The sequence below is a fragment of the Lucilia sericata genome, unplaced genomic scaffold (genome assembly GCF_015586225.1).
Source record: "Lucilia sericata isolate MDLA Ls3-8-SP2 unplaced genomic scaffold, ASM1558622v1 Contig000517F_arrow, whole genome shotgun sequence".
Lineage (NCBI taxonomy): Eukaryota > Metazoa > Arthropoda > Insecta > Diptera > Calliphoridae > Lucilia > Lucilia sericata.
The window spans coordinates 37836-109924 of NW_023994530.1; the positions used below are offsets into that span (position 1 = coordinate 37836).

At 29.9% G+C, this 72089-nt stretch overlaps 2 protein-coding genes across 2 annotated transcripts; one reads left to right on the top strand and one right to left on the bottom strand.

Moving 5' to 3' along the window:
* Positions 1-28001: 28001 nt before the first annotated feature.
* On the bottom strand, positions 28002-29645 carry LOC119605777 (partner of Y14 and mago). Its single transcript, XM_037959080.1, has 2 exons — positions 29265-29645; positions 28002-29200 (listed from the first exon to the last, which is right to left on the bottom strand). The coding sequence occupies exons 1-2, from the start codon at positions 29290-29292 to the stop codon at positions 28521-28523; spliced, it is 708 nt and encodes a 235-aa protein (XP_037815008.1). The 5' UTR covers positions 29293-29645; the 3' UTR covers positions 28002-28520.
* Positions 29646-61435: 31790 nt separating this feature from the next.
* On the top strand, positions 61436-63007 carry LOC119605781 (brachyurin). Its single transcript, XM_037959084.1, is given in 3 exon segments — positions 61436-61898; positions 61900-61953; positions 61955-63007. Coding segments are annotated over 3 exon segments (867 nt in total). The 5' UTR covers positions 61436-61694; the 3' UTR covers positions 62564-63007.
* Positions 63008-72089: the final 9082 nt, after the last annotated feature.

The following is a 72089-nucleotide window of genomic DNA, read 5'->3' on the forward strand; positions in this document are numbered from 1 at the left end:
ATTTTGAGTGAAAACATAAAAGTCCATTTTCTGGCTAAACTAGAGCCTCTAGGGCCTAAACAATGAAAATCTGTGATCACTTTTATTTTCTACCAAAACTCGATTTTGAGTGAAAACATAAAAGTCCATTTTCTGGCTAAACTAGAGCCTCTAGGGCCTAAACAGTGAAAATCTGTGATCACATTTATTTCCTACCAAAACTCGATTTTGAGTGAAAACATAAAAGTCCATTTTCTGGCTAAACTAGAGCCTTTAGGGCCTAAACAATGAAAATCTGTGATCACTTTTATTTCCTACCAAAACTCGATTTTGAGTGAAAATATAAAAGTCCATTTTCTGGCTAAACTAGAGCCTCTAAGGCCTAAACAATGAAAATCTGTGATCACTTTTATTTCCTACCAAAACTCGATTTTGAGTGAAAACATAAAAGTCCATTTTCTGGCTAAACTAGAGCCTCTAGGGCCTAAACAATGAAAATCTGTGATCACTTTCAAGTGAAAATATAAAAGTCCATTTTCTGGCTAAACTAGAGCTTCTAGGGCCTAAACAATGAAAATTTGTGATCACTTTTGAGTGAAAACATAAAAGTCCATTTTCTGGCTAAATTAGAGCCTCTAGGGCCTAAACAATGAAAATCTGTGATCACTTTTATTTCCTACCAAACGCGAAAACATAAAAGTCCATTTTCTGGCTAAACTAGAGCCTCTAGGGCCTAAACAATGAAAATCTGTGATCACTTTTATTTCCTACCAAAACTCGATTTTGAGTGAAAACATAAAAGTCCATTTTCTGGCATTTATTTCCTACCAAAACTCGATTTTGAGTGAAAACATAAAAGTCCATTTTCTGGCTAAACTAGAGCCTTTAGGGCCTAAACAATGAAAATCTGTGATCACTTTTATTTCCTACCAAACGCGAAAACATAAAAGTCCATTTTCTGGCTAAACTAGAGCCTCTAGGGCCTAAACAATGAAAATCTGTGATCACTTTTATTTCCTACCAAAACTCGATTTTGAGTGAAAACATAAAAGTCCATTTTCTGGCTAAACTAGAGCCGCTAGGGCCTAAACAATGAAAATCTGTGATCACTTTTATTTTCTACCAAAACTCGATTTTGAGTGAAAACATAAAAGTCCATTTTCTGGCTAAACTAGAGCCTCTAGGGCCTAAACAAACTTAAAACTAACTAACTAACTAACTACTAACTAACTAACTAACTAAAACTAACTAACTAACTAACTAACTACTAACTACTAACTAACTACTAACTACTAACTAACTAACTAACTACTAACTAACTAACTAACTAACTAACTAACTAAACTAACTAACTAACTAACTACTAACTAACTAACTAACTAACTAACTAACTAACTACTAACTAACTAACTAACTAACTAACTAACTAACTACTAACTAACTAACTAACTAACTAACTAACTAACTAACTAACTAACTAACTAACTAACTAACTAACTAACTAACTAACTAACTAACTAACTAACTAACTAACTAACTAACTAACTAACTAACTACTAACTAACTAACTAACTAACTAACTAACTAACTAACTAACTAACTAACTAACTAACTAACTAACTAACTAACTAACTAACTAACTACTAACTAACTAAACTAACTAACTAACTAACTAACTAACTAACTAACTAACTAACTAACTAACTAACTAACAACGAACTAACTAACTAACTAACTAACTAACTAACTAACTAACTAACTACTAACTAACTAACTAACTAACTAACTAACTAACTAACTAACTAACTACTAACTAAACTAACTAACTAACCTAACTAACTAACTAACTAACTAACTAACTAACTAACTAACTAACTAACTAACTAACTAACTAACTAACTAACTAACTAACTACTACTAACTAACTAACTAACTACACTAACTAACTACTAACTAACTAACTAACTACTAACTAACTAACTAACTAACTAACTAACTAACTAACTAACTAACAACTAACTAACTAACTAACTAACTAACTAACTAACTAACTAACTACTAACTAACTAACTAACTAACTAACTAACTAACTAACTAACTAACTAACTAACTAACTAACTACTAACTAACTACTAACTAACTAACTAACTAACTAACTAACTAACTAACTAACTAACTAACTAACTAACTAACTAACTAACTAACTAACTAACTAACTAACTAACTAACTAACTAACTACTAACTAACTAACTAACTAACTAACTAACTAACTACTAACTAACTAACTAACTAACTAACTACTAACTAACTAACTAACTAACTAACTAACTAACTACTAACTAACTAACTAACTAACTAACTAACTAACTAACTAACTAACTAACTAACTAACTACTAACTAACTAACTAACTAACTAACTAACTAACTAACTAACTAACTAACTAACTAACTAACTAACTAACTAACTAACTAACTAACTAACTAACTAACTAACTAACTAACTAACTACTAACTAACTAACTAACTAACTAACTAACTACTAACTAACTAACTACCTAACTAACTAACTAACTAACTAACTAACTAACTAACTAACTAACTAACTAACTAACTACTAACTAACTAACTAACTACTAACTAACTAACTAACTAACTACTAACTAACTAACTAACTACTAACTAACTAACTAACTAACTAACTAACTAACTAACTAACTAACTAACTAACTAACTAACTAACTACTAACTACTAACTAACTAACTAACTAACTAACTAACTAACTAACTAACTAACTAACTAACTAACTAACTAACTAACTAACTAACTAACTAACTAACTAACTAACTAACTAACTAACTAACTAACTAACTACTAACTAACTAACTAACTAACTAACTAACTAACTAACTAACTAACTACTAACTAACTAACTAACTAACTAACTACTAACTAACTAACTAACTAACTAACTAACTAACTAACTAACTAACTAACTAACTAACTAACTAACTAACTAACTAACTACTAACTAACTAACTAACTAACTACCTAACTAACTAACTAACTAACTAACTAACTAACTAACTAACTAACTAACTAACTAACTAACTAACTAACTACTAACTAACTAACTAACTAACTAACTACTAACTAACTAACTAACTAACTAACTAACTAACTAACTCTACTAACTACTAACGACTAACTAACTAACTAACTAACTAACTAACTAACTAACTAACTAACTAACTAACTAACTAACTCCTAACTACTAACTAACTAACTAACTAACTAAACTAACTACCTAACTAACTAACTAACTAACTACTAACTAACTAACTAACTAACTAACTAAACTAACTAACTAACTAACTAACTAACTAACTAACTAACTACTAACTAACTAACTAACTACTAACTAACTAACTAACTACTAACTAACTACTAACTACTAACTAACTAACTAACTAACTAACTAACTAACTAACGACTAACTAACTAACTAACTAACTAACTAACTAACTAACTAACTAACTAACTAACTAACTAACTAACTAACTAACTAACTAACTAACTAACTAACTAACTACTAACTAACTAACTAACTACTTAACTAACTAACTAACTAACTAACTAACTAACTAACTAACTAACTAACTAACTAACTACTAACTAACTAACTAACTAACTACTAAAGAAGTCTTCTATGAGTTTTTTACTGATACAACAGGAAACAAATAAAAGTTGGGATACTAAACAATAAACAAATTTCCTAAGGGTTTATGAACGTACTAAGTTATTATTTGTGACTGTTTATTTGAAATAACATCCGATTAACTCTAAACATTAAACTATTTTCAAAAGAAATAACAACTGGTACTCTTCTCATTTCAATAATTTCCCTTTTTTAAAACATTTGCTCCCTTTTTACCATTTGTCATTTCACTCACACGCAACAACCAACTGTTGTTGTAAACACAACGAAATGCACAACTACGAACGGCTTTAGAATTAATACAATTTGCCAGCAACTTTACACACTTTTTTCTAATATTTAAAGAAAACTTTTTAACAAAATTTTTACACACAAATGTTTATTAACACTTTAGTAATAAATTTATGCAAAAATACTAACAACAACTTAATTTTTTCCTAATGAAAATAATAATTCTCTTAAGACATTTTTGTTAAACAACCGAACCGTGTGAAAACTGCGCGTGAACTGAATGGATTAAAAGAAATGAAGGAAGAATAACGTGGGGCTTGTACTAAAAGCTTTTTTTATAGTAAAAAGTAATTAACTTGGGAGAGAATTGATCACTTTTATTTCCTACCAAACGCGAAAACATAAAAGTCCATTTTCTGGCTAAACTAGAGCCTCTAGGGCCTAAACAATGAAAATCTGTGATCACTTTTATTTCCTACCAAAACTCGATTTTGAGTGAAAACATAAAAGTCCATTTTCTGGCTAAACTAGAGCCTCTAGGGCCTAAACAATGAAAATCTGTGATCACTTTTATTTTCTACCAAAACTCGATTTTGAGTGAAAACATAAAAGTCCATTTTCTGGCTAAACTAGAGCCTCTAGGGCCTAAACAAACTTAAAACTAACTAACTAACTAACTAACTAACTAACTAACTAACTAACTAACTAAACTAACTAACTAACTAACTAACTACTAACTAACTAACTAACTAACTAACTAACTAACTAACTAACTACTAACTAACTAACTAACTAACTAACTAACTAACTAACTACTAACTAACTAACTAACTAACTAACTACTAACTAACTAACAACTAACTAACTAACTAACTAACTAACTAACTAACTAACTACTAACTAACTAACTAACTACTAACTAACTAACTAACTAACTAACTACTAACTACTAACTAACTAACTAACTAACTAACTAACTAACTAACTAACTACTAACTAACTAACTAACTACTAACTAACTAACTAACTAACTACTAACTAACGAACTAACTAACTAACTAACTAACTAACTAACTAACTAACTAACTAACTAACTAACTAACTAACTAACTAACTAACTAACTACTAACTACTAACTAACTAACTAACTAACTAACTAAACTAACTACTAACTAACTAACTAACTAACTAACTAACTAACTAACTAACTAACTAACTAACTAACTAACTAACTAACTAACTAACTAACTAACTAACTAACTAACTAACTAACTAACTAACTAACTAACTAACTAACTACTAACTAACTAACTAACTAACTAACTAACTAACTAACTAACTAACTAACTAACTAACTAACTAACTAACTAACTAACTAACTAACTAACTAACTAACTAACTAACTAACTAACTAACTAACTAACTAACTAACTAACTAACTAACTAACTAACTAACTAACTAACTAACTACTAACTAACTAACTAACTAACTAACTAACTACTAACTAACTAACTAACTAACTAACTAACTACTAACTAACTAACTAACTAACTACTAACTAACTAACTAACTAACTAACTAACTAACTAACTAACTAACTAACTACTAACTAACTAACTAACTAACTAACTAACTAACTAACTAACTAACTAACTAACTAACTAACTAACTAACTAACTAACTAACTAACTAACAACTAACTAACTAACTACTACTAACTAACTACTAACTAACTAACTAACGAAACTAAACTAACTAACTAACTAACTAACTAACTAACTAACTAACTAACTAAACTAACTAACTAACTAACTAACTAATAACTAACTAACTAACTAACTAACTAACTAACTAACTAAAAGAAGTCTTCTATGAGTTTTTTACTGATACAACAGGAAACAAATAAAAGTTGGGAATACTAAACAATAACAAATTTCCTAAGGGTTTATGAACGTACTAAGTTATTATTTGTGGACTGTTTATTTGAAATAACATCCGATTAACTCTAACATTAAACTATTTTCAAAAGAAATAACAACTGGTACTCTTCTCATTTCAATAATTTCCCTTTTTTTAAAACATTTGCTCCCTTTTTACCATTTGTCATTTCACTCACACGCAACAACCAACTGTTGTTGTAAACACAACGAAATGCACAACTACGAACGGCTTTAGAATTAATACAATTTGCCAGCAACTTTACACACTTTTTTCTAATATTTAAAGAAAACTTTTTAACAAAATTTTTACACACAAATGTTTATTAACACTTTAGTAATAAATTTATGCAAAAATACTAACAACAACTTAATTTTTTCCTAATGAAAATAATAATTCTCTTAAGACATTTTTGTTAAACAACCGAACCGTGTGAAAACTGCGCGTGAACTGAATGGATTAAAAGAAATGAAGGAAGAATAACGTGGGGCTTGTACTAAAAGCTTTTTTTATAGTAAAAAGTAATTAACTTGGGAGAGAATTAGAAGGGCGTAGGAGGTGGTTGTCAAGAGAGTGATGCGTAAGTGGTTTAAGGAAATGTTTAATTGTATGAGGAGGTTTGTGTGAAATAAATTAAAATTAAATTGGTGTTTACAATTATTTACTTTTGACAGGGATGGAAATACTAAACTGACAAATATTTGTTAAAAACTAACTATAATCTATATATATAAAAGAGTAGCGTTACTGACTGACTGGTTCATCATCGCACAGCCCAAACGGCTGAATCTACAATCATGAAATTTTGACAGTGTTTTTGATGTTTTTGGTTATGTAAATCCACTAAGAAGGGATTTTTAGAAATTTGTACAATTGGGGGTAAAAAGGGAAAACGGGTAAATCAGGGGTTCTTAATTATCTCACACAATATTAGTGATACATGAAAAATTTTAAATGCACCTGCAAGGCGAATTCAGATAAGGTAGTGCCAGTTTGGCAACAACAAAATTTTCCATGTAATTTGTTTTTGCATTTGGTATGCACTGATGTCAAAAACAATAATTGCGGCGAATTCATTTAATGAAAATATTCAGTGAAATTGTAATATTTTTTAAAAAATACACATAAAAATATTAAAATTTGTGAAGATAATATAACCTGATTGGAATAATGTTTCTTCCAAATGAAAAATTCTACTCCGGCAGATTAATTTTGTAAAATTTAAGTTTGTGCCCAAAATGTAAAATTAATATTTTTGTGAAAAATAAATATAAAAATGTAAAAATTTTGTGGAAAAATTATATACCGAATTAAAAAATCTTTGTTGTAAATGGAAAATTCTACTCCGGCGGAGTAATTTTTAAGATTTACACGTTGTAGTTAGCTGCCGTCGGACGGGTAAATGCCTCATATGGGTTTTGTTATAAAAAACGTTCCGGATTAGAATTTTGTTAGTTAATCACATTATATATATTATAAGATCTGAAAATTTGACCATAACGTAGAAGATAGTTGCCGGTTTTTTATACAAAATGTTCCGGAACAGATTTTTTTAGTTAATCGTGTTAACTACAAAGTGTAAATATAAAATATAAAACAATATTGTTTATAGGCTTGCCAGATTTGAAATCAACAAAAAACGTACATCGTAGTTAAAAAAGCAGTACAATTGAATAAAAAAAGTACAATAGTTTATTTGCAAAAAAATTAAATTAAATTGTTCTAAAAACGCTATATTTACATTGGTTGTTATGATTTTTCACAAAAAAAACTTATATAAAACTAATTTATGACAATAAAATTAATCCAATTATTTATATAGGTATTTTATATTTTAATTTATATATTTTCTTTAAAAACTGTAAAATTCCCTAAATTTTAGTTTCGTTTGGTTTGCTTACATTTTCAAATATCAACCATTTGTTGTGAACATATGTTTGATATCTATTTATGGAGAAAAAATGTCCCGTCAAATATAAAAATTCTCTATCTCTAACTGTTACAAAAACGTTACAACTTTTACTCTGTTATTCAAATATGTCATTCTTCAAACATCCTCAGATACCTAATTTTCGAAAAATTAGCCACCCTGCTACGAAAAATAAGAATGGCAGTATAGTTTTTTAAAAATCGTTCCACAGCGGGACTGGATAAAGCTATCGAATAGGTACCTATACGACGGAGCATTATGCATTACATTTTAACATTCAAACATGTCCTTCACATTTGCAGTCTTTTTTATGCCGAAAATTCATTAAAAACTTTCATTACAGTGATATCTTAATCAAAATTTAACAACTTTAAAGCATTTTGAATAAACGCACTATTTTATGCATGACAAATGCATCGAAACCTCTTATAGTTGAATTTGCCTTTCTGAACTTAGTAAATCCACTTTCAAACTATGTATCTCTGAAGTCCTTAAATAGCGATTCTATAGAATATTTGTATATGGTCATGATTACATCTATAAAATTATGGTAAAATTCAAATAAGAAGTACAAATACTAAAAAGAAGTACATTTGCGTACTTCTTTAGGGGTTATGCAGTTAAAAGTACAATTACAAAAAAGAAGTACGCGTACTGCTGAAAACAGTACGTCTGGCAAGCCTTATTGTTTAATTTGTTAACATTTAATAGAAAAATATTATTGTTATATTAAGTGTACCAATTATTCATTATTTATATAAGAAAAATATTTGCTTACAAAATGCAATAACAAACTCTGACATCAATGCATACCAGTCAAGTGAAGATTTAATAACACCACCTTATATGAAATTGCCTTAATTTCTCTAAACATTAAACTTTTCTTAAAATAAATATCTACTCTTTCATAAAAAAATAATCAGCTGATTGAATAACACTACCTTATATGAAATCGCCTTGATTTCTCTAAACATTAAACTTTTCTTAAAATAAATATCTACTCTTTTATATTTTGCATTGCACTATTTAATAATAATTATATAATGCTATATAATAGTGATTATTATATAGCACACATACTCACTCAAACAACCAACTGTTGTTGTAAACACAACGCACGGCCACAACAAAAAGAAAACAACCGGTCGGCTATAGAATTTACACAATTTACGAACAACTTTATACACTTTTTTCTAATATTTAAAGAAAACTTTTTAACAAAATTCTTACACACAAATGTTTATTAACACTTTAGTAATAAATTTATATAAAAATATTAACAAAAACTTAATTATTTCCTAATGAAAATAATAATTTTCTTAAGACACTTTTGTTAAACAACCGAACCGTGTGAAATTTACTCGTGAACTGAATGGATTAAAAGAGATGAAGGAAGAATAATGACGATGCATGTACTAAAAGCTTTTTAGTAGAAAGTAGTTAAGTGGTGTAATAAATAAGAGGTAGAGGGAGGTAGATTTCCAAAGTGAGATGCGTAAGTAGTTTAAGAAAATGGTTAATTCTATAGGGAGTAAGGTTTGTACAATCATTTGTTTATGACAGGAATGGGAATGCTTAGTTGTTAGCAAATAAGTATTTGATAAATAATACAAATAAATACATACCTTTATTATTGCTCTATTTATAGTAAAAAAATGGCATTAACTTTAAGAAGAAGGTAGGGAAATATAGATTTTTGTCACATTCATTATGTAAAACATAATGTGAATTCGGCAGAATTCTCATCTCTGGAATATGTCTTAATTCTTTACTATTGTTGTACTTTTTAAATAAAATATGTTTAAATACTTATAGTTTAGATAATATAGAATATATGTCCATAGTTATTATACCCTTCATCTTCGTGAGAAGGTTATCAATGTCGAAGTGCTTTACGTGGACACCTGCCGTGTTGGCATAATTTCAAGATGGTCTTTTTCACCCACAGGGTGAGCTTTTGTGGCGACTCACCAACGCTTGTTTATCTTACAAGCATGAGGAAATTTTTGTACATGGTTCTGTCGGTCCATGTACAAGCACTTTGCTCAAGTACTCGTGCTATACAATTGCTCTGACCATTGCTGGCCCGTTACGTTACTTTACGTTACGTTTACGACTACCTCTGTTAAGTCTGTTTCGGTCGTGTTTCGGACACGAATCCATCAAATAAGACGAGGACTTTGATCTTACTCACAGAGAACACACTGTTGTAAGTCTGGTATTAACAGAGTTTTCCATAAACATACTTGTACTAGGAAGGAAAATTCAATGGTATCACTTGTATAAGATACCTTTCATCCGTCATCATTCAACTCAACACATTTTTCATAGATAACAACATTCGACACACTCCCTCAAGCTATACAGGCGGGTAAGATCGGTACATCCATACATTCATCCTGTATCATATACATAAATTTAACACCATCTCATTTCCAACGCTAAGTTCCCCAGTCACTTCTCTGTGGGGTATCTGTTGTCATTCAGCAACACCACCGAACTTATTCCGAAATATAGATTTCACTGTGCATCAGTCTTTTAACCGCCAAGTGGGCTTAGAACACAGCCACTACATGGATCCCGAAATAACATCAACCAACTGACCAGCCAGGATAAGTCCTGCGGGTAACCAGATTATGTGGCACTCTGTTTCGACCACATGTCAAATCATTTCAAGGAAAGTGCTTTCATTTTTACCATAATTTTCCGAATTCAAAACCAAATTTATAAAATTAATATTAATTATGGTAGATTTTCACGCTTTTAACTTTTTTCGTTTCATGAAATGTAGACTTTTCGACTTTTCGGCTTTTATCTGCAAAATCGACTCTTCGACTTTTTTCTTATAAGATAGTCGACTTTATTAGGACACCACTAAACTATTTTCTACTAAAAAGCTTTTAGTACATATATCATCGTTATTCTTCCTTCATCTCTTTTAATTCATTCAGTTCACGAGTAATTTTCACACGGTTCGGTTGTCTAGTAAAAGTGTCTTAAGAAAATTTTTATTTTCATTGAGAAATAATTAAGTTTTTGTTAATATTTTTGTATAAATTTATTATTAAAGTGTTAATAAACATTTGTGTGTAAAAATTTTGTTAAAAAGTTTTATTTAAATATTAGAAAACAGTGTGTAAAGTTGTTGGCAAATTGTATTACTTCTAAAGCCGGTTGTTTTTTTTTTTTTTTTGTGGTCATTCGTTGTGTTTACAACAACATTTAGTTGTTTGCGTGTGAGTTTAACATATAAAGTAGCGGTTATTGTTTCATATAAACAAACTGAAATATTAATTTAGTTGATTCATAAACCCAAAGAGAATTAGTTTAATATTTATTGTTTTCAACTTTGTTTTTATTTTCCTATATAATTATTTATGTATTGTTGTTGTTAAACAATATATGGAAGAACTACATAGTATGTACATATGCTGTTTGTATGTTATGAAAATGAGATTTTGATAGTTACATCCGTGGTAAAAGGAACAAATTAATACATATTTTTCACACTTTTATAGAAATTTGAAATTTTTTCTATTCTATCTTTTTCCACAAGTTGCTTTAAATTTTGGATCATTTTCTGTTGCAGAACTAATTTTCTTATTAGTTTGAATATTTTGATTTTGGAACAAAACGTAATATGTTGTTGTTTTAATTTTTAATGATTTTGTTCCTTTTGACGTTATTAAATTGTCTAAAATATGATAGTTAAAGCATGAAGTCGAATAAGGGCGTAAATATGTGATAAAAACATTACCAAATTTTCAAATTGTATATTTTACAAAATTTTTTATACCCTACACCACTATAGTGGGGAGGGTATTATGGGTTTGTGCTGATGTTTGTAACACCCAAAAATATTGGTCCTACATCCCCCTAAAGTATACAAATCGGCTCAAAATCATTTTCTGAGTGATGCTAGTCTATCCGTCCATCTGTGTGTCCTTGTAAACCTTTTGCGCACTCTATAAGTACTCTTCTTTTGACGCAAGCACGAAGCCTATTGAAAATGGTTAAAATCGTTCCATTATTTCGTATAGCTTTCGAGCTCATGAATATGTTAAATGTTCTTGTATCAATTCAAAAATCGGCAAAACTTAGTTTTATATAAGTCTTATACTGCTGATTTTCGTAATGATCGGACCTCATTGAAACCTATCCCCCAAACAAAGTCCCCGTTAGAAATTGTATTGATGGTCAAAAATCTCTTATAAACACTAATATCATAATGATATTCTACATAAACAACTGATGTAGACGTAAATCTCTCTACCAAAATTTATTACGATATTAACCTGCCATCATATAAGACCTTTTTTAGAAAATTCTTTTTTTTTTGTCAACAAATTATTAAAATATTTTTGAATTAAGGTAAAAATAAAATTAAATACCTTATTATTAAAAAAATAATCCATATTTTAACATAAACACCGGTGTAGGCTAACTATCATATGATCGGTCATGCCCGACTATAAATTATTACTTGTTTTTTTGCATGATTCAGTTTTACAATTTAATACTATTTAATAATATTTATTAAATTTATTGCCAAATTTTTACTTAAAATATAGCAATTATAATTAGTATTTACCAGCAATATTTGCCAGTTTAGTACTCCCAGCCCATTCAAAAGTAAATAATTATAATAACCCCTTAATTTTTATATTTAATATATCACACAAACCCTACTCCCCATATAATTAACAATTTCCTTAAACTATTTACGCATCTCTATCTCAATAACCACCTCCCTCCTCTTCCACCTAATTCTCAACAAAGTTAACTACTTTTTACTAAAAAGCTTTTAGTACAAGCATCTTCATTATTCTTCCTTCATTTCTTTTAATCCATTCAGTTCACTCGTAGTTTTCACACGGTTCGGTTGTCTAATAAAAGTGTCTTAAGAAAATTACTGTTTTCATTGGGAAATAATTAAGTTTTTGTTAATATTTTTGCATAAATTTATTATTAAAGTGTTATTAAACATTTGTGTGTAAAAGTTTTGTTAAAAAGTTTTCTTTAAATTTTCGAAAAAAGTGTGTAAAGTTGTTGGCAAATTGTGTAAATTGTATAGCCGACCGGTTGTTTTCTTTTTGTTGTTGCCATTCGTTGTGTTTACAACAACAGTAGGTTAGTTGTGTGAGTATGTGTGTGTTAGTACAATGCCAAATAGTAAAGAGAGAGCAACTGTTTTAAGGAAAATTAGGAAAAAAGAAATTATATAAATAGAGTTCTATAGATATTTATTTTAAGAAAAGTTTTATAGAGTTTATCGGCTATTATTTCAAATAAACAAACTGACATAATATTTTAGTTGGTTCATAAACCCAGACAGAATTTGTTTAATATTTTGTTTATATTCTTTTCAATCTTTACAAAAATGTTCATTCAGTTTACAAACACACTTCCGTAATAAACGGATAAAAATTTAAATTTTTATCAATTTTTGAGTACTATTTTGAAATTTCTTCACCTTAAAAAATAAAATTTTCTGAATACAGAACTTTCTATATTTTCCAAAAATGGGACCATGAAGGGACCTCTATAAAATCAAATTTTAATAAAAAATTTCAAATTTCTTGCGTATAAATTAAAAATTTTTTAAATGCTAACATTTTTAGCAAAACTGAAAAAGTTTAGGGCTGACCATTAAAGAATTTAACCTTTATTTAGTTAATATTACTCAAGAATCCTAAGTCCGATCTAAGCCAAAATTATTGTACGCAATTTTTTAGCAAATTATATATATAAGTGTCAAAACAAGTAAAATTACTGAATAATTAAAAATAGCACGTTATTTTGTATTCGCAATATATCGTCCAGTATATAGAAATTTCCAAAAACGATTTTGTACAATTATATTTCCCACCACGAAGTAGGTATGTTCCCCGTAAATTATTTGTAAAATATTGATCAATTCATATAACCGGTCGTTTTCATCAGTATATCTCAACAGAGCGGAACTACGAACAATTTGATAGTTTTGGCTCCATAAAAGCTTGTAAGGTTATTGAATTCTATATGTGACCCAAATGGTATAGATCGATGGTATTGTTTGAAAAAATAGTATTGTAAGGATCTTTCAAGACCCTTTTTATTAAATATTTTTATGCAGTGTTTAAAAAACTAGACTACAAGTAGCTGTAGTAACGAAAAATAACTTTTTTTGTAGTTAGAAAATATTCAAAAACTATCAGCAAATCATTTACTATTACTACTGCTACCTTTAGATTTTGGTAGCAGTAGTTATAGATGTAGCAAAAAAATAAAAAGTTTGATAGCAGTAGTACAGTCATTAGTATTTAAATGTTTCAATGTAGCAGTTGAATACTTCAAATAGTAGCAGTAAATATTTTCCTGAAGTAGCAATAAACGATATTATATTTTTCAACAATAAAAAATTTGGTAGCAACTGCTACCTAAAGAAAGTAGCAATGCTACCAAAATTTTGGTAGCAATGCTACATAAATTTTGGTAGCATAAAAAAAATAAAAATTTTATAAAAATACGAAAAAAAAAATTACGACATTCAGAAAAAATACACAAGTAGCGAGGGAAAATGCTAGGACTTCGATTCGTGGGCCTTCTAAAGACATATTTATATATTATGAAAGTTTCTCATTGCCTTTTCGCAAAAGATATTCTAGGAGGACTTTGTTTCCTCTACTAAAGGGATTCATGCACATTTATCAAAGAATTATGTATCAAATTTTGTATGAAAATTTGCTTTATACAATTCTTATAAAATCGAATGTATAATTATTAATGTAATTTTCTATAAGGCCATTTTACAAATCCTTCGACTGAAAATCTTCTAAAAAGCCTTTAACGGAAGACCATCTACGGGCCTTTTTAAGTAAGCATGTAAAATTGAAACGATTTTGCAATGCGGCTGTATGTTTATAGAAAAATGCCCTTAGTAAGGCCCCTATACTGAATCTTTTTCCCGTTGAGATATGTTTATTTGTTAGTTTATTTTTTTGTCGAAGTTTTTTGTTTTATTCTATTGCTACTTCAATAATTTGGTAGCAATAGAACGATCAACTAGTAGCAAATATTTCTATTGCTACTTATCAAAAGTAGCAATAAAATTATTTATATTTTTAAGCTACTACTCCATTTGTAGTTTATGTTTTATTTAGAACTATTACTACTGCTATATTTTGAGATTTACTTTTTTATAAGTAGCAAAAGTTTTAAAAACGTATGATTACAAAACAAAACAAATGCTACTGCTACAACTTCAGACAATTGTTTGGAGCAGTAGTTAAAGCAATAATATAATACTTGGTAGCAACGTAGTTTTTCTAACACTGTTTTTATGTTATTAATACCTTTACGATAATATTTCGAAATTTCAATTTTTGATTTACAAATATGTCCTAAATTTTTAAGGCTAAGATCGCTTTTACTTCCGGAACCTAGTAATAATCGTCCTGTTACCGACTTATTACCTTCTCTAATATATTTTAAGCTGCTGCAACCGAATCTGATATCCGTTTTTTTTCACCCACCATTTTATCGCAAAATGGTATTTTGTTCATATATAACAGACATTTTATATAATTATAAAAATATATTTACGTTAATGGGTTAATTTAAATCTTTTTGATGTCATAATAAATACGGATCTTTATTATATATTTTTCCTAAGTATCATTTAATTCGGTTGAAAAGAAAATAATATTTCACTAGAATTTCAAAAGAATTTCCCCAATATTTTATAGTTTGAGTTTGACCTCCACAGCTTATGGGTTAACATTATTCGATTTTACTAAAATTCAGATGTATGTTTTCTATTATCTTGAATTATATATTCTTTGAAATTTGTATATACAAAATATAACATATATAAAAAGCATGTTTTTAAAAAATTTTAACAAAAAATTATTTTTTCCGAATTCCCCAAAATTCAAATCTCAGGTACCGCTAATATGTGAGAGATATCGACCAAATTCTTTACAAACTTTTGACACTTTTAACCGATTTTCTGTCTTATTGTAACGATAATTGCAATTAAATCCAAAACATCAATTTATTGACAATATTTTTGTAAAAATCGTTTTCCTTTTAGAACCGTGGTGCCACCCACCAATTAACGTGGCGCTATCGCGCTAAATTTTTCCAGAATGCATTTCTATAACTTTAAGTATAAGTCTAACAGCAGAGACGGCCATGCTTCGCAACTTCTGTAAAATTACAGAATTTTATTTTTGGGACTCAAGTGTAGAATGTAGAAAATTGGTTGGTGATACGACTTTTTTATTTTCATATTCGGAATCAGCACACCAAATAACACTCGTTGGCCTATGTTATTGAAATACTTTTAAACTTTTATGCCATGGACAATCAATTTACAACTCCTCAATACTATTTAATAATATTTATTATATTTGTTGCCATATTTTTACTTAAAATTTAAACAATACAATCTATAAATATTTATAGTTAGTATTTACCAAATATTTGCCAGCTAAGCATCCCCATACCTGCATTTTTACATATTTTACACAAAACCTACTCCTCATTCAATTAACCATTTTCTAAAACAACTTGCGCATCTCTCTATTAGTAGCCACCTCCCTCTCCCTCTTATTGTTACACTACTTTCTACTAAGAAGCTTTTAGTACAAGCAACGTCATTATTATTCCTTCATTTCTTTTAATCCATTCAGTTCACGCGCAATTTTCACACGGTTCGGTTGTCTAGTAAAAGTGTCTTAAGAAAATTATTATTTTCATTGAGAAATAATAAAGTTTTTGTTAATATTTTTGTATAAATTTATTACTAAAGTGTTAATAAACATTTGTGTGTAAAAATTTTGTTAAAAAGTTTTCTTTAAATATTAGAAAAAAGTGTGTAAAGTTGTTGGCAAATTGTGTAAATTCTATAGCCTGCCGATTGTTTTCTTTTTGTTGTAGCCATTCGTTTTGTTTACAACAACAGTTGGTTGTTTGTATGAGAGTGTGTGTTAGTGCAATGTCACATAGTAAAGAGGGAGCAGAGGTTTTAAGAGAAATTATGAAAAGGAAATGATATAAATAAAGACAGTTCTAGTAGATATTTATTTAAAGGAAAGTTTATAGAGTTTATTGTTTATTTCAAATAAACAAACTGAAATAATAATTTAGTTGGTTCATAAACCCAAAGAGAATTTGTTTAATATTTATTGTTTTTAACTTTTTTTACTTCCTGTGTAATTATGTATTGTTGTTATTAAACAATATATGGAGCAACTATATTATGAAAAAAAAAAAAACATTTTGATGGCATAATATTCTGCAAACAAACGGCGAAAGGAAAAAACTAATATTTTTCGCAATTTTATAGCAATTTGAAACTGAGCTATCTTAAAACAAGTAAGAAGTAGGGCATGACCAACCATATGATACACTACACCAGTGATTATGTTAAAAATGTGGATGGAATTTATGTCTACATTAGTTATTAATGCTGAATATCATCATGATATTAGTGTTTATAAGTGAATTTTGACCATCAAGTCATTTTCTGAAGGGGACTTTGAATGGGGGATAGGGTCAAATGAGGACCGATCATTACGAAAATCAGCTGTATTATTAAGACTTATATAAAACTAAGTTTTGCCGACTTTTGGAGTGATACAAAAACATTTAACATATTTATGAGCTAAAAGGCACTATTCGGGGGTACTGTTGTATGGGGGCCATAGTAAAAGTGAAAAGTTCAAGTTACAACTTGTCAAAATCTAGACTTGAAGTACATATGTACATACATATTTCTAGTTATTTCACTATTTAAGAAAGGATCCTTTGAAAGTATGAATTAACTAACGAAATAAACAATTTTGTTATCCTCCTGAAAACTTATATTGTTTTAACCCTTTAAAGCACTTGAAAACAATATAAACCCAAAATTTAAAAAATCAATATCAAATTATTCATTCGAATTTGGTCTTAAGTGGGGCGTGAAATCCGTTTTCCAAAAAGCACTCCATTTAGTGCAACTATATCTGCCAAGTTTTAAACTTTAATCAAAATTTGCATTTCTACACCACTTTTCGCACTTTTCCACTACCTAGCGATGCAATAAAAACTTTATTTCATAAATTATAACATTTTAATGAAAGTGTATTTTATACAAAAAAGTACCAAAAATAAGTACAATTTTTAGCACTTAAACTTCCGAACTTTCCAAATGTACCAAATATATTCGTAATTTTTCAATTAGGTAACTAATTTGTTATACATTTTACTTCTATATTCGCAGGCTTAAAAGTAAAAAAAGTACCTTAATACAGTTTTTATACGTTTATTGCTTAAAGGCACCGTATTTCGAAAAAGTACCAGATATATTTGCTACTTTTACCCCAAAGAAATTTAAATTCTTAAAGTTCCCTCCTTAATGGATCTATAAAACACTTCTCATTACAAAATTTTCAAGCTATTAATACCTTTACAAACATATTTCGAAATAAAATTTTTTTAGTTTAACAATATTTGCTAGATTATATTGCTATTAGATCACTGTTTCTTCATAAACATATTAATATTCAGGCTATTAATTTTCCCTTATATTACATCTTTCGAATACAATCTTTTCCAATTTTTTTATTGCCAAATTTTTGCTGTAAATATAAGCAATAAAAACTATTTAAAGTTAGTATTTATCAAATATTTGTCAGTTTAGCATTCCCATTCCTGCTATTACATATAGCATAATTTTAATTATCTATTAGTTTTCATTAACAACCATTTTCTTAAACAACTTACGCATCATTCTCTTAAAAGTCAACTGATTCCTCCTCCTAATTCTCTCCTTGGTTAACTACTTTCTACTAAAAAGCTTTTAGTACAAGCATCGTCATTATTCTTCCTTCATTTCTTTTAATCCATTCAGTTCACGCGCAATTTTTACACGGTTCGGTTGTTTAGTAAAATTGTCTTAAGAAAATTATTAATTTCATTGGGAAATAATTAAGTTTTTGTTAATATTTTTGTAAAAATGTATTACTAAAGTGTTATTAAACATTTGTGTGTAAAAATTTTGTTAAAAAGTTTTCTTAAAATATTAGAAAAAAGTGTATAAAATTGTTGGCAAATTGTGTAAATTCTATAGCCGGCCGGTTGTTTTCTTTTTGTTGTCGCCATTCATTGTGTTTACAACAACAGTTGGTTGTTTGTGTGAGAGTGTGTGTTAGTCAATGTCAAATAGTAAGGAGGGAGCAAATGTTTTAAGCGAAATGAATAAAAGGAAATTACATAAATTAAGAGAGTTGTTGTTGTTGTGTGCTACAAAAGCGTAGGATGCCTTGACGCGTAAAATGCTTAAGGTAGATTTGTTAGCGTCGTAAGCGGCGCACGAATATGTCAGCTGATTTTGACAATTTATATTCAATTTTAATAAACTAAAACGAGTTAAATTGTGAAAATATAAATAAAAAATTAAAAAAAAACTCGAAGTTCTTTATAAATAAATCAAAAAATTTACGCTTAAGAAGCGTAGCATGTTTTGTGTTGACGCGAAAACGCGTAGTGTGGACCTCCACCTTAAGAAAAGTTGAATTAATTCATAGAGGTTATCGACTATTATTTCAAATAAACAAACTGAAATATTATTTTTTGTGGTTCATAAACTTAAAGAGAATTTGTATAATATTTATTGTTTTTAACTTTTTTTACTTCCTGTGTAATTATCTATTGTTGTTATTAAACAATATATGGAGCAACTATAATGTGAAAATAAGATTTTGATAATATTCAGCAAGTAAACTTACATGCGTGGTAAAAGGAAAAAACTAATATTTTTTGCAATTTTATATGTTTAGGAGATCTCTTAAAGATTAATCTAAATTCATATATATACATATGTATATAAAAGAGTCGCGTTAATGACTGACTGATTCATCATCGCACAGCCCAAACGGCTGAACCTAGAATGATGAAATTTTGACAGTAGATGTGTTTTTGGTTATGTAGATCCACTAAGGAGTGATTTTTGAAAGGTTTTCTTAATTATCTTAACTAATATTAGTGATACAAGAAAAATTTTAAATGCACCTGTATCTACTCTTAAAATAAGCAGATGGGAGCCTGGTACTTTTCTGAAATTGGTAGTTTTAAGGGGTGAAAATGTGCAATAAAGGTGATTTTGGTACCTTTTTTGGCACTTTATAACTTTTTAACTAATAAACAAAATAAAATTTTTGTAAATATTTTGAATATATCTCCCAAAATTATGAGACACCTGTTTCGTACTTTTTTAAAATTCAGTCATTTTTGGGTGTAAAAGGGAGAAAACTGTATTTTTGGTACTTTTTTAGCACATATTTTTCGATTTATTGAAGTATTGCTATTAAATTACGGACTAACTCTGTAATATTTATTGAAACAAAATTTTTGCTATTTCATTGGGGAAAAAGTACCAAAAAGGGGAAAAACGGGAAAATTTATTTTTTTCAAACTCATTGAGGCAATTTTTATAAAATTGGAAAAAGTAGTTTATTTACTCACACAAAATAAGCTATTGGTATATTATTTTGGAATTCGAGTACTAAGGCCTATATAGGACCAAATACGAGTAAATTGTTTGGTACTTTTTGAAACCACAATTTTTCTGAAACAAATGAATGCAGATTTGAATCGTTTGAGTTTTATCTGTGATATATAGATTTAAAAACGAAATATTTTGTAAACTTAATTCTCGAAAAAGTCTATTCCTAGACGAAAAGGCGGATAATGGTACTCTTTATATTAGTACTTTCCACAACTATAGAATTTATTCTACTTTTGGTACTTTTTCTTTCTTCAAATTATTCTCTTTGTAAGTTCTATGGTATGAATCTAAAACACATGATTAATAAACATAGACGGTCCTTATTGAATAAGATTCTTTAGAATAGTACTTTTTATCTCTCAAATGGTACTTTTTGAATTTTTTAAAATATTCAACCTAGAAACATAAATTTGACTGAATAACAATCTGTATGTGGGAACTCCTTGGTACTTTTCCATTCTTCAAATGGTGAATTTTCGAATTCTCGATTCGAATTTGGGATTCTCTTAAATGAGAATTTATTGAGAGAGATTTTTGTACTTTTACGTTTTTCAGAAGGTACTTTTTGAATTTTTACGATATTGAACATAGAAATATAACACTTAATATGTAGGGACCTAAGTGAATGAGAATCTAATGAAAGGAACTTTTGGTACTTTTTCGAAATTTTCTACAATGTGAAAGCTAAACGAATGAAATTAAAAATACACGCTCCTTACTGAATGCGAATTTATTCACGTGAAAATTTTCATAATATTGAAAGTAAAAAACAGAAACATAAAAAAACTTTTAATGAATTCTATATTTGAACAAAATAGCACAAATCGACGTTATTTGTTGAACAAAATATTTTGAATGATCTTTTAAAATACTTTTCATTATACATTTTCAAGTTTTTAGTCCCCGTGTGACCATACATATTTTTAAATTTAATTTTTTAGTTTAAAAATATTTGCTAAGACCACTTATTGCTAAGACCACTTTTTTCTTCCTGAACGTAGTAATATTCAGGCTGTTAATTATCCCTTGTACTACCCTCTTTACCGTCTTCAGTACTAAATTTTTTATCATCATTATTAAATCGATTGATTCAATACTATTTAATAATATTTATTTAATTTATTGCCAAATTTTTACTTTAAATATATGTAAGCTATAATAATTAGTATTTATTAAATATTTGCCAGTTTAGCATTCCCTTTCCTGTCATTATTAAAGAATTGTAATGTTCTATTAATTTTCATCTAATTCACACAAAACCCTACTCCCCACACAATTAACTAGTTCCTTAAACTACTTACGCATCTCTCTCTTAATAAACACCTCCCTCCTCCACCTAATTCTCTCAACATTTAACCACTTTTTATTAAAAAGCTTTTAGTACATGCATCACTAATCCTCCTTCATTTCTTTTAATCCATTCAGTTCACGCGCAATTTTCACACGGTTCGGGTTGTCTAATAAAAGTGTCTTAAGAAAATTATTATTTTCATTGAGAAATAATTAAGTTTTTGTTAATATTTTTGCATAAATTTATTACTAAAGTGTTAATAAACATTTGTGTGTAAAAATTTTGTTAAAAAGTTTTCTTTAAATATTAGAAAAAAGTGTGTAAAGTTGTTGGCAAATTGTGTAAATTCTATAGCTTGCCGATTGTTTTCTTGTGGCCACTCGTTGTGTTTACAACAACAGTTGGTTGTTTGTGTGAGAGTGTGTGTTAGTGCAATGTCACATAGTAAAGAGAGAGCAGAGGTTTTAAGAGAAATTATGAAAAGGAAATAATATAAATAAAAAGAGTTCTAGTAGATATTTATTTAAAGGAAAGTTTATAGAGTTTATTGTTTATTTTAAATAAACAAACTGAAATAATAATTAAGTTGATTCATAAACCCAAAGAAAATTTGTTTAATATTTATTGTTTTTAGCTTTTTTACTTCCTGTGTAATTATGTATTGTTGTTATTGAACAATATATGGATCAACTATATTATGAAAAAAAAAAAAGATTTTGATGCCATAATATTCAGCAAACAAACCCACATCTGCGGCGAAAGGAAAAAGCTAATATTTTTCGCAATTTGAAACTTAGTTATCTTAAAACGACCATGTGATACCCTACACCAGTGATTATATTAAAAATATAGAGGAATTTATGTCTACATTAGTTATATATTCAGAATATAATCATTATATAGTGTTTATAAGTGAATTTTGACCATCACATCATTTTCTGAAGAAGACTTTGAATGGGGGATAGGGTCAAATGAGGACCGATCATTACGAAAATCAGCAGTGTTATTAAGACTTACATATATAAAACTAAGTTTTGGCGATGAAGTGATACAAAAGCATTTAAAATATTTATGATCTTAAAAGCCCTTTTCGGAGGGTACTGTGGTAAGGAGGCTATAATAGAAGTAAAAAGTTCATGATACAACTTGTCAAAATCTAGACTTGAAGTACATATATACACATTTCTAATTATTTGACTATTTAAGAAATGGTCCTTTGAAAGTATGAATTAACTAACGAAATAAACAATTTTGTTTATCCTCCTGAAAACTTATATTGTTTTAGATAGAGCCTCTTGAATATACTCCCTCGATGTTCAGTTCAATGTTCAGTTTTTTCAATTTTCTTTTTTAATTTTTTTAAACAAATTTAACATTTTTTAAAAGATTTCATAAAGATTAATTTATAATAAATCAGGTAACAAAACTGTGGATAAGTTTGGTTAATGTCTCTTATAGTTTAGCAGCTAGACTTTAGCTTAAATCTGGAAAAAATGCAGATATATCCCTGAAGCTCTCTTGGACAAATCTAGTGCATGAACTGAGGAGTCAAAGATTTATCAATATTAGCGAATACTCATTTCTTTGGTAGACTTATTAAAAAAAGCTAAAAAAACTAATTTAACCCTTTAAAGCACTTGAAAACTTATTCCAAAATTTAAAAAAAAATCACTATAGAAATCCGAGTTTCAAAAAGCACACCACTTAGTGCAACTAAATCTCCCAAGTTTTAAACTTTAATCAAAATTTCCCATTTCTTCGTTTCTTTTCGTACTTTTCCACTACCTAGCGATGCAATAAAAACTTTATTTCATAAATTATAACATTTTAGTGAAAGTGTATTAATATAAACCAAAGTAGAAAACATTATTTTATACAAAAAAGTACCAAAAATAAGTACAATTTTTAGCACTTAAACTTCCGAACTTTCCAAATGTACCAAATATATTCGTAATTTTTCAATTAGGTAACTAATTTGTTATACATTTTACTTCTATATTCGCAGGCTTAAAAATTTAAAAAGTACCATAATACAGTTTTTATACGGTTATTGCTTAAAGGCACCGTATTTCGAAAAAGTACCAGATATCTAACCACTTATTTGTTGAATAAACCACGATATGTATTTGCTACTTTTACCCCAAAGAAATTTAAATTCTTAAAGTTTCCTCCTTAATGGATCTATAAAACACTTCTCATTAAAAAATTTTCAAGTTATTAATACCTTTAAAAACATATTTCGAAATAAAATTTTTTTTAGTTTAACAATATTTGCTAGATTATATTGCTATTAGATCACTGTTTCTTCATAAACATATTAATATTCAGGCTATTAATTTTCCCTTATATTACCCTCTTTACAATAATTATTGAAACGTTTGAGTTCGAAGCCATCATCATAACTTGCTTAGCAAATTTTATGATTTTCCGAATACAAAACCTAATTTTTCCCAATTTTTTATTGCCAAATTTTTCCTGTAAATATAAGCAATAAAAACTATTTAAAATTAGTATTTATCAAATATTTGTCAGTTTAGCATTCCCATTCCTGCTATATGTAAATAATTTTAATTATCTATTAGTTTTCATATAATTGAAACAAACACTACTTCCATACTATTAATCATTTTCTTAAACAACTTACGCATCATTCTCTTAAAAGTCAACTGACTCCTTTTACTAAAAAGCTTTTAGTACATGCATCGTCATTATTCTTCCTTCATTTCTTTTAATCCATTCAGTTCACGCGCAATTTTCACACGGTTCGGTTGTCTAATAAAAGTGTCTTAAGAAAATTATTATTTTCATTGAGAAATAATAAAGTTTTTGTTAATATTTTTGTATAAATTTATTACTAAAGTGTTAATAAACATTTGTGTGTAAAAATTTTGTTAAAAAGTTTTCTTAAAATTTTAGAAAAAAGTGTGTAAAGTTGTTGGCAAATTGTGTAAATTCTTTAGCCGACCGATTGTTTTCTTTTTGTTGTGGCTATTCGTTGTGTTTACAACAACAGTTGGTTGTTTGTGTAAGAGTGTGTGTTAGCGAAATGCCAAATAGTAAAGAGGGAACAAATATTTTAAGGGAAATTGAGAAAAAGGAAATTATATTCGCAAGTGAGAAGAGTACCATTTGTTATTTATTCTGAGAAGAGTTTAATGTTTAGAGTTAATCGGATGTTATTGCAAATAAACATTCACAAATAATAACTTAGTACGTTCATAAACCCATAGGAAATTTTGTTTAATATTTGGTATTCCTAACTTTTATTTGTATTTTAAACTGTTTAATAAGTAAAAAAACTCATTCCCCCATTGCCTCAATGTCTGAATATTTTTTATAGTAAAGAAAGCTTTCATATACAAATTATAAAACAATAACCGGAGGTTAAAATATTGGGCCATAGAATATTTTTTTAAATAACAAAAATAAGATAGTTTTATGTCGATACATTCATACGTACTGGGAAATGTTTTATTATAATGTATAATTTTGGTCTAAACAAATATTTCGTGAGAAGGTTATATATCAGTTTGTCATTTGAAATTTCTATAATATTATATTCCGACCCTATAAAGTATATATGTATATTCTGGATCCTTATAGATAGCGGAGTCGATTTAGCCATGTCCGCCTATCCATCAGTCCGTACGTATGTTGAAATCAGTTTTCACAAGACCCCAAGTGTCTGCGAGATCCAAATCTTCAATAATTCTATCAGACATGCGGTCGAATAAAACGCTATTTAAAATCAGCAAATTCAGTCCATAAATATGGAAGATATGAGCAAAAATTTGAGACTACCTCTGAAAATTTAATAAATTTAGATTTTTCGTTCATGCACCGGATTAAGTGAGCACCAATAAAAGGGGACTTTTTGGTACTTTTTCGTTGTTCAAAGAGTACTTTTAGAACGTTTTACCATATTGAACATAGAAACATGAAATGAAGTGAGCGAGAACATATGAAAGGGGACTGTAGTTAGTTAGTTAGTTAGGTAGTTAGTTAGTAGTTAGTTAGTTAGTTAGTTAGTTAGTAGTTAGTTAGTTAGTTAGTTAGTTAGTAGTTAGTTAGTTAGTTAGTTAGTTAGTTAGTTAGTTAGTTAGTTAGTTAGTGTTAGTTAGTTAGTTAGTTAGTTAGTTAGTTAGTTAGTTAGTTAGTTAGTTAGTTAGTTTAGTTAGTTAGTTAGTAGTTAGTTAGTTAGTTAGTTAGTTAGTAGTTAGTTAGTTAGTTAGTTAGTTAGTTAGTTAGTTAGTTAGTTAGTTAGTTTAGTTAGTTGTTAGTTGTTAGTTTGTTAGTTTGTTAGTTAGTTAGTTAGTTAGTAGTTAGTTAGTTAGTTAGTTAGTTAGTTAGTTAGTTAGTTAGTTAGTTAGTTAGTTAGTTAGTTAGTTAGTTAGTTAGTTAGTTAGTTAGTAGTTAGTTAGTTAGTTAGTTAGTTAGTTAGTTAGTAGTTAGTTAGTTAGTTAGTTAGTTAGTTAGTTAGTAGTTAGTTAGTTAGTTGTTAGTTTGTTAGTTAGTTAGTTAGTTAGTTAGTAGTTAGTTAGTTAGTAGTAGTTAGTTAGTTAGTTAGTTAGTTAGTTAGTTAGTTAGTTAGTTAGTTAGTTAGTTAGTTAGTTAGTTAGTTAGTTAGTTAGTTAGTAGTTAGTTAGTTAGTTAGTTAGTTAGTTAGTTAGTATTAGTTAGTTAGTTAGTTAGTTAGTTAGTAGTTAGTTAGTTAGTTAGTTAGTTAGTTAGTTAGTTAGTTAGTTAGTTAGTTAGTTAGTTAGTTAGTTAGTAGTTAGTTAGTTAGTTAGTTAGTTAGTTAGTTAGTTAGTTAGTTAGTTAGTTAGTTAGTTAGTTAGTAGTAGTTAGTTAGTTAGTTAGTTTAGTTAGTTAGTTAGTTAGTAGTTAGTTAGTTAGTTAGTTAGTTAGTTATTAGTTAGTTAGTTAGTTAGTTAGTTAGTAGTTTAGTTAGTTAGTTAGTTAGTTAGTTAGTTAGTTAGTAGTTAGTTAGTTAGTTAGTTAGTTAGTTAGTTAGTTAGTTAGTTAGTTAGTTAGTTAGTTAGTTAGTTAGTTAGTTAGTTAGTAGTTAGTTAGTTAGTTAGTTAGTTAGTTAGTTAGTTAGTTAGTTAGTTAGTTAGTTAGTTAGTTAGTTAGTTAGTTAGTTAGTTAGTTAGTTAGTTAGTTAGTTAGTTAGTTAGTTAGTTAGTTAGTTAGTTAGTTCGTTTTATTGATTACAATTACAAATTAGCGTTTTTTGCAACTATTTTTATCAAGCTCTTTACATATTAAAATGTTGGCATCATTGTTACACGACTCATTTAAGTTTAGTTTCGTTTCAGACTTCAAAATTAATACACACGACAGCCATTTTCAGTGAAAACAATTTTTAAAAAATTATTTAAAAATAATAAAGAAGTTTCAGAACATTAATATTATACGTAAAATGTCATTAATAATAAATTATGTTTAAGAAATCGTTTAAATGTTCGCGAAATAATAAATAAATATAATAAAAATAATAAATAAAGAAAATAAAAAGGAATCATGGTCGTTCGTTTTTTCGTTCGTATTCTTCGGTGTACGTCGGTTGAATAATTAAAATTACGGGTAAAAAATATCAAGTGTTTTTAGTAGAAAAAAGTTAATTTCAATTCATAATTTTGAAAAAGGCAATAAAATAAAAGTGAAAATTAAAATAATAAAAGTGTTTTTAAAGAAAGAAGAAGAAATAATCATTATTATAATAGAAATGTGTCTAGTAGAAATGAAAATCGTGTAAAGTGTTTTAGTAAAAAAATATAATTTAATTATTAGTCCTTAAAGCAGAGCATTTAATAAAAAGAAGAAAATATATGGGCAATAAAAAAATAAGTGAAAAAATCAAGTGTTTTAGTATAAAAAATATAATTTATAAAAAAGAAGAAAAAGAAAAGGGTAATCCAATATGTGTGTATAAAGTGAAATTATATCAAATATTAAGGCAAAAGTATAATCAAATATTAAAAGTGTAATATATGCATGTAATGGAGTAAGCTGCAGCTAGATTTCAACTCTAAACACCAGCAACCAGAACTAAAAGGTAAGAATTTTAAATAATTTTTGTAGATTGCTTTTAATTTCAAAGTTTTGTAAACTTTTTGATCAAATTTTAATAATTATCTGATATTAAAGAGTTATAAACTACTTGAACTGGGCTTTAATATTTAGAATAAAGTACCCTTAACTCCTAGAAACTTTATAATAAATTTAGTTTGAAAGGAAAGTTAGTAGGTCTTTGGTTAGATTTTTTTCCAATTAGAATACAATTGTTAGTCTTAGCCGAACTTTTTCCAATTAGAATTAAACTAGTAAACAAGAAAAAGTAACCTACAACTTAAAATACATTTATTTATTGTTTTATTTTATTAAATATATATATTTTTTTTCCTTTTTTTCACAAATTAAAATTGCTTTTGTTTGATATTTTTAAAATCATCTTAATAGAAAAACAATATCTTTAACACTAAAACTATAATTTCTAAAACATAAATCATTTTTCAAAAATGGTTTGTAGTTAAAAAAGTAAAATGTTTAAAACAAAATAATTAACAATTTTGAAAATTGTATAAAATTTAAAACAATATTTATTACAATTATGATTTATTTTCTTCTTTTTTTTGGTTGGAATTGTATGATTTTTAAAATGTTTTTTTTAGGCAGGCAGACAGTTTGCTACAAGTTAAATTTAAAGTTAAAACCATTAAAAATAATTAAAAACTTAATTAAAGCATAAACTAAACTTTTTAAGCCAACTTAAAATAAAAACAAATTATTAATAAAGAAATTAAAAAAAGGAACAAATTAAAAAGAAAAAAAAAACCTAAAAAAAGGAAACTTCTAATTACACAACAGCAAATTCTTAGTAATGAATGGCACTATTTAACAACTGCTGTTAGGTGTTAGACCTTCTATGGCCTCTGGACCTTTAGTTTCCACTAAAATGGCTAGTAGTTTTTTAAGTTCCTTTTCGATTTCTTTTTTACGCCCCACCTTGTCCAATTGATCTTTTTCGGGTTTCTTGAGAGCACCACTTTTAAGTTTCTTTTCGATTTCCTCGATTTCACGCAGTTTCTTATTAAGTTTTTTGCATTTCTTTTGCAGCTCCTGAGAGTCTTCTTCGATATTAAGATTATCGGCCAGATTTTGGCTTAAAGCTTCTAGAGATTTTGTTGTTGTTGTAGCTGTAGTGTTATTGGTTTGTTTATTAGCCGCAGCTGCGGCAGGGGAAGCTTTGGTTTTCTGACCATTCATGGTAGGTTTAGTTACATTAACATTGGCGGGTAGTTTGAGTACTCCAGGTATTTGTTGTTGTTGTTTGGCAGCCAAAGCAGCAGCCTCTTTTTTGGCTTTAGCTCGTTCTTTTTTCTCACGTTCTCTTTTGGCCGCCTCCACCACCTCAGGACATAAACCCGGAGGCAATCCAGTGGCTTTTCGTTGGGCAAATTGTTTACCTTTACTTTCGTATAGCGGCACTTCCTCCTGCGGCACATAACCTTCTTTTACCCTTCGTGCCTTGCGCCAGGTACCATCTGGTCTTTGGGTGGCTGGTATAAATTTTCCTAAATTCAAAGCAAACATCATTCAAAGCATTACAACAATTCACTATTCGCCATCATACACTACCTTCACTGTTTGTCGAATAAGTGGCCATGGTTAAGCGTGTTTTTAGCTCACTATTGCCAAAATGCTAAAAGACAGACGTACGGCAATCACACACAAAAAATGCTCTAATAAAATGGCCTTGGTTGTTGTGTGTTTTATAAAAATTTTAATTAAGTTTTACTCTATTTTATTCCCTAAATTTACTTTTGTTGTCTCACTCTCTGCTCCCGTTTAAAGCTGCTCAGTACGTTTGTGGTGTAGTGAGAGGAGGGAGGCTCAAAATGTTTAAGTTTTATTTAAAATTTTCAGTAAAAACAATATATTTATTTTATTAAATTGCAATAATAAAAAAATACCTTTACGCGTTATTACTAAATACACAGCTGTCACAAATGACAGTTGCTTGTGTATATTTTGTGAAGATAACAGGGTGGTGCCTATATTTATTATTTTATTAGGCAGTAAAGAGTTGCCAGTTTGTTTTTAAAAACAGAGTGGTGTAAATATTTGTAATTGTGGTGAATTTGGTTTTACCGTTATAAATTGTGAAAAATCGAAAAATCTGTGATCAGTGGATGATTTTTTTTATATAGAATGATAAAAAATTATATAATATTCATGGTAATGTTGAAATAATAAAAAAAACAACCCTAGTCCTTAAATCTTAAGGAATTTAATAAACAATTATTTTATTTGAGAAAAATAATTCAATCTGTGAACATTCATATACAGTGTTGCCAATATTTTTCAACTATTTCTCGTTAAACAATGTCACAAAAAACTTAAAACCACCAGATTAAGGTTTCTACCAAAGAATATAGACTAGACCGGTATAACTAAACTAAAATAACTAGACTATAGACAAAACTATAGACTAGACTACAGACTAGACTACAGACTTGACTATAGACTAGACTAAACTATAGACTAGACTATAGACTAGACTATAGACTAGACTATAAACTAGACTATAGACTAGACTATAGACTAGACTATAGACTAGACTATAGACTAGACTATAGACTAGACTATAGACTAGACTATAGACTAGACTATAGACTAGACTATAGAATAGACTATAGAATAGACTATAGACTAGACTATAGACTAGACTATAGACTAGACTATAGAACTAGACTATAGACTAGACTATAGACTAGACTATAGACTAGACTATAGACTAGACTATAGACTAGACTATAGACTAGACTATAGACTAGACTATAGACTAGACTATAGACTAGACTATAGACTAGACTATAGACTAGACTATAGACTAGACTATAGACTAGACTATAGACTAGACTATAGACTAGACTATAGACTAGACTATAGACTAGACTATAGACTAGACTATAGACTAGACTATAGACTAGACTATAGACTAGACTATAGACTAGACTATAGACTAGACTATAGACTAGACTATAGACTAGACTATAGACTAGACTATAGACTAGACTATAGACTAGACTATAGACTAGACTATAGACTAGACTATAGACTAGACTATAGACTAGACTAGACTATAGACTAGACTATAGACTAGACTAGAGACTAGACTAGACTATAGACTAGACTATAGACTAGACTAGACTATAGACTAGACTAGACTAGACTATAGACTAGACTAGACTATAGACTAGACTAGACTATAGACTAGACTATACTAGACTAGACTAGACTAGACTAGACTAGACTAGACTAGACTAGACTAGACTAGACTAGACTAGACTATAGACTAGACTAGACTATAGATTAGACTAGACTAGACTATAGACTAGACTAGACTAGACTATAGACTAGACTAGACTATAGACTAGACTATAGACTAGACTAGACTAGACTAGACTATAGACTAGACTAAACTAGACTATTCTAGACTATAGACTAGACTAGACTAGACTATAGACTAGACTAGACTAGACTAGACTATAGACTAGACTAGACTAGACTAGACTAGACTAGACTAGACTAGACTAGACTAGACTAGACTATAGACTAGACTAGACTATAGACTAGACTATAGACTAGACTAGACTATAGACTAGACTAGACTATAGACTAGACTATAGACTAGATTATAGACTAGACTATAGACTAGACTATAGACTAGACTATAGACTAGACTATAGACTAGACTATAGACTAGACTATAGACTAGACTATAGACTAGACTATAGACTAGACTATAGACTAGACTATAGACTAGACTATAGACTAGACTATAGACTAGACTATAGACTAGACTATAGACTAGACTATAGACTAGACTATAGACTAGACTATAGACTAGACTATAGACTAGACTATAGACTAGACTATAGACTAGACTATAGACTAGACTATAGACTAGACTATAGACTAGACTATAGACTAGACTATAGACTAGACTATAGACTAGACTATAGACTAGACTATAGACTAGACTATAGACTAGACTATAGACTAGACTATAGACTAGACTATAGACTAGACTATAGACTAGACTATAGACTAGACTATAGACTAGACTATAGACTAGACTATAGACTAGACTATAGACTAGGACTATAGACTAGACTATAGACTAGGACTATAGACTAGACTATAGACTAGACTATAGACTAGGAACTATAGACTAGACTATAGACTAGACTATAGACGTCAGACTATAGACTAGACTATAGACTAGACTATAGACTAGACTATAGACTAGACTATAGGACTAGACTATAGACTAGTACTATAGACTAGGACTATAGACTAGACTATAGGACCTAGGACTATAGACTAGACTATAGACTAGACTATAGACTAGACTATAGACTAGCCTATAGACTAGACTAAGACTAGACTATAGGACCTAGACTATAGACTAGACTATATACTAGACTACCTAGACTAGACTATAGACTAGACTATAGACTAGGACTATAGACTAGACTACTATGACAGACTATAGATAGACTATAGACTACTAGACTATAGACTAGACTCTATAGACTAGACTATAGAATAGACTATAGACTAGACTATAGACTAGACTATAGACTAGACTATAGACTAGACTATAGACTAGACTATAGACTAGACTATAGACTAGACTATAGACTAGACTATAGACTAGACTATAGACTAGACTATAGACTAGACTATAGACTAGACTATAGACTAGACTATTGACTAGACTATAGACTAGACTATAGACTAGACTATAGACTAGACTATAGACTAGACTATAGACTAGACTATAGACTAGACTATAGACTAGACTATAGACTAGACTATAGACTAGACTATAGACTAGACTATAGACTAGACTATAGACTAGACTATAGACTATATAGACTAGACTATAGACTAGACTATAGACTAGACTATAGACTAGACTATAGACTAGACTATAGACTAGACTATAGACTAGACTATAGACTAGACTATAGACTAGACTATAGACTAGACTATAGACTAGACTATAGACTAGACTATAGACTAGACTATAGACTAGACTATAGACTAGACTATAGACTAGACTATAGACTAGACTAGACTATAGACTAGACTATAGACTAGACTATAGACTAGACTATAGACTAGACTATAGACTAGACTATAGAATAGACTATAGACTAGACTATAGACTAGACTATAGACTAGACTATAGACTAGACTATAGACTAGACTATAGACTAGACTATAGACTAGACTATAGACTAGACTATAGACTAGACTATAGACTAGACTATAGACTAGACTATAGACTAGACTATAGACTAGACTATAGACTAGACTATAGACTAGACTATGGACTAGACTATAGACTAGACTATAGACTAGACTATAGACTAGACTATAGACTAGACTATGGACTAGACTATAGACTAGACTATAGACTAGACTATAGACTAGACTATAGACTAGACTATAGATTAGACTATAGACTAGATTATAGATTAGACTATAGACTAGACTGTAGACTAGACTATAGACTAGACTATAGACTAGATTATAGACTAGACTATAGACTAGTCTATAGTCTAGTCTATAGTCTAGTCTATAGACTAGACTATAGACTAGACTATAGACTAGACTATAGACTAGACTATAGACTAGACTATAGACTAGACTATAGACTAGACTATAGACTAGACTATAGACTAGACTAGACTATAGACTAGACTATAGACTAGACTATAGACTAGACTAGTAAATTCTTTCATCTCTCCGTTTACGTTGAAGAATCTCTCGTTGCTATTTTAGACAAGAAGACTAGAGACTTCAACATCCCTTCCCTTTTAGTCAGTTCTGGATGATAGTTAGGCGATAGTAAATATTTTACAATAACAACCTTCTATATTGTAAAACTTGCAGAACTGCTCTGAACTTCGACGTTAGCTTGATGGAAGAATTAAGACTTACTGCAGCGTTAACACGAAATAACTTTTTAAATTGAAAGATAATTTGACAAAAGATGGGCATTTCCCAATTACGTATTGAACTCAACTTCCATATTAACAAAATTTTGTTTTAAAACTTTCTCATGGTACATATTAACAAATTTCCAACTAGATACCTAATATTAAGCTTTCAGCTATTCATTCATTAAAATGCTTAATTATAGATTTGATTTTTGGGAAATTTGACAGCAAATAGTTTAAAACAAATTCATAAATATATACTATTAGAAAATAAAATATAATAATTAATAACTTCACAGCGCAACAAATCGTGACTAGCAGGCATGTTGAAAAAATTTGCACAACTAAGAAAAAAACGTTAAAAAAAAGAAACAGATACTCTTAGTAATTAAAATATAAAATACAACTATAATTAATTAATATAATAAACTATGAATAATTAAACAATTAAATAAAAAAAAAAACACTGAACACACCCTCTTAAACTAACTGAACATACAGAAACAATGGAATTATTCATAAAATGTACATTTTTTTTTAATTTATTAGATTGTTTTCCAAAATGTAAATGAATAATTTGAATTTATTTTTCAAACCCCAATAAAATATTTTTAATTTAATAAATTTTTTAATTAAACACGTGTCTGTCAGCCATAAAATATCAAGTTGCAAAACAAATGATCATAAATAAAATTATTAATAAAATTTGGCAAAAATATACTTGTTATTTTGAATACTAAAGATAAAGATATACAACGGATGGACGGGTCAATGAACGTCCTGCAGTTAGTTAAGGAATTTTGAAAAAGACCAGTTAGATTTTGTTTGTTTTTAAATTCATTTAATTTATGATGATATCAATTAAACTGTACATGACGTAAAACTTTTATTATTTTTTTAACAAATTAATTATATGAATGTCATTACATTCATTAAAAGGTATTGCTAATTGAAGGAGAACGTTCAGAATTGGTAAATTATTAAAAATTTATGGCAGCGTTAAATGGCGCCTAACAAAAACATTACACGTTTTAGCAATACAATTTATTTGACACATTATTTAGAATATAATTCAAAATAATGACTAAATTTCTTACAGGATATGAATCAGATGTGAATCATTTTGAATACAAATATTATAATCTATAGATTAGGTAAATACTAATACATCTAGATCGCTATCGGGTCTGTTGTGGCTTCCTTACATGGAAAATGTTTATAGGAAAAACCTATTATCGTCCGATGTTAAGAAAATTAGTTTCCTGAACGTAGTTCCACAGTGTTTGTAAGGCATGTTATATCTGGAATAACATCGCTTTCAAGATATCTGGATCTAGTTTCGCTTCAGATCTAGTTTCATTGTCTCCACCACATGCTCTACTTTCGTGTGAATCGGATCGTATAATTTTACATAGTTAAGTTCCATCATATTTATCTCAGACTTGGTTATTCGTCCTCTTCTCCTATCCCCTAGGATCGTTGTAATTCCACCCACTTTTTTATTATTCCAAGTTGACATATGGGATTATCTCCCCAATGTTATGAATTTAGTCCTCACTGCATCGATCGTTTTTACATTCTTTAGGTTAACTTCTTCAAATTCCCTTCCCTTCACATCAAGGTTATTCGCTCTTACGATGCCGATTATTCTAGAGTGGCATGTTACCCATATGTTTTAAGGCTTAGCTCTGGAAGAGTATTCGGCTATCAGTCCAATATGGTGTTAGATTTATCTCCCTAATTGACTCATTGGCGGTATATATGTTGACTTCCATTACACTTCTACGTGGAGGCTTGTATAGCAATTAAATATGGGTCTTCAATGTAGATTTCTAGTTCCGTTTTGTCTCCCGGTTTAGAGCCATGCGCTTTGCAATGAAAACCCACAGGTATTTGCTATAATGTTCTGCATGACCATGATATTCTATCTGGAATCAGTCAAAGTTCCTAACAAATGTCAATGTAAATCTCCAGACCCGTTTTGTCTTCCAGTTTAGAAACATTAGTTTTACAAACTAAACCTACATGTATTTGCTATAATGTTCCGCTGATATTCTATCTGAGATCAGTGTATCAAAGTTCCTAAAAAATTGTTTGACTGGATGCTATCAGGAACGACTATCCTATCTGGGATCAGTGTCTTAAAATTCCCAACAAATTGTGTGACTGGATGCTATTAAGAACGTCCGATTAGGTAGACGATGTCTTTGTTTCTGGGTCTTCAATGTAGATTTCCAGGTCCGTTTGGTTTCTTAGTTTAGATCCATTCGTTTTGAAACGGAAACCTAAAGGTATTTAATGTAATATAATGTAATATTCCGCTCGACCATGATAAGCTCCCAACAAATTGTGTGACTGAATGCTATCTGGAACGTCCGATTAGGTAGACGATAGAATAGATTCATTTCTAAAACTTCAATATAGATTTCCAGTTTAGATCCAATAGTGTTGCAAACCTACAGGTATTTGATTTGAAGTTTCCAACAAATTGTGTGACTGGATTGATGACGTGTTCTGTAACCGCCTTTGGTCAAATCCCCTAAAGTTAAGGAATGTTCTGCTGTAAGAGCCGACTCATATCTTATCAATGACCGTTTTGTCTTCCAGTTTAGATCCGTCCGCGTTGCAACGTCAAATCTACAGGCATTTTCTCTTATGTTCCGCATGACCATGATATTCCATCTGGGATCAGTGTCTTAAAATTCCCAACAAATTGTGTGACTGGTTGTTATCAAGAACGTCCGATTAGGTAGACTTTAGTATGTTTTTGTTTCTGGGTCTTCAATGTAGATTTCCAGGTCCGTTTGGTTTCTTAGTTTAGATCCATTATTTGAAACGGACACCTAAAACTATTTGATGTAATATTTTGCTCGACCATGATAATCTTTTTGGGACTAGTGTCTCAAAGTTCCCAACAAATTGTGTGGCTGAATGCTATCAGGAACGTCCGATTAGGTAGATGATAGAATAGCTTCATTTCTAAAACTTCAATATAGATTTCCAGAGCCATTTTTTTCAACAAATTGTGTGACTGGATTGATGACGTGTTCTGTAACCGTCTTTGGTCAAATCCCCTAAAGTTAAGGAATGTTCTGCTGTAAGAGCCGACTCATATCTTATCTATATTTCTATAGGAGCAATATCCAGAGCCTTGGCTTAACGTGGTCCCACAAATGTTTGGCAAAAAGACCCGCCTCATATCTTCTCTATATTTTTATAGGAGCAATATCTAGCAACATTTACAGAGCCTTAGATTGACGTGATTCTCATGGCTCCAAATAAAATCGGACCCAAGCAATATATATGCTAAAAACTTCCAGTGATGGTTTTATATGGAACTTTTAGTCGTGAAGATTGATGAATAAGTTAGAATTGGTCTAGTTAAGCTTTTATAAAGCTGGAAAGTCATAGCCATACATAGCGTACATGTGCTTTGTTGATTCTATCTTCTATATGGTGTCTCTATTTTAATTTCCAGTCAAGTATTATACCTAACAATTTAACTCTATCGGTCACGGTTATCTTCTGTACTCAGGAATTTTCGTCTTTCTTGTGAAAAGACAGAATCCAGTCTTCGCCGGGCTAACATTTAGCCCTTTCGGTTGAGCCCTGCTAAAGGCCGTATTTAGGGCCACCTCAGTCCTTCTGCACAAATAATTTTGACCCTTTCACCTTAGAAGTATTACGAAATCGTTTCCATTACTGTCAGGTAATATTCTTCGTTAGGGTCCTCAGTAGGCTCCTAATCGTGGTTACCCAGAATATAGGGAACAAAATGACACACTGTGGTGTACCGCAAAATACCCATTTCCTGGTAGTTATATCATAGATTACGCAGCACTATGTTCCTTAGCATGGAGTTGAACCAGTCGCGGAACGTCAGATCAACATGAAACTGGTCCAATAATTGCATAAGAGTATCAATGAAAGTGCCTTCAATGTCTATATATTCATATACGCGGATTCCACTGATCTGTGCTTTACATAAGCATGGTGCTTATATTTGAGGTCTTTGCCCGGTATTAACCTTTCGACCATGTTATCGACTATTCTATCCAAGGTTTTAAAGAAGAAAGTTTTATTAACCTTGTTATCTGTATGCAAGAGAGCCGGGAAATACCAACCAGTTTTGAATGTTGAAAAATTCCTTATATCATATATAAAGAACAAATAGATCCCCCTTATTGTTGTAAAATTGAGACAAAATTTTTTTTGATCAGCTTCCGTCTTGTTATAATAATATTCCTAACAAGTAAACAAAATTAATTAATTTATCATTTTAAGCTGTTGGCAGACAACCTTGTAATTCCCTCATGACCTTAACGCCAAATTGCGTAGAACTAATTTAATCCGTTAGTTTTTTGAATCAAAATTCTAGAATAAAGCATATAATCTGCTGAAATCATAAATAATAAATATTACGATCGTAATACAGAAGTTGTTTAATACGTTTTAATCTTTAAACTTTTAACTTAACACTCTCATATACACAAACATACATACATTCGTACATAAATGGTTATAAACAAAATCTAAATAATAGTTTAAACATTTGATTCAATATTGTTTTTATTTACCAAACACTTAAGCGTAGTTTTGACGTCAAATTCAAAATAATTTAATTATTTAAACAAAGAACCTTTTCATTGAACCCTGTATGTAAACAGTTTATTTATTTTGTTTTGTTTTTTTATGAAGAATTTTGTAAAATTTTACCTCTATGAATCAAAAGTTATTACCTGTCTAGTCGCACGTCTTCGTTTAAAATATTTAGCATAAATTTTTGTAAATACTTGTTATTACGTCTACAAATAAATGTTATAGTAAATCAATTCGTATTAGAATAATTCTTGACAGGCTTAACAATATAAAAACATATAAAATAATTAATTATATTTAGAATGCGTAAACAATAACTTTAGTTTAGATTAAAACTAAACTAAAATAACGAAAAGTATATGTCAAAACTATTAAATATTTAATATGGTAATTGATTTACGTAAATTTGTTTTGGTAATTATTTTAAAGTAAGCTTAGAGTGTAAATAGGCTATGTCCAATTTATCATAGATTGATTTTTAGACGCTAAAACCTTGTTGGAACTTCGTTGTTCTGAAATTTAGGTCAAAAATTAACCTAGGCCTTTACAAAAGTCTCAGGTGGGAATTGAACACACGACCTCCGGACTGACAATCTGAAGCACTACCAACTAAGGCACCTAACAACAACAACATTAGTTGCATAGAAACTTGCACCAATAAACTGTTGGTTACTAATATTTAAAACGTTCTCTTTTTGGCCTCCACGGTTAAAGAGAGTGATCCATAGTTACTCAAATGTTAAAATCTGCATTGTAGACAGGATATAAAAAATGAGAGTACGTTCACATCTATCAAATATTTGACTAAAAAGGTACAACCACTATGTTTTATAGATGTTGTCTTACGTGATTGTTAAAGAAATCTGCCGGTTCATAGCCTCCTCGAAACTTCTACACAAGTAATTTTGAAACTTTTTTCTTAGAAGAACTACAGCATCTGACAGGAGTAGGGCTATTCTCGGTTATGGCCCTTAGAAGGCTTTTAATTGTGGTTACCCAAAGTATGGGTGACAAAATGTCAAACAGGTCTTGAAATAAGCACGAACCTAAGAACTGTCTTTACTAACTGTTAGATGTTCGTTTCTCCCAAATTTGGAAGGGTACGTTAGCAGGTTTCTACTTTATTGCTATTTTTGTTATTGAAATACGATAATCAGTAGTAAAGTTCCATTCGAATCCTTATTCATCTCTTAAATGTTAGACTTTGAAACCCATAAATCGTCTATTCCATATTGGTTTGTTCTAATGTTAGATTCCATAATAACCACACAAAGCCAAGCAACTCTGCTTGTCAAACGCATGATTATAAGAACTGCCTCTTCCACATCGTTGCTTTTCTTGTTATTGATACGGTGTAATCGGTGGAAAAATTTTGATCTTTATGGATTCATCACAAAATCATCTGTTCTATATTTGGCCGTTTAAGAGTATATTTGGTTCCGGTGGATTTTACTCCTGGTAGCATACAAATAATTATATGGAAAGATGGAGCCTACCAACAACCATATCTTCACAAGAGAGACTTCAGTTGCATTATTCAGATTATTCACCGAAGAAGTGATAAGCAATAGTCACTCGTAAGGATCAAGGTATCCGGTGTATGGTCGTTTTTACTCCTGGCAACAGACAAATAATAATATTGAATGATGGAGACCTAATCCCCACAACAGATACAGAAGTTACATTGTTCAGATTATTCAAGTGGTAGCTCTAGGTCTGAGTAATATGCTATAATAGTCGAAATTAGCCGGGAGAAAACATCATGCTTTGGCTAATCTGAGCCAAATTTAATCAGATTTCTGGTAATAAAATATCGCATTCTTTTGCGTCTTGTATCTACCTCATCGGCTGACCTCATTGGCCTCAAACTACGGTTTGTTCTAGATACGGGAATGGTCCAAAATTTGGTACTGATCCTCTAATGCCTAACGATAACTCGCAAGGATGAATATTCTTATGGGAAGAACCAAATAGTTAAACTGATCTTGCCAAAGCTCAAGTGTTATGTTCTACTGCTGAGACGCATAAACAGCAGCGATCAGATGAGTCATCACTTCAGCCATCTTGTCAGTAGATCTGGTGATTATCGGAAGTTTTCAAATCATAAACTTTTCTGAATGATTTGACTATTAACGGAAAAACGTCAAATGCTGATAAAGACGAGCAAACGGCCAACAGGTCTAAAATGATCCTCTAATGCCCAACGATAACGTTATAAGCAATTGTTATTCGTAAGAATCAAGAGCCTTGTAGCAAGAACAAAAAGGGCTACACTAATTTCACCAAAACTGAAGTGTTGAATCCTGTTGCTGAGGCCCCTAAAATGCAGCGATCAGATGAGTTTATAATCCAGCCACTATCACAGCTGATTTGTTAATTATTGAAAATTTTCAAAACATATTTGACACAGTATGCTTTAAAAGCAATCTTTGAATGATCTACATAAGATCGAACATTAACATTACCATGTAAAGAAGACCCGAAGAAGAACTGAAGAACTCAGCTATCAGATGAGTTAATACTTCAGGCGTCTTCACAGCTGGGCCCAAATTACGGCATACGATATCGATCGAAATATCCATTTAGATTCTATTGAGATTTCGATCGATATCGTATGTCGTAATTTGGGCCCTGATTTGTTAATTATTGAAAATTTTAAAGCTATTCGACAGTGTATGCTTTGAAAAAAACCTTTGAATGATCTACATAAGATCGAACATTAACGTTACCATGCAAAGAACACCTGATGCTAAAATCATTATCTAGTTTTTATATGTATTTGTTGGATATTGTTATAGTCTGGATCTAAGTATAGAGGTATTACTGTCATCATCTAAGCAGAGTTTCGGATGTTCTATCAGTTCTTTCAAAGATTAGAACATAAGTTTATTGAGGGATTAATAGACTAAGATTAAAGATGAATCTGACAAATTGTCCTCTATTACTGTTGATGGTTCTGTTATGGGCAATATTCACTAGACATAGATATTAACAATCTGAAATAGTTATGTTAGAGATCTGAAATGGAGGAGCATTAACTCCACTTATGTCAGAGTTTTCATTTAAAAAATTTATGGAAACAATTTAAAATTAATTTATTTAGGCATTTTGAAAATGTAAAAACTTGGACTTAACTCTTTTGCCATCTTAATAAACGCCATGTACACAAACATTTCCCTACATATAAATTTCACATAAAAATCTCATAAATTAACATAAAATGTTAATTTAGTTTTTATATATTTTGTAAATTGTCTTGTAAACTTTATTATGAAGTTGAGGCGCCAAATGGACAGTAAATTTTAAAACAAAATTTTAAGAAAAGCTCTTAGCAAAATTTAACATTTGAATATGAACTTTTTTGGGTATTAAGTTTCAAACCACAAACATGACTTTTAACTTTCTTCCGTAACATATGACATGTTGTTATAGCTGTTAATTTTTAATTAATAGTTGGTTTAGTTTTTAAACATTTGTCATTTTTTTACGGCAGCCTGCCTGTTGGTGGTTTTTTTGTCTAATAAAAACGTTTAACTTTTTTTAAATTGGCAAATTTTAACAAATTTATTTGGCGCCATAAAAAACATTTAACATTTGTCTTAATTTAAGTGTTTTTTTTTTCTGGGAATTATCTAATTTTTTTTTGTCAATAATGCTGCTGGCTGGCATAAAGAAATGGAGCATTTGGAGAGGAAAAATTTATATATTTTCTACAGCAGCTAAAAAACCCGAATTTTAATTATTAAAATATGGAAATTTTGTTTATGTTTATTTTTTTATTATTTGTTTTTTTGTTGTTACGTATTTATTTGTTTTTTTTTCAACTTTTATCAAATTTATTGCAAACAAATGATTGGCAAAGTTTGTAAAGACAAAATTCTTTAATAACAGTGTAACGCTTAGGTGTAAATAAGGTTTTGACAAGTTTGTTTTAATAAATATTTATTAATAAATTGTTTTTATTAATGTTGCAATATTTAGTTATGCTTTAGATAATTAACTTAATACTATAATTTATTATGTATTAAATATGTATTAATTTTGTCTAGCCTGTTTTGAAATTAAACCGTAAACATTTCTATTGACATTTATTATTAATTAATTTTTAAAAAAATAAAAGTATGTACGTCACTACTTTATTTTATATTTTATTATTTGTTTTTTTAATTTTTTTGCGTGTTTATGCAATTCTTTAAATTGTTCCAGTTTTGAATGCATCAAGTGTTAAAAATAGTAAAAATGAAACAGTGTAACGAATTTCGGATACTTTGATGATGATTGGATACTCCACTAGGAAATCAGTTTTAAAATAGTTCGTTATGAAAAGTTCGTTTTATGATAAAAGTTGAATTATTAGTGAAAAGTTTCGATAAAAATTGTGGTTTTGGTGAAATTTTTGATGTTTGATGAAAAATTTAATTCTTGGAGAAAAATTAAATGTTTGGTAGAAATATGATTTTTTTTAGAGAAATTCGACTTCTAGTAAAATATATGAACCTGTGAGAAATCCAATAGTTCTGTTAATTTTATAGCTTAAAATAGCAGGCGGTCAACACCATCGAAAAATTCAATTAGTTGGGGTTTTGCCGGTGGTGAAGGTTTTCATTTCGGTGGTAAGTAGGAAGAGAATCCCATTTGATCGGGGAGGCAATGAACCTTACTCAGTAAGTGATAACTCTCTTCGCTCTCGCTTTCAAAAGGGACACTTAAGTTACGACTGTCTTCAACCCTAGCCACCCATACACCAAAGTGACTAGCTATTTGAACATATTCTTGTCACTCCATTCATTACAAAGAGGCAGTCAGAAACCTAAATACTTGATAATGAACCTTATGTCTGCTCTCTAGGTTACCTGGGGACAGTAAGATATGACTGTCTCCGCTCTCGCTTATAAAAGGGACTCTAAAGTTATGACCGTCTTCAACCCTTGTCACCCATCTACCCAGGTTACTAGCTATTTCAAGATATTCTTGTCCCAGGAGGAAGTCAATCGTTACTCCATTCATTGAAAAGAGTCAGTCAGAAAGTTAAACCAAACGAGTCCACTAATGGTAATGAACTTTAAGTGTCTACTCTGTTGATTACCTGGGGACAGTAAGTGCTGACTCTCTTCGTTCTCGCTTTCAAAAAGGGACACTTAAGATACCACTGTCTTCAACCCTAGTAACCCGTCTACCCAGATGACTAGCTATTTGAACATATTCTTGTCCCAGGAGGAAGTCAATTGTCACTCCATTCATTACAAAGAGGCAGCCAGAAAGATAATACAAAGGAGTCAGTAAATGGTAATAAACCTTAAGAGTCTACTCTACAGATTTCTTGGGGACAGTAATGCGACGACTATCTCCGCTCTCGCTTACAAAAGGGATACTAAAGATACGACTGTCTTCAATCTCGCTTACAAAAGGTATACTAAAGTTACCACTGTCTTCACTCTCCTTTACAAAGTAAACATTCGTGACGAAAGATCAATTGTCCCCTGCATTGACTTTTTGTCGAAATGTTGTGTATAATCTCTAGATTACTTGGAGACACACATCACATTATGTGATAACTGTCTATGCTCAACTCTTCACAAAGTATACATACATTCGTGACGAAAAACGTATTATCCGCAGCATTGACTCTTTGTCGAACTGTTGTTTCCCTGCAGTGCGGGTGTCTGTTCGGAACTATTTATTTCACCAACTAATACGGATTAACACTAGGCACAAGTCGGTTAGGTGACTTGTTATGGACAAACACTAAGAGGAAGTCAATTGAGTCTTTGGACACAAGTAAACACACATCAGTTCGATTACAAATGGACAATTTACTCTGCATTGGATTTATTATTCATATAAAGAAACAAGTTCCAACTATCTTCTCTCTCTTTTAGTTGGGAGACAGTAAAGTGACGACTGTCCCCTCTTTAGTTTACTTTGGGTTACAATAAATTGAAGACGGTCTTACCTCTGCATTACAAACTTAACATTTGGGACGAATAACTCACTACATACAAGTTAAGGTCAACCTAGTGGTTAGACATAAGCAAAAATGATTGTCTTGTGCAGTTATATGGACTCTTTGTCGAACTGCTGGTTAAGTTCTGAAGTGTCCGAATTAAGTAGCATTCTCCTGTTTCGGGCTATAATCCTATTAAAGATGTAAAATATGTGGATAACTTCGACCATTCGACGACACCATACAAAGTAGATGTCTCGATGTTGAATCGCAGATCCAAGTTAATATTATAACCGAAATAAATGAATTGCGAAACCTGAACTCTTGACCGAAACGAAGTTCTTAGATTGAGCAGATCTCTCTCTTCTTCATACCAATTACAATATTTTCGGTGACTAATGTACTTCTTGAATTTTGGAACATATTTGTCATATAATAATATAATGTTGGCCACTATAGAAAATTTTTTCTTCATTCCTGAAAAGGAACGACTTGCTGTGAAAGATCGAATTGAAATTTAGAAATCCAAACATATATATTTTTGCAGTTCAAATTACTACCTAATTGAAGTGTACTCGATCCAGATGTTCAACTCAAACACAATTTTTAGTAAGTCGGTCTAATGTATATACATCAAATTCGATGAAATATACCGATGAAATATATCGGGCCTGTTGTGGTCTCCTTTGCTAGTAGCTCAAGTGGGAATCGAACTCACCACCTCCGGTCTACCAGACTAGAACATTAACCACTAACGTACCGGAGGCTTACATCGTACAAGACTGAGTTTTGATCAACCGGTATTGATAGCCTTTATATATTGGGCTTTATATTGTAATGATCCTGTAAGAGATACAGTATTATCAAAATAGAAAGTGATTGCATAAGGATTTATAAAGTTAAAGAACCGCTGCTCTTTTGGGAACTATATCACAACTTATTGGATATATACCAGAAATTCAGAATTTACATACCGATAAATACACTGTGATCGTGAGATTGCTCGGCTGCCAACTAATTATATAGGTAAAAAATGTCGAAGAGAGGATCAACATATTTCAGTATAACAATCTGAACAAGGTAAAATGTTTCTGTTAAAACGGATCTCTATATATAACATGATCATCATTCGAGAACCTGATTCACGGTGTGGAAGATCAGTGATCTCAACTATAGGAAAAGGAATCAATGAAATATGCTTAAGAAAATTTTCCACTTTACACACCGATCAATACACTGTGATCGTAAGGTCGTTTGGCTGGCATCTCATTATACACGTCAACATTTTTGGGAATTCCCAAAGTTTTATACGATCGGTATAATTTAAGTTCTCACAACAAACAAGCGAGGAGACAGAAAAAAAAAAACAAAAGAAATGATGATGGTGCCGTAAGGAAAGTTGTAAATTTCTTTTAATTTATAAGAGTTAAGTTTTTTTTGTTTTTCTAAACAGATTTTTGTGGATTTTTGTTTTGCTCAATATAAAAAGAGACATTCTTTTTTTTTGGTGTTTTTGGTTTTATCTTTATTTTTTTTTTGTGGTCTTCATATAATTTGTATAAATTTTAATAGGTGTTTTTTGAAATGTGTTTATTTATGTGTTTTTATTTTTTAGCTTAATATTTTTTATCTGTTTGTTTTTTTTTGTATCTTAATTTGTTGTTTTTGTATAAAATGCTACTGGTTTTACAATGTGAAACAAACAAATAACGAAAAAAAAGTCATCAAAATAATCTAATGAAATTTGTTAATCTCTAAATCAGTAATTTGTTTGATTAAAAAAAGGCAATAGAACGTGCAGAAGTATATACAGATCACAGCCAAAATCCGAAATATATTTACGTCAATTTTTAATATAATAAATTAACCTAGTCAGACCGTTTAAATATGCAATTGCGATGTTGTAGAGTCTAAGCTAAATTATTATTAATAATTTTTAATATAAAATTTGTTATTTTTTTAATAAACATATTTTTCTCTTTTATTTTTCTATATCTGGGGTTAAAGGAATTTTGGAAATTTTATTGTTTTTAACAAAATAATTGGCGCCATTGGTTGACATGTTTTTTTTTTTAAATTTAAAATTTATTTCTTTATTATGTTTAGTTTAGGTATCAAGACTAATTAGGTGAAATGTCTTTCACTTTTTCTTGTTATTGTTATTAATAAGAAATGAAATTACGTTTTTATTGAAATTCAAAAAAAAATGTTTTACGCATATTGTCTTTGTTCTTAATTTTTTTATTACTAATGCAAAATTGTAATTAGTCTGGTTTTGCGAAGGCGTTAGAACTTTTTTTTTTGAAATTGCAATAAAAATTTTTAATTGTTTTTTGAAATTCCTTTCTAAAAGTTTTTTAATTGTTTCTTTCACCTTTAATAAATGGAGTTGTTCATCAATATTTCAGATTTATGACTTTGTTTTGTTTTAACTTTTAAGATCTATTAAATTTTTGTGGGTTTTAATTAAGTAAATTCCTTTTAAAATGTTTTTTTTTTTTTTGCATTTAAATTAATTTCCAAATAAATTGTATCAATTAATATTCATAATATTATTTTGTTTTTTTTTTTTTTTTCATTGCATTTAAAGCAAAATATTCATAAACCTAAATGTTATTAATTAATTGTAAATTTTTTGATTTGTTATTTTCCAATGATCTTGGAAATTTGAAAACAAATCATGTACACAGAGGAAAAAATATACGTTATTTATATCCTTCATATGTTAGACTTCATATTCTAACGATCGCACAATTAGACCATTCTATTCCATATGTTGGAATTAATATTGTAATGTTAACGAAAAAAGTATGCGATCAATAGAAACAACGATCAGCTCCTACGCTATTTTTGATTGAGACCCAATGCTTACACTAAGTCTTGCTCCAGCTTATTAATATCCTTCATGTGTCGGACTTCATAATCTAACGATCACACAATTAGACCATTTCATTCCATATATTACGATTAATATCGCAACGTTAACGTCAAAATGATGAGATCAATAGACAAAGCGATCAGCACCTACACAATTTTTGAATGAGACCCAAAGCTTAAATCCTACAACCTTATAAATATCCTTCATATGTTGGTTCCTAAATAGAAGGAGAACAAGATCACACCACCAGTCTTATGTATCGTAGTGTATATTAATTTGTATCTTCCTAGAAACTTATTCCTCTTAACCGCTAGGGCAGGGCATTCGCAGAGAAGGTAAAGGACTGTTTCCTCTTTATAATTGTCTTTGTAGCGGGTAGGCTTAACTGACTTACATGTCTGCCTATCACCCAGAGTCCTTTTATTACTCCCAGCAACATCGATATATCACGACTGATTCTAGTTCTAAACTCTAGATTATTTCATATACACATCTTCAGTCATATCAAGAAAGAATCTAAGAATACTACTTTCGATAAATCCCAATGGAGTTGCAACTGAAATAGGTTTGAAGATTTCCGTTCTGGCTAGATCTATATCTGTCTGCTCATTTTCATAGTAGTCCCAATGTGCAAAAGCCCAACCGCTGTTACCTTGGGAACTATCTCACAACTTAGAGTCTTGTTCAGAAACTGATTTGGTAGCAAAGAACTTTATTTATTGTACAAAGATTGTTCTTCCTTATGAGTGCAATTTGTATGGTCAATTTCCATCTTGTCAAGTATTTAGAGACCAACAATTTACTTGTGTCATTCCATTCACCATTTTGGCGAAAGTAAAGTGGTGGCTCTAGATATTTCAAAGGCGTTTGATAGAGTGTGGCATGGTGCACTTGTATCAAAACTAATTGCATTTGGTGTCGGTAATAACTTCTCTCGATTTATTTCGAGCTTTCTCAGAGATCGCACTATACGAGTTGTTATAGATAGGATCTCATCAATCGAGTTCAAGATTAACTCAGGAGTACCGCAAGGCTCCGTTCTATCCCCTACCCTATTTCTTATCTTTATAAATGACCTTCTATGTCAAACTTCCAACTCTATCTACTCTTTTGCGGATGACAGCTGTATCTGTCATTCTTATTCACTCAATCATAGGCCAAGCCCTCTAGAGATTGGGGCAATGAGGCGCAATAAAAATGAATCGCTTTATCACGACTTGATAAAAATCTCTGAATGGGGTCGTGTTAACAGAGTCGATTTTAACGCCCGCAGGACTCAATGTTGTTTTTTAACACATTAACGCTTAGCAGATATTGTTGTTCCACCTATATATATGGGTGGTGTAAATATTAAGGAATCAGAAACTCTTGATGTTCTGGGCATGAAAATTCAGTGCGATGTCCGCTGGACTAAACACATTTTTCAAGTGTCGAAAGAAGCATTCAAGTGTCTCGGTTTTTTGAAGCGGTGTAAGACATACTTCACGCCATCTGATCTTCTTACTATTTACACCACTTATATCCGACCGAAAATGAAATACAACTCTCATGTATGGGCCGGAGCTTCGAAGTCTATTTTGGAGCTACTCGACCGCGTACAGGAGAGGGCGAAGGTACTTATCGGTGACAGTAGGGTATCCAACTCTATTGATTCACTGGAGCACCGTCGCAACGTGGGGTGTATCTCCCTGTTCTATCGATACTACAATGGAATGTGTTCTTTTGAAATTAGGGAACGTGTTCCCGATACCCGTATATTCTTGCGTAACACACGTCTTTCTTCAAGAACACACCCATTTGTGGTAGATTAGCCAGTGGACCGCACAACACACTACAGGTAAAATTCAATCTTCAGCCGCACTGTTTGTTCGTATGTGGAATAAACTTCCAGCAGAGATATTCCCTGCCACTTTCGATATAAGAAGATTTAAATCAAATATCCACAAACACTACTCCCTCTATCCTCCTTCCCACAACCTATTTTCCTAGTTCCAACACAATGCTTCGCATAAGTAGGGGTCATCCCCTGAGTGCTGGTCCAATAAAAAAAAGTGAATGTTACTTAAAAAGCAAGCTTTTGGATTTTTGATGAATAAGGTCATTAGGAAGATTATTAAATAAAGAAGGGTGAAATAAAGGGTGATCTCACATTGTATATATTTGGCATAATACAATGCCCGTTTAAATTTGATAAGAATTAGAACCATTTACTGACAACAACTTCTGATTTCTTCATATTGATATCGTTTAAATGCAAATAATGATTCAAAGCAGCAATTACAATACTGAGTCTTGTTAGGAAAAACTCGATCGTAATGATCTTGTTGATCATCAAGAGTTTGTTAGTTTGATCCCAAACTCTTTTTTCTTTGTGTGGAAACGTGATTTAGATAATTTGGGATTAAAGATGGAAATAGTATGGATATCTCAAATCCAGTACACAAAGTATTAAAGTGTCATGTGGATCGTAAAATGACGACACGATCAAAGAGGAACTAGTTGACGGGCATCTGAACAATCTTGGTATTTGGGTTAGAAAAGGATCGATCACAAAGGAGAGACTGTAGAGAGAAAATTTAATTGAATTTTCATATAATCTAAGTGACAAATATATCAGCGTGAAGATATCTAAGCGTTTTTCTACTATTAATATGATATATTCCCTTAGAAACAAATTAATACCAATATAACGGAAATCTAAAGAAATTAAAACAAGTTTCTTTATCCATCATTCGCAAGTCTTCATATCTATGGTGTGATTTAAAAGAATTCATTAAAAAAAAAACTTTATAACAAAAGTTTCTTAATCAGGTTTAAGCAACATCACAGTGAATGGAATCCTTTCTAATCAGAACACATTCCAAAACAAACATCACTTCTCATATCATATCAAATCAAATATTTATTAAAAAAAAGTAATAAATTCATATAGAAAGATATAAAAGTCATTAATAATTAAGTAATACGGACACATGTCTCAGCTCAAAGCAGCACGTCACGTTTTCATCTATAATAAATTAATTCGATCAGTTATTGGTTATAAAATTTAGTGTTGTTTTCTTTTTTTTTACGATCATTCCAGTTTTTTCCTCTTTTGAGTGCATTTCAAAATTCTAATAAACTAGTTATTATATATTTTTAATAATGATTTTTAACTCTTCTTTATTTTGATAGAAACTAAAAGAATAAAGAAATTATGGATTATAATAAAGAACCTATAGTGCTACCTATATTGGACTGAATTTATAATGAGAACTAAGTTAAATACTATTGTTTTTTTAATCTAGTCTTGGGATATATGACACAGTTCCGGTATTTGTTAGTAGATTAGATGATGAATGCTGAAGGAATACATACATAAATTGAATACATTTTTGTGAGAAAATTGCGCCAATTGTTTCAATGAACTTGGGTCAAGTTGCGTGAGAAGTTCCGTGTTATTATTAATTTTATCCAATTTAGTGATCAGAGTGTTTATATGGACGTTAGTTGATTTGTAGATGGTACTATCCTAACCATTAACTTGACCAGTATCTTTCACAAGGATCTATCCATTTAACATTCTAATAGGTTCAATGTGTCTACATTTTGGCTCTAGAGTATCGACTTTTTCTAATAAAAATTAACTTTAACTTAACTTTTGTTACTAACTTTAACTTAACTTTACTTAACTTTAACTTAACTTTAACTTAACTTTAAACTTAACTTTAACTTAACTTTAACTTAACTTTAACTTAACTTAACTTAACTTAACTTAACTTTAACTTAACTTTAACTTAACTTAACTTAACTTAACTTAACTTAACTTAACTTAACTTTAACTTAACTTTAACTTAACTTTAACTTAACTTTAACTTAACTTTAACTTAACTTTAACTTAACTTTAACTTAACTTTAACTTAACTTTAACTTAACTTTAACTTAACTTTAACTTAACTTTAACTTAACTTTAACTTAACTTAACTTAACTTTAACTTAACTTTAACTTAACTTTAACTTAACTTTAACTTAACTTAACTTTAACTTAACTTTAACTTAACTTTAACTTAACTTTAACTTAACTTTAACTTAACTTTAACTTAACTTTAACTTAACTTTAACTTAACTTTAACTTAACTTTAACTTAACTTTAACTTAACTTTAACTTAACTTTAACTTAACTTTAACTTAACTTTAACTTAACTTTAACTTAACTTTAACTTAACTTTAACTTAACTTAACTTAACTTTAACTTAACTTAACCTTAACTTAACTTAACTTACTAACTTAACTTTAACTTAACTTTAACTTAACTTTAACTTAACTTTAAACTTTAACTTAACTTTAACTTAACTTTAACTTTAACTTTAACTTAACTTTAACTTAACTTTAACTTAACTTTAACTTAACTTTAACTTAACTTTAACTTAACTTTAACTTAACTTTAACTTAAGTTGTCAGGAACTTTGAGGCACAAATAGAATATCACGTTCAAGCCGGAACATTAAAACAAATGCCGTGGATATCCGTTGCTCCACTGTTAGCTCTAAACTGGGGATCAAACTTTAACAAACATTTGGACGATTGCGTACCAGACACAGAATTTTTCAGGAACTTTGAGGCACAAATAGAATATCACGTTCAAACGGAACATTAACTGAAATCTCCATAGAAATCCCTTGCTATACGGTTAGCTCTAAACTGCGGATCAAAACTCTGTCCCGAGTTACCGTATACCTCGTGGGTAGAACCAAAATGATCTTATGGACTATCCTAACTAGAAGAGGAATCCTCCTTAGGATGAGTTTAGTATGATATTGCTTATTCAAAGTGATCACATAGGATTACGGGCAGATCTATACAATAATGGTGGAGCGGATTCGACGCGTTCAAAGAGTAGAATGAAATATCGGAACACTTTCTTTGCCATTAACATGCTCTTGGGAACACATAACAATCCTGATAGTATACTAAGTTTATTTCTTGAGATTTGATGTGACTTACATCCTCCTCTCAACCTAACCTTAACTTTAACTGTCATAAAATTTAAAACGAATAGCAATCTCTCCTTACCTAACTGCTTCCATGTATGTCAATAAGTAATGGCATAACATTACCATTATTATTTTAACATTTAATTAAATTATTTCACACTTCACAATTATCTACATTAAAGAGTCATTTGAAATAAATTAGACTTAAACCCACATCATAAACAAAATTATTAAACACTTAATTTTAATATTTAATATCTTTTATATGGAAATAACAAATTAGCTGTCATAAACGGAAATTCACAAATCAGAATTCACATCACCATGACTTCCCAAAAAAAACAGACCAAAAATTTCATAAATTTCATCACTACCTTAACGAAGACAATCACACAAGAGGAAACATATATCGCGATGAGATATATTATTTTGCTTTATATAACTAAACTACTAAAAAATATATTAAAATGACAAAGCACTTGCCTATGCTAATGGGCCAACTAATTAGTCAGGGGTTAAAGAGCACAACAATACCCTCCTAAAATAAGACCGAAAAAAATAATAAAATTTAAAAAAATATAAATAAAAACGAAACAGGTTCAAGCTTAACGTTCCATGTCTCATCAAATTGTCAACATTTTCTATACGACAACAAAAGATCATTCATAAAATTTATAAAAAATTAATAACAATAAAAAAAATGACACAATGAATTGCACAGAACAATAGCTAAATGTTTGAAAAGATAAATGCATTTAAAAACGTCATTAACCGCTATTTGTATACAAATAACCATCCCTTGCCTTCCCCCAAAAAAATATAATCCAAATTTAATAATACCACCTATAAGCTGGTGGGAGTTAATAGATTTTTAATTAAGATAAATAACATTTAAGAAACAAGTACAAACAACCTTGACTATGTCAAAGAACTTTTTATTAATTAATTTTCATTTTTAGTCAGAAATTTAGCAGTGATTTAATTCTGACACAAACCATGGCGCCAGTTATCTGTGTAAATTATAAACTTTTTCCCCCAAAAAAAATATTTCACACCATTTAATTTTGCATTTATATTAAAACCACAAAACATTTATAAAATTTTATTACCTTAAACTATTAGGTGTAATAATCGAGGGCACAAAAAGAATACCGCCATATTTTAAAAGTGCCTAGAAACTATTTCACACTTACGTAGTGTATGGACCTCGTGATTTTTTACAGTTCTGTTAAAAGGAATTTCGTTTTAAATTTATGGTAAATTGAAATTAAACAGATCGTCGTTATCATAAATATTTAAACTATTTGTATAATAATAAAATTGAAACAAAAATAATTTGCAAATTAAATTAAATTTAGTTTGTATTTTTATTTTCTTTGTTTAGCATTTTTATAGAATTTTTTTTTTTTTTTGAAAATGTTAACATGTTTATCATGATCATAAATCATAAAATTGTCTTAAATCGAAAATTTACTTTCGTATACAGTGGGTGATAAAAGTAAAGGTGTACACAGAGGGAAAAAGAAATATACACGCTTGGTACCAAATTGGCACCAAAGAGTTTGTAATTTTTCAATAACAACCGTTGTCAAAGTATATACATACGTACGACAACACTATGTCGCAACGTTGTCAACATTGCAACAATTCGTTGTCGAAATCTAAATTTTTTACACATACGTTGTCTAAATGTTAACAAACGTGGTAAGTTCACTATTGCAAACAATCCGTTGCCAATAGTGAGCTTACCACGTTTGTTAACATTTAGACAACGGATGTGTAAAAAATTTAGATTTCGACAACGAATTGTTGCAATGTTGACAACGTTGCGACATAGTGTTGTCGTACGTATGTATATACTTTGACAACGGTTGTTATTGAAAAATTACAAACTCTTTGGTGCCAATTTGGTACCAAGCGTGTATATTTCTTTTTCCCTCTGTGTAGCATTCTTACTTCGGTCACTATTGGTAAATCTTATTGGTAAATCTTGACACTCTTTATAGACTTGGGTTGGTTCATAATGCGATTTAATAAAGTAAAATAAAGCTGACTAAGCAATAGATAGGTATCCTGTGGATCCTAAAATGGTTCTATATTAGAGATTTTCACGAGACAAGTAGGCTGCTCTATTCCCTCCTCCGTTGTGTGGAAACTAGTAAATTAGTGAGGTATTGATACGATCCGTTGGACCCTACACATACATCTCTATTCATTTTATATAGACTAGTCATTAAATGACTTGATAATGATTCCTACTATATGATCTTAAAAAACATAACTTGGAGAACACTATCAACAAACATTTTCTTGCTCTTCTGTATGCCATAAGATCATCTAAAAGAATTTTGGATTCGGTGATAATCAAGGAACAACGAGTGAATAGACAAGTAAACTATTCAATAGTACTGTCAATAGGCTAGTCCATGGAATTATCTAGCCAATAGACTAATCAAAATACTAGTCAATAGACCTAGTCAACATCCAAATCCATAGGCTAGTCAACAAACTTGAACATAGACTCTGTTGTCTAGTCTAACCCATATTCTTTAGTCTGTAGATTAGTCGATAAACAGACAACAGTCTGATTAGTAGTCTGGTCAATAGAACAGTCAATAGAAAAGATAAAAAACTACTGATCCATGGATAAGTTAACAGATTGGTCTGTACATTCGTCAATAAATTAAAAGCGAAACGTAAGAAAAATTACTGTTTTTGGAAGAAGTAAGTGCTATCATTGACTGACATTCAGTTTGATCGATATCGCTCGATATCGTGTATCTATATAACGATATGATATTCCTATGAACTTGTTTGAACTTTTTTGGAAACTCCTTCTTGCTCTTCTGCATGTTACCGAGTAATATAGAATAGTTCGATCTACTATTTAGTATTTAACGATAGAATATGAATATGGTCTCTACCAACTCTATTCTAAGTATCCAAACAAAATCTTGCAAAGGGAAGCGACGGAAACTCGATTGGTATTGTAATTACGGAAGTTTTAGACTCTGGACTAATAATCAGTTTATTCTAAAGTCAAACGTATGTCATATTGAGAATACTAACAAATTTTACAAGAATGTTTGTTAAATCTTATGATCAATGATTTCTGAAGCTTAAGAATAGTTCTACTACAATCTGAACATAGTGTGAAGAAAGGCATTGTAATATGTTAATCCAAAAGAAGGATAACTATAAAAGATTGAGTGTTGCTTACAGTAACAGTAAAATATATGGAGATGAAGGTTTGTTCACTGGGTCCACACTACAGTAGATCGTCTGGTTCATTTGTATATGTTATTGGTATTCTTTTTTAACCTTATTCGATGGGTTTCATTTATTGGAATGTTTCGTTGTTACGAATCGTCAACTTTTTGTGGGATTGCTTAAACCAAAATCGGAAAAACCTTCTGTAAGCAAATTTTCGGAATCCTGGTAATCTACCAGCAATACTTCTTTGCATTGCTTCATTTGCCACTTAATATGTTTAGACATCGATAATCATGTATAGTTCATTAAAGAACGAACGAATTGGAAAAAAATCCTGGTTTATCGTTGTAATTGTGACAACTGATTTGCAACATACATTTATCAACTGACTTTCCATAAAATCGTTGAATTCTCATGATCACCTATATCCGTTGTTAGGACACCAATATTATTCTTGCCTCGGAGAAGAAGACTAGTTAAGTCGCATGTACTTTTCCCACTGGGACTTAACACTGCCTTATCAGAGACTCCACATTCTCGTGGTAAGTCGCAAATACCGACTCCCGATCTTTAAAAGTCTTCAAGAAAAAATTTTGAGTTTTTTATATCACAGAAATGAAATATGTATAGGATTATTTTTTGGATTGTTAGGACAATGATCATGATCAATTCGGGACAATTTTCTGTCGTTGGATGCCTGTCTTACGACTAGGAAACTTATTTGCATTGAAGGTCTTGAATGCTTCATTTGCAACTTACAGAACGCAGTTAGTCCAACTTTTGTGGATTTTCCAAATCGGCAACTTTTGTGGAATTGCTTAAGCCAAAATTGGAATAACCTTCAACAAAGTTCCAAATTGGAAAGAAATGCAGATTTATAGTAACAACTGATTTGCAACATTCATTACATCAAGTGACTTTCCATAAAATGGTTGGATTCTCATGATCACCTATCGACTTAGGTTTCCGTTGTTCGGACGCCAATATTATTCTTGTCTCGGAGAAGAAGACTGACTACCTATACCAGCTACGTGAGTTACAAACGCAGCATGTATTTCTCCCTTTTAGACTAAACGCTGCCCCATCAGGGGCTCCACATTGTTAAGTGGTAAGTCTGGACTTATCAACAACTAGTCTGAAAGTTAAACATGTCGCTTTTTTTATAATTTATACGAATTCCGATCTTCAAAAGTCTCCCAGAAAAAATCTTGAGTTTCTTTACAAAAACAATCATCATTGGATCAATGCAATTTCCCTTCAGAACTGAAGGACAGTATCGAATTAGCCTCCCAAATTGCTATCGTTATTTTAACATGGACATGTGCTAGGAGCTAGTCAATTGACTCTTTGGAGACTATAATCACACATCACTTCAACTACAAGTAGAAAATTGACAATAAAAAAAGTTTCAAATGTCGTTTATCTAGGGTCCACTAAAGTGTCGACTGTCTTCACTCTAGATTAAGAAGAGTACATTGGTATCAAAAAAACCCAATACATTCAAATTAGGGTCAACCAAGTGGTTAGACTTTAGTAGAAATTACTGTACTTTACGTGTGCTGACTCTTTGTGGAACCGCTGATAATAGTTGAAATATAAACCTATGCGGCAGCTTACTTTTGTGACTCACTTTATCGTACGTCTTAAGCTCAAAGTACAATCACAAATAGTTACTTTTGGACTTTAAACGGTCGCTTACTTGTATCTGCTTTATTGCGTACGCTGAAAGTCTTATTGCTATTGGACTTTAAACCTATTGAATAATATTTCATATTTATTTGATTTCAATCAAAATTAACAACTAAATGAAAAACATTTAATGTTGTCAAGCTGTCAAAATAACCCAAGGAATACCCTAATCTACATACAAGTATTAAAAAAATTATGCAAAAAAAGTTCCAGAATTAATAATTTTTTTTTTTTGTGTATGCAAATGTCTGAAATAAATATCAACAATATTTGGCAACTGTAGTAAAAATGTTTAAGGTAGTTGTTATATTTCAGTTTTTAAATTCAGGTTTATATCAATTCAACATGACACAACAAAATATTTGCTTACCCGGAAACAAATTTCAAAAGGGACAAAATATCAAAAGTGAACTTTTGAAGTTCATCGAAATCGTATATGAAGCAGTAAATGTCTTCGGAAACCAATCCAGAATACGTATATGAAGCAGTGAGTGTCTCTTCGTATTTGATTTGGTGAAACCGAGATTAACGTTTGTTTACACCTCGGATCTTTAAGATCCTTGAAAGTTTCCTTCGAAAACTCTTGTTGAAATGCGGAATCAATTGAAACAAACTTTCATCTAAAAAAGACTTCAACTAAACTTCAACTCTGACGACTATAGTTTTCCATAACTTTTTAAAATTATATTATTTTTAATTTAATACATTTTTATCACTTCTTGAGATTAAATCTGATTAAAAACAATTTGTTTCCTTAATTATCTTCTACATACTTAGTACGAAAATAATAAATATAAAATAGATTTTATTTCGACACCAGATTTGTTTCTATTCTATTCGATTAAGAAAAAAACACAACTAGTTTCTTCACTCTCTAAATTCCTATTAAATGTAGTTTTATTAATTTTCTTAATATTTTTTATGTTTAAGAAACTATTTATTAAAAAAAAAAACAAATTATGCAAATTATATTAGTGTTAAGGTGCGTCCGTCCAACCGTTTGCTCAGTCAGATGCTTAGAATTTAAAGCTTAGAATGTTTTGAGTTTGGCTCCAGTCTGCTGTCAATTCCAGTTTTATGTTTTCGTTCAAAAAATTCGACAGTTTAATTTCACTCACTCTATACACAGCTACACATATTTACAAATTTTTCTATATAGCTACAATAACAGCTAAAAAAGATACATATTAAGAATCAAATTGTGTATTATTCTGAAATCTAATCAATATCTTTAAGTTTGACGTCAAACGCATTCTTTCATAGACGCCAAATATGTGTTTTTTTGTTTATATTTTTTTTGTTGATGAGTTATTTTATTATTGTTTATTAAAGAATCCCCATTTACTAAGAATGTTAGTTAAATTTATTAAGATTTGTTTTGTTCAATTTTCTGGTTCATATGTAAATTAAGTAGGTTTTTATTAATTATTTTTCTTTTTATTGTGATTCAAAAAAATATTAATTTTCAGAAATTTGAATTAATCGTATGCGGCGCCAATTAGATCATTTAAAAAAAAAATTTAACGTTCGTAATAATGTTTACTAGAAATTTTGCGTACCGGATAATTGTTTTGTATTTCGCATTTAATTCACAATGAGTCAGAGTCATTAAGGTGGCCAGATGTTGGTTGAGTTATACTGTGATTTGAATTCATGAATAAAAAATTCTTTGAGGTACAAAAAGTGTTATATGTGTTTTTAGTTTAACGTCAGATTTAGAGTCTGAAGTCTGTATGGTCTATATAGATGATGTGATATCTATCAAAATTACAGTTTTCTTAAGAGACTTTCTAAGTCCATTCAAAAGTATGGATCTTTTTAAAGCCCTTGACCATTCGACTTAATGCGGTATCATCCTGCTTTATTTTAACATCGTATTCTCATTCATAACACATCAAACTATGGAGATCAAATATCTATTATGTTTCGAAATTCATAAAGATTATTCTCATTTTGATAACAGTATAACAACACATAATTATCAACCAACTTCCTGTAAAATTCGATTGTTCAGATGATAGTAATCACCTTGCTTTTGGAGTCATAAATGTGTTACACAGGGAACATGTATTTCTCATCATGGATTGAAATAATGTGGACAGTGGACTCTGAGTTACCTTAGTCTTGTAGAAATTTTATGTAGTGTTAAACTCTATTATCCCTACTTTAGATATACTAATGGACATACAGGGAAAGTATTCGAATCTGTATCTACCTCTTTAGATAAAGTTAATACAGATACTCGTCTTCATGAGAGGGAAATTGATGCATTAGTCGGAATGACTTTTTTATGTTGTACTCATCGCAGAAACTATACAGGTTTGGTTTACACAGATGTTGATCCACTCTCTTGACAAAGCTTACAAAGAATCTTTCAGATGGCTGTAGGTCACAATGGCGATTACGATTAGTGACAGCGGCGATGACAGGAAATTGTATAATAGAGCGCTTGGTCGGAGAGTAGATCATTCCTTAAATGACTACTGCAGAAGTTTTAATAACTACGGTGAAGAGGCAAGATGCCAATTTGCTTAACGCCTTAATGGTCTAATATCTCGGTGTTTTTTTATCATCTATTGAGGGGACTAAATACAGGCTCGCCAAACGACTTTGAATGACTTCAGAGAAGAATATTCAGGCGACAATTTTTTTACATCTCGGTCAAGTGCTCGCATCATGAGAAAAACGCAAAGAATACCTCGTCATTCACTTAGTTAAGTCAATAGAGAGCGGTAACCTAAAACGCCAACTGTCACACTTGATGCGCACACAACCAACAATCAATTGTACGACTTTTGAAGAGGCAATCACTACAGAAGGGTATGTGGGACAGTTATGAGACCACAAGAGCACCAAAAGACTTATTTCCAAGTACATAGCATTGGCATACATATGTCCTTAAACCAACATTCTCTTCCTGCCATTTGGGTTTCAACTACAAGCATTTCGTTTAGCTTACCAAAAGACAGTTCAGGATGAATACTGAGAGTCACTGACTACCTTAGTATCAGATCAGATGAAAATTCGATGGCGTTCATTTCTAACCGCGAGTCAAATAATTCACAAGGAATCTTTTGTTCCAGTTGCTAATCTTGGCAGACTACATATATCTTGCTTTGTTCTAGTCTAGGTCTGGTATCTTAACCAGTCCTTTTTGCACGACTTAGGTGATCTTTTCCGAGCCTATATTCGCAACGAGACGAAGAATCATCCTTCATTTTTGCCCCAAGTTAGTTTATTTCAACATCAAATATTTGTCCAGATTGGTGAGTTGATGTACAATGTATTCGAACAACCGTCCGTTCAAATATCCTTGTGTATATACATATTCTTTGTGACGTTCCATATCGACATTAAAGAGACTATGCTTTAAGGACTTCAAGAAGTTTTTGAAGTTTGTGAAGTTTACTTCATTAATTCCGTCACTTTAAACTATCGCTAAATAACGTTCAATGTATCAGCTCAAAAGTAGAGTCCATCGATTGGAGTGGTTAGAAGAAGTAAATGGTGCAAGCGAGCATGAAAATTCGATGATTTGTGAATGAAATTCAATGATAAATTATGCGTAGATGATGTGGTCTTCACCTCATGCGTTAAGCCCTTTACTTTACCCTATCGATACGATAAATTTATCGGCTACAAAGTAGAGTCAACCTTTTGAGGTGTCACTAATGAAACTATAAACTCGGCTCATATACCGAATACCAAACTAATAGCAATACAAAATGCTGAGTATGCCAAAGAATTTGATATTTTTATAGTTTACTTTGCCGATTCTGGTAGTTCTTGAGTAGTTAGAAAAAGTTAATCGTTCAAGCGAATTTGATAATTGGAAGATTAGTAATTATGATCGCAGTTCTTGGGGAATGAGCATCCAATGTTTAAAGGACCTATTGGAGTTAAACTTATTAAGATAGATGTGATGAATGACGATTTAAAAAAAATAAAATCAAATTCTGTTCTAATTATAATCCAACCCATAAACTAATTATGTCGACAACTTATCAGCACTATAGACAACATTTCTGACCCAATTCAATTTCCTCGAAAACAAGATTATTTTTAAAAATTTATACTTGACCCCCTGGTCACCTTAATTGCGAAACCGTAAATAGTTGTAGTGATAACAGTAACTGATGAGGAGATTCATCTCCATCAGACCGCCCATTCAAAGTGTTTGTTATCAACAAAATTTCGACAAAAACAAATTTGTTTTGCTTAGAAATGGTTCGCAAATACAACGAAATTAGCCAAAATACTCATCGCCAAAACATGAAATTCCCAAAAAGTAAAAAACAAACTGAAATGAAGAGCAAAAAACAAATCTTGTTTTTTTAAAAAAATAATTTTTTTTACAAATAATTTTGTATATTTTTTTTATAACTTGTTTGGCAAAAAAAGAGAAGAAGACCGGCAAAGCAAAAAAATTGTTTTTTTGCTGTATTTTCATTGAGAGCGAGCCAAGTTTCGAAATAAAATTTCAGTGCTCAGTTAGAATGGGTTTAGATTTAAACGGGAGTTTGAATAGTGAAGAACACATTGAATAAATAACACAAAATTTTTTAAACAAATTATAAAAGAAAGAAATTATTAAAGAATTTATTTAAAAGCAAACAAAGAATTTTATAAAACAAGAATTTTAAAAAACAAACAAAGACATTGAAGACTTTTAAGAAGAAAAAGTGATAAAAAAGTGAATTTTAACAAAAAAAGTGTTAAGCAATAAATTAAAAGAAAAAAAGAAATTAAGTGAAAATGATGGGCCTAAGAACATTTTTAGTGGCCTGTTTGGCAGTAATTATTATGAATTTCATAAATGTAACGGATTCCTATGCTATAGGTCAATCAAAATTGGGACGCATAGAAAAGTTTCCCTATCAGGTGATGTTAATTGGCAAACAGCTGTGGCGCAAACGCATTTTATGTGGCGGCACTTTACTGGATAATCGATGGATTTTAAACTGCCGGCCATTGTACTATGGGTGTAACACATTTTGATGTTTACTTGGGCACTAAAGAGTGTAGACGAATCTTTGGAATCGGGCAAAGTTATCTTGAGAAGTAATAAATTTATAGTGCATGAAAGATTTAATCCAGTTACAGCAGCCAACGATATTGCCTTGGTTAAGTTGCCAGAAGATGTGCAATTTACTGCACGCATTAAGCCCGCCACTTTACCCTATAGCATGAAAAGCAATCAATTTACCGGTTCCAAAGTAGTGGCCACCGGTTGGGGTGCTGCTGGTGAAACTAGAAACTCAGATCCCATGCAATATACCGAACTTAGAGTCATCTCTAATAGCGAGTGTGCCAATGAATTTGATGTTATAACCGATGGTGTTATGTGTGCTAAAGGCTTGAAAGATGAAACCGTTTGCTCTGGTGATTCTGGCGGCCCTTTGGTTTTAAAAGGTACACAAATGGTAGTGGGTATTACCAGCTTTGGTCCAGCTGATGGTTGTGAAACTAATATACCTGGTGGTTTTACCCGTGTAACCCATTATTTGGATTGGATTGATGCTAAAATTGGTAACAGTCAGCAAACTCAACATAGACCATCACAACATAATCAACACAGACAACATTTACACTTAAGGGCTGGTGATCATCAAAATGCCATCTAGACATTTAAGGTACCTCCCTAATCCAAGCAAATGGCTGTGTTAATTAAGGATGTTGCTGTTGCAACATCTGCAACAATTTATCTCATATTTGACTGACTGAAATTTATAGCTTTATTTTTTTTTTAATTTTAAACCAGTTATTATAGTTTTTAAGTCCCAGGAATTTCAAATTTTTTCTAGTTAAAAAAATTCTGTTAAAATTCCTCTAATTATTACAAAACAAAAAAAAAAAAACTGGCCGTTTTTGAGCCAATTAAATCATTTTTATATTTAAACTTAAAGAAAACAAAACCTGAAACAAAACATTCCCTTTCAATTTGGTTGTGATAAGCAAAATTTTTTTTATTTAAATTAATTACTACTACTACTACTACTATTAATTTATAAGCATTTAAATGTATTATTTATTTAAATTATTCTATAATTTTTAAGCCTGATTGTGAAGTAAAAAAAAAACTCAAAAAATGCGAAATTCACAATTTTTTTTAATAATTTTGTAATTAACATATTTAAACAAAACAAAAATATTTATTTAAAATACAAAAGATTTTTTATACAAAAATTAAAAAAAAAAAAGAAAACAACTTTTTATTTTTTTTTGCACTGGGGGTTTTTACCAGGTCTCTTCATTACCTAAAAGAAATGAATGGCTTATCATCTTATTTACTTTTTTTTTGGCTTGTGAAAGGTTAAGATACCCTCAAAAATAATGATATAATATACTAACAATATAATTTGTGACGTTATAATGCTAAAAGCTACAACACAAAATAAAAAATTAAAAACAAAACGCTAAAAATTTGCATATTTTAAACAACAACAACAAAATCAAAATAAAATGTTTAATTTAGGCGCCAGAAATGTGGGTAAGACTAGTAAACAATTAACTAACTAATTAACAGAATTAGTAAACAAAACCGGATTAATTTATAGAATACTTTTGTAATTTACTTCAGAACTTAGAATCAAGTCATTACTAATGGATAATATTTCCATAATTCAAAATTTTACAACAGGAAACTGTGTTTACTTAAACATTCAATAATATGACCACACTATGCTTGGATAAGGTGGATTATATTGATTCAGCAGAGGAAAGTGTTATACAGTAGTCTAATTAGCTCAGCTGATTGCACAAGCCAACAAAGACCAAGTATACTTTTCTAAAGGATTGAGCAGTACTCAATCTGAATATAACTTTGGTCTCTGAGTTTTGGAGTTTTTAAAATTTTGTTGTCTTGTGTTAGTTTACGTTAAAGAAGAGGCAAATTTTTGACAGATCTATAGATGTTTGTTTGTGCGAAGATAATAAGATCAGATATTCTTCATTAAATATATGAAACATTCATTGACATAATGAACAATTTCGTTTGTATAATGAAATTTTTCATTATCCAGTTTTAGCTAATGTAAGCGCATTCATCAGATGTTCTGCATTTAATATGTATATGAAACATTTCATTAGCATAATGTACAATTTCGTTTCTAGAATGAATCATTCTTATTTGCGTTCATCAGATATTATTCATTAAATATATGAAATATTTCATTGACATAATGAACAATTTCTTTGTATAATGAAATCTTTCACTATCTATTTTTAGCTAATGTAAAAGCATTCATCAGATGTTCTTCATTTAATATGTATATGAAACATTCATTAGTATAATGAACAATTTCGTTTGTAGAATGAATCATTGTTATATTTAGCAAATGTTAATGCATTTCTCAGATGTTTTTCATTAAATATATGAAACATTTCATTTCTTTCACTATCCATTTTTAGCTAATGTAAGCGCATTCATCAGATGTTCTTCATTTAATATGTATATGAAACATTTCATTAGCATAATGTACAATTTCGTTTGTAGAATGTAATCATTCATTAACCATTTTTTCTGTAGTACAATCGTAATTTTGTTAATACTCTTTGAGGCGTAGTCTACAGCAAATCACTTTATTTAAAATCACCATATGAACCTGCAGATCCTAAAGCTTGTTTTGTTATTATAACCCGTTTACAACCTACCCAATGAAACATTAGATAATCTTTGTGAATGTTTCACAAGCTATAATGATATTAATTTTTAAAAACTAGTAAGGACATCAGCAAGGATCTACAGATGCTAAAGCTCACATTAAAATGGAAGATACCTTGGTGTTGGTTGATGAATATTAAGCCTAGCAGAACCTTAGCAAGGATCAACACATACTAAAACTCATTTTAAAATGACGATACTTTGGTGTTGGTGGATTCATAAACTTCCTCTATTGAGGCTTCTGTTCGAATGGATAAAAAAACATCGTTAATGTAGGGACAGATAACCAAGCAAACACCCGTATCTCAAACACTAACACTCACAGAAAAACCTGAAATATGTGGAGCTCTACACAGAGGGAAAAAGAAATATACACTCCTGGTACCAAATTGACACCAAAGAGTTTTTAATGTTTCAATAACAACCGTTGTTAAAGTATATACATACGTACGACAACACTATGTCGCAACGTTGTCAACATTGCAACAATTCGTTGTCGAAAACTAAATTTAATACACATCCATGTCTTAATGTTAACAAACGTGCTAAGCTCACTATTGGCAACGGATTGTTTGTCAATAGTGAGCTTACCACGTTGTTAACATTAAGACAACGAATGTGTATAAAATTTAGATTTCGACAAAGAATTGTTGCAATGTTGACAACGTTGCGACATAGTGTTGTCGTACGTATGTATATACCTTGACAACGGTTGTTATCGAAAAATTATAAACAGTTTGGTGTCAATTTGGTACAAGGCGTGTATATTACTTTTTCTCTCTGTGTACATTATACTGGGCATGATCATCGAATAGGAATGTAAACTTTAACTAAAACCAATAAAAATAAACGATTCCTAAAAAGACAGACAGATCAGATGAATTAATACCAAATAATTTCCAAATAAGGCAACTAGCTCTAGTTTTTAGATCAAATAGCTTAAACTCCAATAAATTCACAATATCTAGAACTTGCAGTGAGAACACTGGTATCATGAATTCAAATCACCAACCCATCTATAAGATTGTTGGAGTCAATACTAAAAAAACTTAAACTAAGTCATCAATCTCAATAGAAATCGTTTAAAGCTCCAAGTTATATAAGACAAAATGAAAAACTTTGGCTTAGAACGTGAATTAAAGATCCCTGAGGTCAATACTGTGAATGTAAGGATCTTAAAACCACATCTCCAATGATTTAAAGTGATTCCACCTAAATTTTTCGAAGAAATGTGGTCCGACGAAAGTAAAAAACCTAATTAAACGGAAGTCTTTGAAAAATTTCTAATAGCTTAAGTGATTCGAATTATTTTAATTGGAAAAACAATGAATTGATACAATGTAACGGGGATCATATGGTCGCTTATTAAATAGACTTTGTGGAAGTCATAAGTCCGAATGGGGGAGATTTTAATTACAATAAAAAGTAATAGGTTCAATATATCATGGATTAAGTAGGACAAGGCCAGAAATTTTCTTAAATTCCTAAATATATCCGAAACCTATACCATTTGAAGGACAAAATGACTAGATTATTAACAGTTATAAAAATGCGTTTAATATTTAATCAAATTCGATCCCTAAACTCAAAGAGAAGTTCATAATACTTATGGAATTGTTTCGGTATGGAATTGTTTACTTGAGATCCACAACCTTAAACATACATGGTTCACAGAGCCCTGAACAAATGGTTGAAAACTGTGTTAAAATTGCTCTACATACACTTTAACCTTTGTCATATACAATCGGCAAAGACTTGGTTTACGGACCGATATTAACTAGAAATGGTCATATTTGAGATGTTATGACAGCGCGAAGACACGATATCTCGAAAACCTGATGTGATGAAGAAATTCTAAACTAAATTTTTAGAAAAGTATACTTTATTGCTCTCTAGGTTTGTTTGTCAAAATGTTTAAAGTCTTTGTCTGGCTCTGGAAACGTTGTTAGATATTCCACCTATTGAAACATATATAAGATATGAGGCGGCTCATAACTTAGACCAACTGACCTAAAGCGGTTATAGGACACGTCATAAATATATACTAGACACATTGGAAGGCTTGCACAATCGTCGAACGTGCCCAATTGCATACCATATGAAGGGAATTTTGAAACACTGATCCCATACAGAATGTCTGAATCACTTTCTTTGTCATTGTCAGGCTTTTGTCGAAATTAGATCCAAATATTTCGGGAGTAATATTATTATGAATATAACATACCTCACGAACACTGATTGGAAAACTCTTAGGAATTACACCCAGGAAACTTATTTTCTGAATATCGGGCGAATATCGTTAAGTGAATACTATATGTATGAGGTTTCGGTTCTTACCAGCAAACATTTTCCATGAAATGGAGCGCACTATAGGACCCATAGTGGCCAAGGTGTATTTCTTTGGAATTAATGTAGATACATCCTCCTATAAACCTAATCTTTGTCAAAATTCGTTGATCAGTATTAGGAAATCTGTTATTATTGTAAAAATGAATGCTATTGAGCACAAGCAGGGTCACTAATCATAAGATCTTAAGCTTTCTAAACATCAATTTTACTTGATATATGGAAACTAATTACCGAATATCTGAACCTAATATAAGCCCCATTACAAGGTTATGGACCCGTTAGTTATTTTACTATTCTCTAGATTAAGTAGTAACTATCTGTAAGCAAAATTAAGATTTCATTTTTAGTGATGTCTGAAGTCCATAAGTCTGGCAGGCAATAATATAAAACACAAGTGGAGTTAGCTTATTTGGCTCATAATATTTATGTAAAGCGAGGAAAATTTATTTATTTCAAAATTTTTTTTATCACTTTAGCCAATTTTATGATTTTACAACCAAATTCCGTAATTGAGGCAATTAAAAAAAAACTTAATACATTTAAATAAAAAAATGGATTTTCCCATTTTTGCACTGACACCAATATGATGTAAAACCAAAACATAAACAAAGTTCAATGAATGTAATTTAATATTAATAAATCATTTCAACATAAAATATATGCTAATCTTCGATAAACAAACTCCCCAAAAAGAAAACATAAACAAATTAATTACCTATAATCAACAACAAAATAAAATACAAAATACTAAATATGTAAATAAAATATTAACAAACCAATCTGCTTGCAAATTTATATTCTGCAGACATGCTTTCAAATTTGCCCAAACTTTTTTTACGATTTTCCCAATAAGAATATCTTTCAAAGGTATTATTAATTATTTAACTATTTAACAAATATTTGTTTACATTAACTCAGATGTCTAGAAATATTTAAATTATTTCTTAGAAAACTTAAATCGCCAAAAAACGAGGTGTTATTATTATGAATGTTTAAATCTTGACTTTTGGTATGTAGTTCCGTAAACATAACGAATGGTTTCGATTGTATCGTTAGATAAATATGTCTATTGTTTTCCAATATTCCAAAAAAAAATTATTTAAAATCTTTCTTTATTGATTACTGATAAACAAATGAAACAACACAGACATATTTCTAAAGTCGCCTGTCTGGGAATTTATATAAAATATATATATATATTTATATATGTTATGATCATTGATGAGATACATACATACATATTTTATATACCTACATGTTTTTTTTATGATATACTTCTCTAATCGATGAATATTAATTTAATCTGATTTTGTGATTTCGTTGTCATAAATTATATTAGTTTTTAATTTTTTCATCATAACTGATGACTGCTAATGGGTATAAATTTGTTTGGAACTGAACAATGTGCTTACAGTGGGTGTTAAAAGTGAAAGGATATTGGGAGTATATTAGTTAGTTTGTTAGTTTGTTAGTAGTTAGTTAGTTAGTTAGTCAGTTAGTTAGTTAGTTAGTTATAGTTAGTTAGTTAGTTAGTTAGTAGTAGTTAGTTAGTTAGTTAGTAGTTAGTAGTTAGTTAGTTAGTTAGTAGTTAGTTAGTTAGTTAGTTAGTTAGTTAGTTAGTTAGTTAGTTAGTTAGTTAGTTAGTTAGTTAGTTAGTAGTTAGTTAGTTAGTAGTTAGTTAGTAGTAGTTAGTTAGTAGTTAGTTAGTTAGTTAGTTAGTTAGTTAGTTAGTTAGTTAGTAGTTAGTTAGTTAGTTAGTAGTTAGTTAGTTAGTTAGTTAGTTAGTTAGTTAGTAGTTAGTTAGTTAGTTAGTTAGTTAGTTAGTTAGTAGTTAGTTAGTTAGTTAGTTAGTTAGTTAGTTAGTTAGTTAGTTAGTAGTGTAGTTAGTAGTTAGTTAGTTAGTTAGTTAGTTAGTTAGTTAGTTAGTTAGTTAGTTAGTTAGTAGTTAGTTAGTAGTAGTTAGTTAGTTAGTTAGTTAGTTAGTAGTTAGTTAGTTTAGTTAGTTAGTTAGTTAGTTAGTTAGTTAGTTAGTTAGTTAGTTAGTTAGTTAGTTAGTTAGTTAGTTAGTTAGTTAGTTAGTTAGTTAGTTAGTTAGTTAGTTAGTAGTTAGTTAGTTAGTTAGTTAGTTAGTTAGTTAGTTAGTAGTTAGTTAGTTAGTTAGTTAGTTAGTTAGTTAGTTAGTAGTTAGTTAGTAGTAGAGTTAGTTAGTTAGTTAGTTAGTTAGTTAGTTAGTTAGTTAGTTAGTTAGTTAGTTAGTTAGTAGTTAGTTAGTTAGTTAGTAGTAGTTAGTTAGTTAGTTAGTTAGTTAGTTAGTTAGTAGTTAGTTAGTTAGTTAGTTAGTTAGTAGTTAGTTAGTTAGTAGTTAGTTAGTTAGTTAGTTAGTTAGTTAGTTAGTTAGTTAGTTAGTTAGTTAGTTAGTTAGTTAGTAGTTAGTTTAGTTAGTTAGTTAGTTAGTTAGTTAGTTAGTTAGTTAGTTAGTTAGTTAGTTAGTAGTTAGTTAGTTAGTAGTTAGTTAGTAGTTAGTTAGTTAGTAGTTAGTTAGTTAGTTAGTTAGTTAGTTAGTTAGTTAGTTAGTTAGTTAGTTAGTTAGTTAGTTAGTTAGTTAGTTAGTTAGTTAGTTAGTTAGTTAGTTAGTTAGTAGTTAGTTAGTTAGTTAGTTAGTTAGTTAGTTAGTTAGTTAGTTAGTTAGTTAGTTAGTTAGTTAGTTAGTTAGTTAGTTAGTTAGTTAGTTAGTTAGTTAGTTAGTTAGTTAGTTAGTAGTAGTTAGTTAGTTAGTTAGTTAGTTAGTTAGTTAGTTAGTTAGTTAGTTAGTTAGTTAGTTAGTTAGTTAGTTAGTTAGTTAGTAGTTAGTTAGTTAGTTAGTTAGTTAGTTAGTTAGTTAGTTAGTTAGTTAGTTAGTTAGTTAGTTAGTTAGTTAGTTTAGTAGTTAGTTAGTTGTTAGTTAGTTAGTTAGTTAGTTAGTTAGTTAGTTAGTTAGTTAGTAGTTAGTTAGTTAGTAGTAGTTAGTTAGTTAGTTAGTTAGTTAGTTAGTTAGTTAGTTAGTTAGTTAGTTAGTTAGTTAGTTAGTTAGTTAGTTAGTTAGTTAGTTAGTTAGTTAGTTAGTAGTTAGTTAGTTAGTTAGTTAGTAGTTAGTTAGTTAGTTAGTAGTTAGTTAGTTAGTAGTAGTTAGTTAGTTAGTTAGTTAGTTAGTTAGTTAGTTAGTTAGTTAGTTAGTTAGTTAGTTAGTTAGTTAGTTAGTAGTTAGTTAGTTAGTTCGTTAGTTAGTTAGTTAGTTAGTAGTTAGTTAGTTGTTAGTTAGTTAGTTAGTTAGTTAGTTAGTTAGTTAGTAGTTAGTTAGGTTAGTTAGTTAGTTAGTTAGTTAGTTAGTTAGTAGTTGTTAGTTAGTTAGTTAGTTAGGTTAGTTAGTTAGTTAGTTAGTTAGTTAGCTTAGTAGTTAGTTAGTAGTTGTAGTTAGTTAGTAGGTTAGTTAGTTAGATTAGTTAGTTAGTTAGTTAGTTAGTAGTTAGTTAGTTTTAGTAGTTAGTTAGTTAGTTAGTTAGTTAGTTAGTTGAGTTAGATAGTTAGTTAGTTAGTTAGTTGGTTAGTTAGTTAGTTAGTTAGTTAGTTAGTAGTTAGTTGTAGTTAGTTAGTTAGTTAGTTAGTTAGTTAGGTTGTTAGTTAGTTAGAGGTTAGTAGTTAGTTAGTTAGTTAGTTGTTAGTTGTAGTAGTAGTTAGTTAGTTAGTTAGGTTAGTTAGTTAGTTTAGTTTAGTAGTTAGTTAGTATGTCGTAGTAGTAGTTAGTTGAGTTAGTTAGTTAGTTAGTAGTTAGTTAGTTAGTTAGTAGTTAGTAGTTAGTTAGTTAGTTGTAGTTAGTTAGTTAGTTAGTTAGTTAGTAGTTAGTTAGTGTTAGGTAGTTAGTTAGGTTGGTAGTTAGTTAGTTATTTAGTTAGTTGTAGTTAGTTAGTTAGTTAGTTAGTTAGTTAGTTAGTTAGTTAGTTAGTTAGTTAGTTAGTTAGTTAGTTAGTTAGTTAGTTAGTTAGTTAGTGTTAGTTAGTTAGTTAGTTAGTTAGTTAGTTAGTTAGTTAGTTAGTTAGTTAGTAGTTAGTTAGTTAGTTAGTTAGTTAGTTAGTTAGTTAGTTAGTTAGTTAGTTAGTTAGTAGTTAGTTAGTTAGTTAGTTAGTTAGTTAGTTAGTTAGTTAGTTAGTTAGTTAGTTAGTTAGTTAGTTAGTTAGTTAGTAGTTAGTTAGTTAGTTAGTTAGTTAGTTAGTTAGTTAGTTAGTTAGTTAGTTAGTTAGTTAGTTAGTTAGTTAGTTAGTTAGTTAGTTAGTTAGTTAGTTAGTTAGTTAGTTAGTTAGTTAGTTAGTTAGTTAGTTAGTTAGTTAGTTAGTTAGTTAGTTAGTTAGTTAGTTAGTTAGTTAGTTAGTTAGTTAGTTAGTTAGTTAGTTAGTTAGTTAGTTAGTAGTTAGTTAGTTAGTTAGTTAGTTAGTTAGTTTAGTTAGTTAGTTAGTTAGTTAGTTAGTTAGTTAGTTAGTAGTTAGTTAGTTAGTTAGTTAGTTAGTTAGTTAGTTAGTTAGTTAGTTAGTTAGTTAGTTAGTTAGTAGTTAGTTAGTTAGTTAGTTAGTTAGTTAGTTAGTTAGTTAGTAGTTAGTAGTTAGTTAGTTAGTTAGTTAGTAGTAGTTAGTTTAGTTAGTTAGTTAGTTAGTTAGTTAGTTAGTTAGTTAGTTAGTAGTTAGTTAGTTAGTTAGTTAGTTAGTTAGTTAGTAGTAGTAGTTAGTTAGTTAGTTAGTTAGTTAGTTAGTTAGTTAGTTAGTAGTAGTTAGTTAGTAGTTAGTTAGTTAGTTAGTTAGTTAGTTAGTTAGTTAGTTAGTTAGTTAGTTAGTTAGTTAGTTAGTTAGTTAGTTAGTTAGTTAGTTAGTTAGTTAGTTAGTTAGTTAGTTAGTTAGTTAGTAGTTAGTTAGTTAGTAGTTAGTTTCGTTAGTTAGTTAGTTAGTTAGTTAGTTAGTTAGTTAGTTAGTTAGTTAGTTAGTTAGTTACTCAGTCAGTTACAAAATATAATGCAAGATCAACAAACATTTACTAAAAATAGGGGTGGTCTGATATCATATAGGTGTGAACGTACCTTTAGGTACACATTTAGATCCAGTGCTTTTCTAAATTTC

Bases quoted from the DNA above. Each gene is read 5' to 3' on its own strand.
- LOC119605777 (XM_037959080.1), bottom strand. From the start codon at position 29,292: ATGGCCACTTATTCGACAAACAGTGAAG. The intron at 29,201-29,264 runs GTAGTGTATGAT...CTTTGAATTTAG, and splicing joins TTATTCGACAAACAGTGAAG to GAAAATTTATACCAGCCACC.